This window comes from Raphanus sativus, chromosome 9, assembly GCF_000801105.2.
Source record: "Raphanus sativus cultivar WK10039 chromosome 9, ASM80110v3, whole genome shotgun sequence".
Taxonomy (NCBI): domain Eukaryota; kingdom Viridiplantae; phylum Streptophyta; class Magnoliopsida; order Brassicales; family Brassicaceae; genus Raphanus; species Raphanus sativus.
Window position 1 is genome coordinate 15,382,614 of NC_079519.1, and position 72,089 is coordinate 15,454,702.

General features: G+C 45.0%; 2 protein-coding genes and 2 non-coding genes across 4 annotated transcripts; 1 reads left to right on the forward strand and 3 right to left on the reverse strand.

Moving 5' to 3' along the window:
- Nucleotides 1–4,888: 4,888 nt before the first annotated feature.
- Nucleotides 4,889–45,693, reverse strand: LOC108850566 (uncharacterized; the record flags this gene model as incomplete). Its single annotated transcript, XM_056994805.1, is given in 11 exon segments — nucleotides 4,889–5,079; nucleotides 35,039–36,017; nucleotides 40,366–40,960; nucleotides 41,044–41,756; nucleotides 42,568–42,760; nucleotides 42,805–42,855; nucleotides 42,971–43,962; nucleotides 44,089–44,262; nucleotides 44,323–44,414; nucleotides 44,417–45,410; nucleotides 45,412–45,693. Coding segments are annotated over 11 exon segments (5,256 nt in total), but the record flags the coding sequence as incomplete, so codon positions are not given.
- LOC130500492 (small nucleolar RNA R71) lies at nucleotides 14,172–14,278 on the reverse strand. The gene has a single exon (XR_008939114.1). It is a non-coding gene; the product is annotated as a small nucleolar RNA R71 (small nucleolar RNA).
- LOC130500507 (small nucleolar RNA R71) lies at nucleotides 38,355–38,461 on the forward strand. Its single transcript, XR_008939129.1, has one exon. It is a non-coding gene; the product is annotated as a small nucleolar RNA R71 (small nucleolar RNA).
- Nucleotides 45,694–46,021: 328 nt separating the features above from the next.
- On the reverse strand, nucleotides 46,022–49,513 carry LOC108850565 (uncharacterized). Its single transcript, XM_056994806.1, has 3 exons — nucleotides 49,380–49,513; nucleotides 47,670–48,134; nucleotides 46,022–47,516 (listed from the first exon to the last, which is right to left on the reverse strand). Exons 1-3 carry the CDS (start codon nucleotides 49,511–49,513, stop codon nucleotides 46,022–46,024), a joined length of 2,094 nt encoding a protein of 697 aa, XP_056850786.1.
- Nucleotides 49,514–72,089: the final 22,576 nt, after the last annotated feature.

Sequence of the window (72,089 nt, forward strand, 5' to 3'; positions counted from 1 at the left end):
CTTCTTTCCGTGACCTCTCTAGTAAGCACCTTTAGCTCACAGCCTCCGGCTCTAGTTTAGCTGCCTTTAAGGATTGAATTTGTGATGGGCCTATCGCGGCCCGTTATCATTTCTTGTTGTTTACTACTAGCTAGAGGGTCATATTTGGGCCCAACAGTTGCTCCCAGCTTACGGGATAAGATTCCTTATCTCGGAAGCTAGACCTAGCCGCCGAACATCAATCTTTTCGTTGAGATCTCGAGCAACAGTTATCTTTATTGAAGATTTCCTTTGCTTAATCTGATGGCTACGGTTGCGTATGAAAAGGCGCAAGTATCCGACTTCTCGGCCAGCAAGCTTCCCATTCCTCAATTCTCAGAGAGTTCAGGTACTTTCGAGATTAACATGTTTAATCTATCCTTTTCCGGAGAGTATGGTTCTAACTTAGGTTTGGTGGACCCTGATTCAGCTCCAGTCGAGACGTCCCAGATGGGCGATGACAAGGAGGCAGATGAGGGAGATCCAGCCAAAGAAAGTGATCCAGTTGAGGGATACGAGGATGTCGGGATGAGCTCCCGTGAAAATGATGTCTAAGAGCTGCGGCTCTTTTTGAATTGTAATGTTGCTTTTCATGACTTTTGCCCAATGGGCTTTGTTTACGTTTCAGACTTATAGCCTGAGGAGGCTTTTAAACCTTGACTTGTTTTAGGGTCTTCTGAATCCTCGTTAGCCTGGGGAGGCTTTTAAACCCTTTTATTCAAATTTCTGTTTTCTTTTTCGTATTAAGTCATTTGACTTGGTTTGATCGTTTCTTGGATGAGATTGACTTTTGTCAAGTGGTAGTTTCGGTTGGGACATGTATCGTGATTATTAGTTACAATGTCCAATGACTTATCAGGTCTCGAAGAGTGTATTCGATTACGAGGATCCTTAGAAGGAGTTCCTGAAATATTGAGATTAGCTCCGGGTTTTTAGGAACATGAGCTACTCTGAAGACCTTAGAAGGGGTTCATGGGAATTTGAATTCGTTTGTGGGATTTTAAGACCCGTTGAAGTTTGCTTAGGATTTTAAGACCTTTTGAGATTTGATAAGGACTTTAAGATCTTTTGAGATTTGATAAGGATTTTAAGACCTTTTGGGATTTGATAAGGATTTTAAGACCTTTTGGGATTTGATAAGGATTTTAAGACCTTTTAGTGATTTCTAAGGATTTTAAGACCTTAGGTATGTAGACGTTTGATTTCGCCTGAAGGATTTTAAGACCTCCGAGGTTACTAAGGATTTTAAGACCTTAGGTCCAGGTTCATGGAGACCTGAGTTTGTCGGAAGGATTTTAAGACCTTAGGTCGATGTTCATGGAGGCCTGAGTTTGTTAGAAGGATTTTAAGACCTTCGAGATTACTGAGGATTTTAAGACCTTAGGTTCAGGCTCGTGGAGACCTGAATTTGTTCAAAGGGTTTTAAGACCTTGGGTGCAGGTTCGTAGAGACCTGAATTTGTTCGAAGGATTTTAAGACCTTAGGTTCAGGTTCGTAGAGACCTGAACTTGTTCGAAGGGTTTAAGACCTTGGGTTCAGGTTTGTAGAGACCTGAACTTGTTCGAAGGGTTTTAAAACCTTAGGTTCAGGTTCATTGAGACCTGAATTTGTTTGAACGATTTTAAGACCTTGGGTTCAGGTTCGTAAAGACCTGAATTTGTTCGAAGGTCAAGGTATCGAAGATAATTGCTTTATTGATAATAGGATACATGGTATCACAATAATCATACAATCATTGTTTGGGCTATGTGTTCTCAAACATATGCCCCCTTTCATCATGGGGAAAGAGTGTTAAAATGAGATTGGCGTTGCACTCATAACACAATTGCCTACGTACCCAGTCAAGGGGTCAAGCCTAATGTAGTTCGAGGTTTTTAAGTACCTAGTGATAGTATCTTTTCAGATTTGTGGCATTCCACGATCTGATATCAGGTACTCCGGTTCGTTCGTATCTTCAGGAGCTTATAGATGCCAGGTCGTACCACGTGGATAATTCGGTAAGGACCTTCCCAATTGGTTCCTAGCTTCCCAGCATCTGGCTCCTTGGTTCCTTCGGAAACCTTCCTAAGTACTAGGTCACCTACAACGAATTGTCGGGGCCTGACTTTGGAATTGTAATGTCGGGCCATTGCTTGCTGATAGTTTTGAATGCGGAGCAAGGCTCGGTCTCGTCGTTCCTCGATTAAATCGAGGCTGTTTTATAAGAGCTGGTTGTTAGCTTCGGGATCAGATGTACAGAGCTCTCGACGGAGGCTTCCAGTGGAGGTTTCCGCCGGAGCGACAGCTTCCATTCCGTAGGCTAAAGAGAAAGGGGTTTCCTCTGTAGCATTTCTTGGGGTGGTTCGACATGCCCAAAGTACTTCAGGTATCTTTTCAGACCAGGTTTTCTTGTTGGTTCCGAGGCGTTTCTTGAGGTTTGCTAATATTGACTTATTAGCAGCCTCCGCCTGACCGTTACCTTGAGGTCGTCGAGGTGTTGAGAAGGTAAGGCGGATATTCCACTTGTCGCAAAATGCTTTGAAGTCGCGAGAAATGAACTGTCCTCCGTTGTCGGTTACGATCTCATACGGGACGCCGTGGCGGCAGACAATGTTTTTCCACACAAATCCTTCGACTTCGAATCTAGTTATATGTTGGAAAGCTTCAGCCTCTATCCACTTTGTGAAGTAGTCTGTCAAGACCAAGAGGAAGCGTAGCTTCTGCCTTCCCCTTCCTGACGTTATGAGTGGTCATACGATGTCCATGGACCACCTCATGAACGGGTACGGAGCGGATATTGAGGATAGTTTTTCCGCAGGCTGATGTATAATCGGTGCATGCCTTTGGCATTTATCACATGAATAGGAGTAAACCTCGCAGTCAGCGATAATGGTGGGCCAGAAATAGCCCTGTCTTTTGATTCAGATAACTAGAGCTCTGCCACCGGAGTGGTTTCCACAGGAGCCATCGTGCATTTCCTTCATGAGTCTCATAGCAACGAGGCCGTGGACGCATTTTAGGTAAGGTCCGGAAATGCTTCGTTTGTGGAGAACGGATTCGATTATACAATATCTCGCGCTTAATGCTTTGAGCTTTCGAGCCTCCCATTTATTGGGTGGAGTCTTTCCCTCCAGGATGTATTGCGTGATTGGTATTCTCCAATCCTCTCTCCCTACAACTTTGTTATGAAGAGACGAGGGTGGTTCCTGTTCGTGACCTGGTGTCGTGGTGCCCCCGGAGGTATTCGTAGGATTAGGCTCCAGGGAGTCTACATTCTGAGGAATACCTCCATTTTCTCCGTTATTCTCCGGGGTCTGGATGGTGCCCCCAGATGAATTTTTGAGAGTTGAGCGACTTCTGGTTTTGACTCTGCAGACGAGTGGATCCGAGGTCCGGATGGTGCCCCCGGAGGTATTCGTGAGATTAGGCTCCAAAAAGTCTAAATTTCGGGGAATACCTTCGTTGTTTTCCGTGTTTTGGATTGTGTTTCCGGAGGTATGCTTTTTAAGGCTACGAATTTTGGCTTTTGGGAAACAGAATGTTGTGAGAACTTGGGTAGCTACCGTTTCAAGGCAGGTACCTTCAGTTTGCTCTTTTAGCTTGCTGTCTATCTCAGCTTTAGTAGCTATGTCGATGCTCGGTTTTTCGATTCCTTCTACGGGTATGATTCGTTTTACGAGGGGGTCTGATGTGGAGGCTAAAGCAGCCAACGCATCTGCTGAGGAGTTTTCTCCTAGTGGGATCCTTGTTAGCTCGAACTTGTCTAACTGCCTAGTGAGGTTCTGGACGACTTCGAGATATGCCCCCATTCTTTCGTCCCTCGTTTCGTATTCTCCGTGGAACTGGCTAGCTACTAGCTGTGAATCACTATAAGCGTTTAGCTCTCGGATTCCGAGGCTTAGGGCGAGTTTTAGCCCTGCGGTTAGTGCTTCATATTCAGCCTCGTTGTTTGAGGCGCTTAATCCAAGCCTGTAGGACTGCTCGATGGTTTCTCCAGCTGAAGAGGTCAGCCTTAGTCTGACACCGGAGCCTTGTTTTGATGAGGCTCCGTCAACATACAGGCTCCACTTTGGAGACTCTATTTCTGAGTCTAATTGCTCGGATGCTAGCTCAATGATAAAATCGGCAAGGACCTGAGCCTTTGCTGCTGCTCGAGGTCTGTATTCGATGTCGTATTCACTGAGCTCTATGGCCATTTAGCCAATCGCCCTGACTGGCTGGGGCTATGCAATATCATTCGTAATGGTTGCGAAGTCATTACGATGATCGAGTGTGATTGGAAGTAAGGTCGTAATTTCCTGGCGGCTGTTACGACTGCTAGTGCTAAATTTTCCATAGTAGGGTATCTAGTTTCGGCGTCTATCAGACTCTTGCTGGTATAATAGACAGGTCTTTGCTCGTTTTGCTCTTCTCGTACCAGCACACCACTAACTGCAGCAGTTGACACTGCGAGGTACATATACAGTGGTTCTCCCTTTACTGGTTTGGCCAAGATGGGAGGTTCGGAGAGGTAAGCTTTCAATTGCTTGAAGGCTTCCTCGCACTTCTCGTCCTATAAGAACTTCTTATTATTATTTAGAAGTTTGTAGAATGGGAGGCACTTATCGGTGTACCTGGATATGAATCGATTTGATGCTGCAATTCGTCCAGTTAATCTCTATACCTCTCTGGTTGTCTTAGGTGACGGCATTTCCAGAAAGGTAGCTATATGTTTCGGGTTGGCTTCGATGCCTCTTTCGGTTACGAGGTAGCCGAGAAACTCGCCTGAAGGTACCCCGAAGGTGCACTTGGCAGGGTTGAGCTTCATATCGTATTTGTGGAGGATATCGAAGCGTTCCCTTAGGTGGGAAATGTGATTTTCTCCAACTGAGGATTTGACTAGCATATCGTCAATATAGACCTCCATGGTTTTCCCGAGCTGGCCAGCAAACATTTTATTCACTAGCCTTTGATAGGTAGCTCCTGCGTTCTTTAAACCGAATGGCATGACCTTATAGCAATAGGTCCCTCGTTCAGCTATGAATGCGGTTTTCTCTTGATCGTCGGGATCCATCATGATTTGATTGTACCCTGAAAAGGCATCCATGAAGGAGATGAGCTGGTGGCCAGCAGTGGCCTCGACCAAACAATCGATGTGAGGTAACGGGAAGCTGTCTTTGGGAAAAGCTTTATTTAGGTCAGTGAAATCTACGCAGATTCTCCATTTCATGTTCTTCTTTTTACTACTACTGGATTAGCTAGCCAGTCCGGGTAATGTACCTCTCGAATGGACCCAGCTTTCGTAATTCTGTCGACCTCGTCGTTAACAGCTTGTGCCTTTTCTAGGCCTAGCTTGCAACGCTTTTGTTTGATCGGTTTGAAAGTGGGGTCTACATTAAGCTTGTGAGTAGTGACGTCGGCGTTTATACCCTTCATGTCACTAGTGGTCCATGCAAAGGTTCCGACGTTGTTATTTAGAAAGTCAATTAGCTCCTTCTTAGTCTCGAGAAGTAGCTCAGATCCGATACTCACTTGTTTTTCAGGATTTGAGTCGTCGATACTAACTTGCTCGGTGAGGATTTTAGGGGGACCTCGAATATGCTGTTGCATCTCACGACCCTCCTGGATCTGTAATTGCTATTGGGGTGATTCTTTAAAAATTTCGAATCCTCCCAGGTAACAGATCCCGGAGATCTTTTGGTTACCGTGCACGGTAGCTATCCCTTCAGGTGTCGGGAACTTCACACATTGGTGGTAAGTTGAAGCTACTGCTTTCATCTTATGGATCCAAGGTCTTCCTAGGATCGCATGGAACGGGGAGGGTCTGTCGATGACTACGAAGTTTGTCATTTTCATGATTCCGCCAGCTATAATTGGGAGTTTGATAGTTCCCAATGAGGTAGCTGTTTCTCCGGAAAAGCCTATGAGACTAGCCTTCTGGTCGACGATTTCGTACTCGTCTATTTCCATCCCCTTCAGGGCGCTGTAGAAAATGAGGTCGACGGGGCTCCCGGTGTCTACCATCAGCTTGGGTACTTCGTACCCTGCGATGTTCAGGGTGACGATCAGGGCATCATCTTGAGGTCTGTCAAGGTTTGACGTCTCACTTTCCCAAAAGGAAATCTTAGTGTTAGACTCGGGGTTAGAAGGCTTAGTTTGAGTGTTAGACACAGCCTTCCGTACATGAGTTTTAATAGAATTAACAGAGTCTCGACACATATCGGATCCTCCGAGGATGTAGTCTACCCTCGAATCGGGGCTCGACTGAGGTAACGGTTTGCTCAGGAGGACCTTGATTTGTAGGCTTTTTCCTTGGGGGAGCTTCCCAAGGATCATGTCGACCCTTTTCTTAGGAGCTGGGGGTGATGAATCGGTCTCTTTTTCAGGAGACCTTTCTCGTTTCTGTGAGGTGTCTCTGGGACCTCTTTTCTGGTAGGGTTGTGGTTTTTTGAGGTCCACGCCCTTTATTTCTCCGGCTGTGAATTTAGCTGCCAGTTGTAGTTGGAGGTCCCAACATTCCTCAGTTGAGTGCCCTTTCCGATCGTGATAAGAGCAGTGTTTGTTCTCATCATATCCTTTTGACCAGGGGGTTTTGTTTGCTGCGGCGACAGGTTTTTCTTCCTTATCTTCCTCGATTGCATAGGAATGTTCTCCCTGGGTCTGATTGTTTCGAGAGTTCCCCTTTTTATGAGGTCCTTTTTCTTCTATGGCTTCACCGTTTGGGTGATTCTGGGGTTTCTTGTGGAGTTTATCCAGTGCAGCTGTTTCCTTTTCCAAGGTGACGTATCTAGACGCTTTATGAAGAGCATCGTCGATAGTTGGGGGAGGATTGAGCGTTAGCTCCGACCAAAGTTCCGATTTATACCAGAGACCTCTTCTGAGAGCCTCGATGGCGACCCGATCGTTGTAGTTTGAGAGCTTAGTTCTCACTGCTCTGAATTTTTCGATGTAGGCTCGTAGTGAGTCTCCCACTCCCTGTCTGATTTTTCAGAGGTCAGCCTCGGATGCTTGATTCAGGATATGAGTCGAGTATTGCTTCATGAAAACGTTGCTTAACTGGTCGAAGCTATCTATCGAATTTGGTTCAAGACCAGAGAACCATTCGAGGGCTGTTCCGACTAGATTTTCGGCGAATGTCCTGTAGTAATCTGCTTCGCATTCTTCTTTCGTAAAGTGAGCTTTCACGATAGCTAACCGGAAGGCTCTCAGGTAAGCCTTTGGGTCTGAGGTCCTGTCATATTCAGAGATCCTAATTTTTCGGGTGTCTCTTATGTAAGAGTTGGCAATTCTGTCAGTGAATGGAGTTCCACAGGTCTCTTCGATCAAGCTCTCGATTTCGGGAGCTGAGCTCGTTGCCTTGTGGACTTGAGCTCCCAATTTTTGTAGAGCTGCGTGAGTTCGTTCCATATATCTGCGAATAGCATCAGGTCCCTCTAGAGGAAGGACAGTCGGGTCATCATTAGGTACCTGTCGAACAGGCCCCTGATGGAATTGTGTTCGATCATTTTCCCGAGTGCCAGGTGGGCTGATTTGCTCACTGGCCCTTGGGTTATTTTGACGAGTTAGGTTAGTGGGGCGAGTTGTAGGATCAGCATCCGTCCTTTGATGTTCATCCGGATTCGTGTTTAGGTTTCTGGCCCGAAACACCGAAGCTGACATTCTGTCCCCGGACGGATTGGATACTCCTTCTCCTGACCTAAGAATAGGTGGTGGAGGAGGTAAGCGAGTGCTCTGACCAGTAATCTGCTCTGGTACAGAGCTGGTTGATGCTAGGTTGCTTCCCATAGCACTTGTGAGAGGCGGGGTAAACACAGGAGTTGTCCTAGTGTGAGGCGTTTGGAAAGCAGGTGCCTGTTCTCCCGAACCAGTGTTATCAAGGGAAAAATCTAGACGTCCTCGAGGGAACGAGGGGTCAGTTATTCGATCTCAGAAGGTAACTCCCGAGCCCCGACGTTGCGGTGGTTGGGTTGTTGCGGTTAGAGATCTAGTGATCTCTTCGAATCGTTGCTGGCGAGCGGCTAGTTGTTGCATGGTACGCTCGCTTTCCTGAGCTTTGTCTACCAACTGCATCATCATGCGACGGATCTCAGAGAGCTGAGCCTCCGTCTGGTTCGGAGTAGGTTGATGGTGAGGGGTAACAAGGGCTGGGAGCCCTGGATCGATCCCACTGGAGGTTCTCGTGTTGGCTGCTCCAGCACTGTTCATCGAGATACTGTTCATCGAGATACTGTTCTTCCAGTACTGTTCATCAAGATACTGTTCACCGAGATATTGTTCATCGAGATACTGTTCTTCCAGTACTGTTCATCCGAGTACTGTTCATCGAGATACTGTTCATCGGGATACTGTTCATCGTGACACTATTCAGTGGTTAGATGGATTTGTTTTCTGATCGACTGTAATCATCCTTAAGTTGGAGTAAGGGATTCGATTGTTTCTTCCCCACAGACGGCGCCAATTGTGAGGGATTAAACTCACTACCTGGTTTTTAGATCAGGTTAAGGTCAAAAGGAAAGATAACGTGGGCTGAATCCCGTAAGAACTTATTGAATGAATGATGATTTTATTGATGATTTTGGTAAAGAATGGTTACAAAGAATGTATATCAGAATGATTACAAAGATGGTAATTTATTTAGAGATTGGGTGTATGATCGTAGGAATGAATAAGGGTTGAATGAATCCTCTCTTCTTGATTGACTTCTCCTTTAAATAGCCTCAGGCTCCATTTGTTCGCCACCAACTGGTTCCAAAGATCCCCTCCGTGATTTGAGGGATTTGTAACAGCTCCCTTTTGCCCGGGTCCTGCGCCTACTTGTGCGTCCACGAGCTGCCTTCTTTCCGTGACCTCTCTAGTAAGCACCTTTAGCTCACAGCCTCCGGCTCTAGCTTAGCTGCCTTTAAGGATTGAAATTGTGATGGGCCTATCGCGGCCCGTTATCATTTCTTGTTGTTTACTACTAGCTAGAGGGTCATATTTGGGCCCAACAACAATGGTGTCGATCGACACCAACTGGTCCACATCGATCGACACCAACGATGTCATTTCCGGATACGACTGCAGATTGCAACACGGTTATGATATTGACACATGCTGAATTCACGGCTTCTCATCCATACCCACTTACCCACACCTACTAAGATATCGACCGACGAGACGAGCCACTCATCGATCGACACAAAGATGAGAAACGTATCGATCGACCCTTTTCTGCACCTATCGGTCGACACGCACCTCTCACATACCAGGTGCAACTACCATCAATAGACAGCAACCGCATCAATGCACTCATACCCACACCGAAACCACAAGCTAACCCTACAGAGACCACTGGTAACCCTTCAGACACTACACCTACATCAGAGGGAACTGAAGGAAGAAGTTTAAGGAGTAGGAAGGAGAAGATTCCTAAGAACCTTAAGAGGGAAGCTAATGAAAAGGAGATTGATGGTTTCAGTAAGAGAGTTATCAGAATCCCACCAGAGAAACCCTTTGAGAAGGTTTACTTCACAAGCAGATTGTGGATGTTCTTCAGAGAAACAAGGGAGACTGAAAATGACATTAGAAGTAGGTTTGACAATGTCAGAGAAGATATGAGGAAAAGGATTACTTTGAAGAAGAAGAGTGATCCTGGGAAGTTTGCAATACCATGTGTAATACAAGGGATTGAATTTCCTCATGCACTATGTGACACTGGTTCATCAGTAAGCATCTTACCAAAGGTCATGGCAGACCATCTGGGCCTGCAAGTAGAGCCTTCACCAGAGATCTTTACATTTGTGGATTACACGCGGAAAAATTCTGGAGGCTTGATCAGAGACCTGGAAGTACATATTGGTAATGCTATCGTTCCTGTGGATTTTCATGTCCTAGACATCAAGCTAAATTGGAACTCTTCCCTCTTACTTGGAAGAGCATTTATGGCTACGGTAGGAGCCATATGTGACATGAACACCAACAGGATGTGCTTGACTATGATAGATCCAGAGATCCACTACGACCATGTCAAGCTTGGCAAACCACCAGCCAAATCAGTGGTAAAAGAAGATGATACTGGTATCATTACAGTTTGTCATTGTGAAGTCGAGTACGAGACAGAGTACTCGGGATCGATCGACAGCACCTTAACTTCATCGATCGACACCAGCAAGTCAGAGGAGATCGACAACAAACATAGATCATCGATTGACAGAGACCCACCAGATGATGAACTCGATCTTCCAGATCATTGCTACCCGAATTTCGCCATCCCACCCAGCCGAAAGGAAGATGATTACTCAGTAAGGAGTTGGGCAGATTGCGGATTTCATGAGAGTTTTGCAGTAGATATAGCCACCTCTTCCCATAGTGGAGACTACAGTGAAGAACATGATGCAGACAATTGGGAAGAGCGAGCTTGGAAAATTACTTGGAGAATGACAGATTTGCAAATCGATTCCCACAATCGATCGACATCAAGCGCCCACCATCGATCGATTATCTACTTCATCCAGCAAAACGACATCTTCCATCGATCGACATAGCCAGTATCACATCGATCGATATTAACCCGGACGACTTAAAGGAAAAAATCGGAATTTCACCGATTAGGGCAACACTTGGGTATAAATGGTTGACAACTCCAGCCACGAAAATTCAAACCTCTACACCTTCTACCCAGCAGCTTCCAGCATTCAGAAACTTATCAATGGAGGACTGCAACACCATGAACAATCGATCCAACCATGCAGCTAGACGTGCACCATCGATCGCCACCACCACATCACCATCGATCGACGCCTTCAACAGAGCTCAATCTCGATTTCATGGCCCTTATGATATCAGGAACGTTTCACTAACACCTGTTGAATTTGGAAATTTTCAGTGACACAGATGGTTATGCAAGAGCAATGGATGGAAGAGTTCTGCACATAACCAGAGAAGACATAGCAGACATCCTCCAAGTAGCTAATGGACCTGAAAACCTGTTCACACAGCAACGTGGCCATCCAGACATCCTAGCTCACGTCCAGGACAACCACCACGTCACAACAAGGGAGGATACAGTTCCTAATACCTTCGGTCAACCCAGGAGTTCACCATCGATCGACATCGTTTCATCACCATCGATCGACGGCGGATACCCCGGATCGATCGACATACCAAGAGTCAGATCGCCCGACAGACGATTGGAGTTTGGACGACGTGCCTTCAATACTGATGGATCCAGGAGATTCAAATGGGAAGCAAAGGATGAATATGGTGTCTACAGAGATGAGTTTGGCTATGCCAGAGGAGTTGATGGTGAAATCATTCATGTTACCAAGGAGCAAATAAGGAGAATTCTGGAGAGAGCATCGCTTTTTCACAGGGGTTGCTTACGCCTTCCAGTACACACACACCCTTACCATGCATACAGACCACCACCAGTACCCTACAGTAGAGAGGAGATAAATGATATGGTGACTGATGCATGGAGAGCTCAGGCACACCTTGAGGCAAACATGCACACATTGGTGGAAGACACTTTCCAGCCTTTGGATATCAGTTACAAGGATTTCCAGAATGATATGGCTGAGATAAGGGTGGAGCTTGGAAACATATTAACCATGCTTGAGAAGGAAGCTACGCCACCAATATCGATCGACAGAGTACCTGTACCATTGATCGACATCGGCAAGACTACATCCAAGGACCGACCAGAATGTTCATCACCTAAGAGAGATGAATGGGAGATTGCTTATATCAATACACAGATTGAAGAAGTCTACAACCCTCTCAACAACAATGTCGAATGGTTAAGCAAGAGGATCGATCTTCTACAGAAAGAGCTAGCATCAATTCGCCAGAAAGATCAAGCTAAGAATGCTACTTTTCCATCGATCGACACACAATCTTCACCGTCGATGGACACAAGGTTCGCAGCATTGGAAGATAGGATGAAAGCATACGAGACGAAGCATGATAATTTCAGTTCACCTTTCCTGCGACACCAGGACACACTGTCACAGCAGCTGAACGAGCTACAAAAAGACATGAGCATAGTTCAAGATCATCTTGGTCTTCGTGACAGAAACGCAACATCGATCGACAGGCCTAGACCAATATCGATCGACATCGAGCCACCACCAGCGAAGAGAGCATGCACTACATGATATACCATGAATTTCACCCGTTTTTAGCCATGGTATATAAGAGTTTTCAATCATATTTACTTCGTTTTCAAAGTATTTTATAGTATTTTCAGGCACATGTACTTAATTGAAGAAAGCAATACTTTTAAGGCATTTTTGGAGCATTCTCACGAATGAAGAATCGACCGATAGGAATCATGCGAGGTCGGGCGATTAGAGTCACTTACAATCGATCGACAGTGATGGAAGAGTGTCGATCGATATTTACCCATTCGACGGATTACGATTTAGAAGATTTTCAAGTATCACAAGTGTGCTATTTTTACACAATTAGTCCCTGGCCGCCTGTTAGGCTTTATATACTAGGGTTTTGTATCATTTTAGAGGCAGACTTGCCTAGAGACCTATTGGAGAAGAGAAGCAATTTGGCTACCTTAGGAGAGAGTTAGAGTTGGAGAGATAGATCTGAGACTGCAAAACAGAGAAGATCTTGAACTCCCTTTTTATCTTACTCATTACTCTTTGTGTTCCTTATTTCATATTAAGTTTCATTCAAACCATCATGATCTTGTCTCTCATGAATATGTCTGAGTAAACCTAATTGTTAGATTTAGGTTTCTCATAAAGGTGAATCATGTGATGAGATTGTGATATTTATTAGGGTTGTTAAATTAGTTCTTTCACTTAGTTATTCTTAATACTAGATTTATGATTGATCACCCTTAAATCTAGATCTTAGGATTGAAGAGATAACCAACTGTATACTCTCAATACCCTGAAATAAACTATAGTGATCTAACTGACTAGACTCATGCGAAAGGTGGTCTAGATCATTAGAGAACGCGTTCAACCTAATCGATAATGCTTGCTAGAATTACCATCGATCGATACAACCATCGTTGTAGAGATCGATTGTATGAAAGGTGTATCGATCGATTAAGACGAAAGTCGTATCGATCGACTCTTTTCCGAGATCAACAAACGACAGTTGAGATCCGAGATCTAGTAAAGGAGACCCTACTGGTCGTACCAACTGATTGAGTTCAAGGACTAAAGCCCTATTGTCACTTTCAAACTGCATAAATTTATACCGGGGAAATACCTAAATCTAGCTATCCTCCTCATTTAGAAACAACCTTCACTTCAGTTACTGAACAATTCCCTTGTTCACATTAATATTTACTGCTTTTAAGCATATAAAACCTCAAGTCTATTTTTTAATTATATTTAATTAAGCCTTGAAGTAATCCTAGAGTCCTTGTGGATTCGATCCCTAAGTACTGCATCTGAACCTCTTATTTGAGAGAGTAATTCACTTTTTAGGGTAATTTGAGTGATATCAAATTTGGCGGCGTTGCCGGGGACTCTTTCTTATTACTTTTAGTTTTAATTTAGGATTTAGCATAGACTTTGTTACTTTTGCTAACTTTTCTATTCTTTTGTTTTACAACAAAAAGGATGGAGAATAAAGATATCGGCCAAGCATCGATCGACACGGAACACTGTCAATCGAGCGACGCAGATACTGAAGAATCGATCGTTTCATCCGGAACGTTATCGATCGATACCACCCAGCCGGAAGCAGGTAAGTACCCTCTTACCGATGCTAATAATGAGAAAGTAGTCCAAACTGAACCAGTAGGTCAATCAGGCAACACTTCTAGCCAAACTAATGAAAAACAGGGGACTGAAATCCCTGTTAAGTCAAACTCTACCTTGAACATAGGTAAAGAGATTAAATTGCCCTTGCAAGACTACTTAAACCCCGATAGGACCTATTCCAATAGGTCCGCTATCAGAATACCTGACGACGTCACCTCGAAAACCAAGTTTAATGCTGACTATTATAATATGATGCGTCGAAACCCTTTTAAAGGATCTTCTCTAAAACATCCACAAGACCACATCGAGGGTCTAGAGGAATTGATTCCAGACGAGTATATTCGTTGCAGACTTTTCCCATTTTCATTAGAAGGGGGAGCCTTGAGATGGTTAAACTGTTTACCAAGAGGATCCCTGACTAGCTGGAAAGAGATTAGAAATGCTTTCCTTAAGCAATTTTTCGACGATACTCGTTATTGAGAAGTAAGGAGGCGAATCTCTACTTTCCGTCAAGATCCTCAGGAATCATTCAAAAATGCATGGGGAAGATTCAAGAGTTACGAACTCGAATGCCCCCACCATGGTTATCCAGAACCACAATTTCTTAAGATCTTTTATAAAGGTGTTGTTTTGAGTTATAAGACAATGCTTGATACAGCAAGCGAAGGGAATTTCGTTACTAGAAATCCTATGGAAGCAAGACGTCTAATCGAAAATATGGCAAGAGGAAGATCCTATGAAGAAATGGATGAAGAAAAAGAGAAAGAAAAAACTATAGTCTCAATAGAAAATACTGAGTTAGCTGAAATAAAAAATTCCATAAATTCGCTTCATTCTCTTCTGACAGATCAAAATCCACCAAATCTGTGCCAGTACTTCCATAAAACTCCTCCTATATCAGATGATGAGCTCGACTTTATAGAAGGATTAGATGATACTGATCCTCATTCTGTGTTTAACGTCGACAGCTTTACACGAGACTATGAAATCTGTATACAGTCTCGTACTGGAAGAGAAAAATTCAATCTAAAGCAGGCTCTTACAGGAAACCGTAAAATGAAATCCGAATTCAACGGGAAAGTAAATAGTGTTTACGGAGAGGTAAATCAGAAGATGGATTCTCTAATTGAACACCTACGGGGAATGGAAGACAAAATTGCTAACCTTGCAACTACTCTAAAAAGAGAGACAGGTCGTCTTCCTGAAAAGACCTATGCTAATCCTGGAGCAAAACGCCAGGCATATGTCGTGATGTTACGAAGCGGAAAACGCCTTGAAAGGAATCCCAGAGAAGATGCCAGCAATAAAAAATTCATCGATAACGCGGGAAAAAGCAATTCCAACCCCATAGAACTTCTTGATAAGGACTCCGACTCAGGAACATCAGAACAAAGGAAAATTTCTTCAAATAAAAAGAATCAGGGGAAGACTATAGATTTAGACAAAGAGAATCCCGGTGCCGAAGTCGAAATCGACCATCTAGACGAACCAAATGTCGATCGATCCTCTGGGAAGGAAAACGATCGACCGTCTAGCAGCACTGGCAATAGCAATACACAATCTACTGGAACTGAAAGAATCTATAGAGCTCCTCCCCCATTTCCTCCAAACAAACCACCAACTAAGAAAGCATTGGAACATGCAATCTGCAAAAAGGCTTTCGATAAAATCACTTTCGAGACGTCCCTCAGTGACGCTCTTAAGATAGCCCCTTCGGTGAAAAAGTACGTAAAAGATATGATATCCTCAAGTGGAGAACAAAGCGTCATGCTGGTGTCAGACGAAGTAAGTGCGATAATACAAGGAGGGACTTCAATTAAAAGGTCTGACCCTGGTAGTTTTGTCCTAGATTGTAAGATACAAAACGCACGTTTTCCTCTATCTCTTTGTGATCTTGGCTCTAGTGTAAACCTCATGCCACACTCTGTGGCAGTTTCACTAGGTTATGATGTATTTGTCCCAACGCCTATCACATTAGTTCTAGCTGATCGTTCTATTAGGGTACCTGAGGGAATCCTGGTAGATGTGCCAGTCAAAATTGATGATTGCTTCATACCAGCAGATTTTGTCGTACTCAAGTATAAACAAGTGCCGAAAGACCCCCTTATATTAGGTCGGCCCTTTTTAGCTACAGCAGGAGCAATAATAGATTGTAGAGGAGGAAAGATTGATTTAAATGTCGGAGATATATCAATGAACTTCGACATGGAAAAACTATTAAAACGTCCTCTGATAGACGATCATGCCTTTTACACAGAAGAAGATTCTGAGCTGGAAAAAGAATACCTTACGAATATATGTGCTACCAATTCATCAGAAGACACATTCACTCCTGATGAACAAGAAATTCTGAACGTTGATAGCAGAACAGAAGATTATGCGAACCTTATGGACGCAAGTAGCGGAGATGCAAATGATGAAAATGATGATTCTGAAATCATTGCGGATCATTTCCTTAGGGAAACTATTGATCGTTCATTCTCTTCATCAACCAAATGGACTAAAGAAAAAGCGCCCAAGGTGGAACTGAAACCACTTCCAGCTGGCCTGAAATATGCATTCCTTTGCGATAAATCATACCCTGTCATTGTTAACGCTAATCTCACGAATGGAGAGCTTGCACCTCTTTTAAACAAGCTGCGTAAGTATCGGAGAGCGATCAGGTATTCTCTAGATGATATTCCCGGAATAGCTCCTGATCTTTGCATGCACCGCATCCACCTCGAAGAAGATGCAAAAACATCTATAGAACAGCAAAGAAGACTCAACACAAACCTAAAAGAGGTAGTGAAAAAGAAAATAATTAAACTTCTGGATGCAGGAGTTATATATCCTATCTAAGATAGTAAATGGGTAAGCCCTGTGCATGTTGTACCAAAGAAAGGTGGGATCACAGTGGTTAAAAACGATAAAGATGAATTTATCCCCACACGCACTGTCACTGGACATCGAATGTGCATTGATTACAGGAAACTGAATGCTGCTACTAGAAAAGACCATTTTCCTTTACCTTTCATCGATCAAATGCTCGAAAGACTGGCTAACCATAAATATTACTGTTTTCTTGACGGATATTCGGGATTTTTCCAAATACCGATACATCCTGAAGATCAAGAAAAGACAACTTTTACTTGTCCTTACGGAACATTTGCATATCGCAGAATGCCATTTGGACAATGTATCGCACCAGCCACTTTCCAACGCTGCATGATGTCAATATTCACAGATATGATCGAAGATTTCATGGAAGTTTTTATGGACGATTTTTTGGTTTACGGATCAAGTTTAAGGATTGCTTAGACAACCTGTGCAAGGTATTGGAAAGATGCGAAGAAAAGAATCTTGTCCTAAATTGGGAAAAATGCCATTTCATGGTAAACGATGGTATAGTCCTTGGACATAAAGTTTCCGCAGCAGGAATAGAAGTAGACAGAGCCAAAATTGAAGTAATGACTGGTCTACCGGCACCCACAAACGTTAGAGAGATACGAAGTTTCCTTGGACATGCTGGATTTTACAGACGATTCATACAAGATTTCAGTAAAATTGCTAGACCCCTGAACAATCTTTTGTGCAAAGAAGTTAAATTCGATTTTACGCCGGAATGTAAGGAAGTTTCGAAGCGCTGAAGAAGTCTCTTATAACTGCCCCAGTCGTACAACCACCCGATTGGAATCTCCCTTTCGAGATTATGTGCGATGCGAGTGATTTCACAGTTGGAGCAGTTCTAGGACAACGAAAAGATAAGAAGCTACACGCTATATACTATGCTAGTCGCACACTCGACGAAGCGCAACGGAATAACTCTACCACAGAAAAAGAGTTGCTAGCAGTGGTTTATGCTTTCGAAAAATTCCGCCAATACTTAGTTGGAGCATATGTTATAGTCCACACTGATCATGCTGCCATCAAATATTTAATGCAGAAGAAAGATGCTAAACCAAGACTAATAAGATGGATCTTGTTACTCCAAGAGTTCGATATCGAAATCAAAGATAAAAGAGGAGTAGACAACGGTGTCGCTGATCATCTTCCCAGGATTCGAATTGAGGATAAAGTTCCTATAGACGATTTCTTTCCCACAGAGAATATAGCTCTTTTGGACACATCATTCATAGGTCACATATCGCTCATATCTGACGGATTGCTGGACGAATCAAATGGCAAATTGACGACCGACACTACTGATAAAAGATCAATCATATCCATCAGCGACAGAACATCAACAGAACTTATTGACATACCAGTTAAGGTTGCTTGTAATGCTTTGAATCATAATATATCTGATGTCTCTCTACAAGAAGCAAACGCGATTGGACGGAATATCAAAGATCGACCTTGGTATGCCGATATAGTCAACTATTTAGCCGCTGATTTTGAACCAGAAAATTTAAAAGGTTATGAAAGAAAGAAATTCTTTCGTGAAGTTCAGAGATACCACTGGGATGAGCCCTATCTCTACAAACACTCTGATTACCAATGTCATAGCTCTGATTACGCAGGACATTTCACCACTTTTAAAATAGTTTCCAAAATTCTCCAAGAAGGATTTTGGTGGCCAACAACATTTCGCGATGTTCATGCTCATATAGCACAATGCGACAGATGTCAGCGGAGAGGAAAAATAAGCAAGAGACATGAGATGGAACAAAAATTTATCTTGGAAGTAGAAGTTTTCGACTGTTGGGGAATAGATTTTATGGGTCTTTTCCCATCTTCTTATGGCAACAAATATATCCTAGTCGCTGTAGACTACGTCTCAAAATGGGTTGAGGCAGTTGCTTCCCCTACAAATGATGCGTCTGTAGTTATCAAACTTTTCAAGAGCATCATCTTCCCAAGATTTGGAGTTCCAAGAATAGTCATTAGTGACGGTGGATCACATTTCATAAACAAAGTTTTCGACAGATTGCTTGAGAAAAATTGTGTCCACCATCGAGTAGCTACACCTTATCATCCACAAACCAGTGGACAAGTGGAAGTTTCGAACCGACAAATCAAGGAAATCTTGGAGAAGACTGTCCGAATAGATAGGAAAGATTGGTCTCGCAAATTGGACAATGCCTTATTGGCATATCGGACCGCCTATAAAACACCACTGGGAACGACACCCTTTCACTTGCTGTACGGAAAATCATGCCATTTACCAGTTGAACTGGAGCACAAGGCAGCCTGGGCAACCAAATTATTAAATTTTGATATTAAGCCAGCTGCCGAGAGACGACTAATTCAGCTCAACGAGCTCGACGAAATACGACATTTGGCATATGAAAATTCGAAGTTATATAAGGAACCAACAAAAGCTTATCACGATAAGAAAATCCTATCTAGACGTTTTGAACCAAATGATCAAGTTCTCCTATATAACTCCAGATTAAACCTTTTCCCTGGAAAACTAAAATCTCGTTGGTCAGGACCTTTTACAATTAAGGAAGTAAAACCTTCCGGAGCACTAATGATCGTTAGTGAAGAGGGCGACGAGTTCACAGTAAACAGGCAGCGAGTAAAGCATTATTGGGCCAAAACACCAGATATAAAGCCCCTTTCGCTGCTACCACCCGGTGATAACTAAAAGCAGTTATCCTAAGTCGAGCTAAAGACTTTAAACTAAGCGCTGAATGGAAGGCAACCCATTTTTCTTTTTTTTTTTCATTTTTCATTTAATATTTTCATCCCTATTTTAACTTTTATTTTCAATTTTTATTTTATTTTTATTTTCTATTCATTTAGTTAGAAATTTTAATCATTAGTTAGTAACATTTACATTATTTCCAACGCATTCATTTTCCCATATGCATAAAATCGATCGATATCAACAATGTTGTATCGATCGACACGGGGATGTCGAGGCAACTTCTCATTTAACTCGACATCCGCCTCCTTTTTCCTTATTTCGCAAACCCTAGCCGAATCCTGAAATTCCCTTTTCTCTCTCGATTCTTGACGATTTCCGTTGAATCTTTGCCCAAAACAACTCGATTTCAAGCCCTCCATCTGTTTTCATTCGCATTTCTCTCATTATCCAAGGTATTGATCCGAAATTTTCTTTGGATTGGAACCCTAGGGTTTGGGTTTTGAATTGGGGAAAATCGGGTCGATTTGGTGCAAATTCTAGGGCGTTTTAGATGTTTACATCGGTTATCTAGTTGCTAGGATAGTTTGTTATGCTCCAATCCTCTCTTTCGATTCGTTTTCGTATTGCCTGTTGAAATTGCAGGTTTCGCGAGTCGCTATCGATCGACACAGACTTTGTCCTGTCGCTCGATTTCCGATTCCCTGTTGAACACTGATCTGATCTGTCGATCGACACACACAAGTGTGCATCGGTCGATATTACTCTCTTTCACGAATCAATGCTAACTTACTCGTTTACTTTTCTTTTCAGATGAGCACAGATTCGGACACTGAGAGAGAGAGGAGGACGAAGAGGAGGAGTGATCCCGTCGGCCCATCAAACCGCCGGTAACCTCGAGTCCCGAGGGACGACGAGAGGCCTCCATGGCCACATGTGGATAAGACCCCCATCGCTTACAGGGAAGGTCGCAACTTCTCAGATCCGAGGGCAGTCGTCTCCAGCAAGAGTGTACCGATAGAGAGCTCACAGAGCAGTGGGACGACTTCGACAGCCTGCACTACAACGCCTGGATCGATGTCGACATCGAGCCTACACGCTTCATTGACCCGGAGGTCACACACAAGATGCGGATCCATGATGATCTGTACGCGATGATCGCTCAGCTCGGATTGGGCACCATGGCCACGCACGCCTACGACCTCCACGTTCCGTTGGTCCGCCAGTTCATGGCCTCTGTCCGTCTCACCTACCGCCCTGACGGTCCTAAAGTCGCGGGCGACGGCGTGCTCTCTTTCTTTGCTCGAGGGAAGAGATACTCGATCACCATCCCCCAGCTCTGAAGTATTTACGGTTTTGAGGAGGATGCGACATCTTGCAGGTTCTCGCCTCTCCCTGGTGTGAACGACTTCTGGAAGATCATAGGCACCGGCAGTTGGAGCGGCTCAGCGACTCAGTGTGACGTTCGTCACCCGACTTTACTTTACTTCCTACGGGCTATTGCCAACACTCTGTTGTGCAAGATGGAGCCCAACAAGGTGCGCCTCCATGATCTCTCACTTCTCTTCCCAGCAGTGAACGGACTGGTCGATCTCTCTCACCTCGACATTGCGGGACTGGTAGTCCCCAACCTTGGAGGTCTCTTCGCCGAGCATCTGATCTTACTGAAGAAGAAACCCTTCACGGGTTCGGGTAGGAAGAAGGAGAGTGTGGGTAGTCTTCTCACACCGATCTTTGAGTTCTGTGGTGTCCGTCTAGACATGAGTACCGCAGACCGCCGCCATCTCTTCATGGACGAGCAGCACCTGATGCACTGCTTCTGGCTCAAGGAGAGCCTTCTCTGGTTTTTCAGGATTGACCGCCGCTTCCGTATGTTTCAGCTCCCGCACGCATCACTCACTGACTTCGACCATCAGGTCGACATAATCTGGTTCAGGCCCGACGACGAGTTCCTATTGGAGCTCACCACCGAGTCTCACCAGGAACCGATGGAGCGTGGTATTGGAGGATTTCAGGCAGCTCCCGCAGCTCCCCTTCCTGACTTCCCGGACATACCAGACGTCCCGATGCCTGAGGCAGACTTTCAGAGGACGGTCATGAGTGCTCTTCGAGCCATCTGGGCTCGAGTCACGCGACCACCATGTGCGAGCAGGAGGAGTGTCATAGCATCAGACCCAGGACCATCTCACCAGTACCAGCAGGAGGAGGACGAGGAGGCCACTGACTAGCCTTCTTACCTTTTCTCTTTATCTTTCAGACTTTTTATTTTTTTATGCTTATGTTTCGGATTTGCAGGATTTATGTTCTTAAACTTATCTATGTTTTATGCTTTTGCACTATTTTTTATGTTTAATTTCCTTTGTGTTTTGACTGACAGCAGAGCTAACTTGAGAGTCAAGCTAGACGAGTTAGTGAGTCCCGTGCTAACACATTATTACACATTCTGTCTGATACTGTCGATCGATACCGTCTATGGTACATCGTTCGACAGGAAAGACAGAAAGGTACGACACTTTGCTTCATTATCTCCATTTCTAACTTTTCATATTTTTATCTTCCAACTTATTATTACACCGAGACGGTGTAATTTAAATCTGGGGGAGAGTGTTACTAACATTTATCAATTATCATCTATTTTTATCATATAAACTAACCTATTTTCATTTATATTTTCCAAAAGTTAAAATCGTTTTTCGAGTCAAAAAGAAAAAAAATATATATTAATGATTTTCTAAACCGTTCTTTGGCGTTACTCTAGACTTATTTACCACAGATTGCACTAGAGATACCAAAGTGGATCAACCTGTCAGTTAGCCACACTTGCCCAGATTGTTTAAAGGAACCGAAGCTAGCCTCCAACCTAATACTGACTAGTTTAGCTTGTCTTGGGGCTTGGTATACATCGGATCGGAATCCCCTGCAAGACTGAAAAGGTACAAGGCTGTGCAATTATGGTTTCCTTCCTTCTCTCTTCGGCATCTCAAGATCTAAAATTATAAAGAAAAGATTGAAATGATTTCTTGAGAGGCAGAGGGGTAGGAGTGTCTCCTGCGACCCCATTATTCTAAATCTCAAGAATGATCACACATTGTGGAAACGAGGGGTATGAGTGATTCCTGCGACCCCAATATTCGCTACACTTTGCCAAAAATGTATGAGTTACAATGCAAATGTCAATAAGATGGACTAGATGCCTATGTGGAATCGAAACCTGTTGAAATTGAAACTAAAAAGAGATCCAGAGAAGAGAGATTGGAGGAGAAAAGAATTAGAAAAGACTACCTGCTCAGGAAACTTGTTTGAGTTGAATCCATGTGTCTTTTGATCGATACCCCCAAGGTAAAGCACGCACTTTTATTTTATGCTAAGAAATGAGGTTAGTAAAGGAGAATTTTAGACAAGATCTGCTAAGTTGTTGGATAGATGAATTTGGTTGCCAGACTAGGATAAGGTATAAATGTGCATTTGTGGTTGAGACCGTTTAGATTCTTATGACAACGAAGTGAGGATTTTTAAGTTTTTAAAAATAAGAGTCATGTTGTTTTCAAACCTCCTTCGGAGAGACTACTGATTGTTTTGCTTGAGGACAAGCAAAAGAGTAAGTCTGGGGGAGTTGATATACCATGAATTTCACCCGTTTTTAGCCATGGTATATACGAGTTTTCAATCATATTTACTTCGTTTTCAAAGTATTTTAGAGTATTTCAGGCACAGGTACTTAATTGAAGAAAGCAATACTTTTAAGGCATTTTTGGAGCATTCTCACGAATGAAGAATCGACCGATAGGAATCATGCGAGGTCGGGCGATTAGAGTCACTTACAATCGATCGACGGTGATGGAAGATTGTCGATCGATATTTAACCATTCGATGGATTACGATTTAGAAGATTTTCAAGTATCACAAGTGTGCTATTTTTACACAATTAGTCCCTGGCCGCCTGTTAGGCCTTATATACTAGGGGTTTGTATCATTTTAGAGGCAGACCTGCCTAGAGACCTATTGGAGAAGAGAAGTAATTTGGCTACCTTAGGAGAAGAGTTAGAGTTGGAGAGATAGATCTGAGACTGCAAAACAGAGAAGATCTTGAACTCCCTTTTTATCTTACTCATTACTCTTTGTGTTCCTTATTTTTTCATTCAAACCATCATGATCTTGTCTCTTATGAATATGTCTGAGTAAACCTAATTGTTAGATTTAGGTTTCTCATAAGGGTGAATCATGTGATGAGATTGTGATATTTATTAGGGTTGTTATATTAGTTCTTTCACTTAGTTATTCTTAATACTAGATTTAGGATTGATCACCCTTAAATCTAGATCTTAGGATTGAAGAGATAACCAACTGTATACTCTCAATACCCCGAAATAAACTATAGTGATCTAACTGACTAGACTCATGCGAAAGGTGGTCTAGATCATTAGAGAACGCGTTCAACCTAATCGATAATGCTTGCTAGAATTACCATCGATTGATACAACCATCGTTGTAGCGATCGATTGTATGAAAGGTGTATTGATCGATTAAGACGAAAGTCGTATCGATCGACTCTTTTCCGAGATCAACAAACGACAGTTGAGATCCGGAATCTAGTAAAGGAGAACCTTCTGGTCGTACCAACTGATTGAGTTCAAGGACTAAAGCCCTATTGTCACTTTCAAACTGCATAAATTCATACCGGGGAAATACCTAAATCTAGCTATCCTCCTCATTTAGAAACAACCTTCACTTCAGTTACTGAACAATTCCCTTGTTCACATTAATATTTACTGCTTTTAAGCATATAAAACCTTAAGTCTATTTTTTAATTCTATTTAATTAAGCCTTGAAGTAATCCTAGAGTCCTTGTGGATTCGATCCCTAAGTACTGCATCTGAACCTCTTATTTGAGAGAGTAATTCACTTTTTAGGGTAATTTGAGTGATATCACTACAGCAGACGTTGATGAGATCAGACATGAGCTGTACGAAGCTATGAATCCTATGGAGGAAAGACTCAACGAAAGAAGTGATGACATTGACGACACTCTCAACAAAAGAGAGACCTACCTTTGCAGAGCTACTGGTCTATTGAAGAATGAGATACGCAATATGCAGAAAAATCTTGAGTACCAAGGCCAACGCTCAGAATCGATCGACACAGTAGATACTGAGTCGACCGACAGAACACTCAGCGAAACGACCGACAGAACACTCAGCGAAACGACCGACGCACATGTTGTAGCATCGATCGACACCGAATCTTTGGCAGACCGAGATCAGCTAATTCATGACAAGATCGATGCATTACAGAATGAGCTGAGGGAGTTATCAGTATACACCTACCAGACCATCGACAGGAAGGTTGGCAACATCGCCTACATTGAGAATTCTGTGAGGAAACTTCAGGATACAGTCCTCAAGATAGATAAGAAACAGCTGAGATCAGATGATGCCCCAAGAAGCTTCATTGCCAGATGGTTCAACAGTAGAAGACATGAGATTGATGATTGCTGTCCAGTAATCAGCAGTTTCTGCACCCGCTGAGTCACACACCTACCACAGTCAAGCTAAATGACTATAACAAAGCGCTGAGTGGGAGGCAACCCACTATTAGGTTTTCTTTTATTTTCCTTTAGTTTATTATTTTTCATTTTTGCTTTTATTTTTCGGATTTATTTTGCAGTTTTTATTAGATCCGAGTAGAATGATGATTCCGTCGACCGACATTTACCATTCATATCGCTCGACACCACACGACCATTACTAACGATCGACGTACACCACTACGAGTCGATCGTCACCTTGTCGATCAGGTTTAATCATTCTAACTTGTTATATTTATTAATTATGATTTATTTACCTCACCATCGGCTGTGTTACACTAGGACAGTGTAATTTAAGTCTGGGGGGGGGGGAGTTTACTAATATGTGTTTTTTATTTTGGTTTTTATTCAAATTGTTTTTTCAAAATTATTTTTCGCATAAGTATTAAATAGGAACACTGATATAGATTTATATTTGATTGTCTGACCACTCTTTAGCAGCATTCTAGATTACTGATTGCAGATAGTACTAAAGATGCTAAAGTGGATCAACCTGTCATCTATATTCACTAGCTAAGATTGTTTGAAGGAACCAAAGCCAACCTCCAACACTAATACTGACTTATTTGCTTGTCTTGGGGCTTGAAAATCACTGGATCGGAATCCTCTTACAAGTCTGGAAGGTAAAAATTATGTGTGTTTCTGGTTCCCTTCCTTCTCTCTCTTCAGCGTCTCAAGATCTAAGTTTATGTTATAAAAGATTGAAATGATTTCTTGAGAGGCATAGGGGTAGGAGTGTCTCCTGCGACTCCAGTATTCTAAATCTCAAGGATGATCACACATTGTGGAAACGAGGGATAGGTAAATTACCAAAGACCCCATTATTCGCTACACTTTGTCAAAGATGTATGAGTTACAATGCAAATGTCAATGAGATGGACTAGATGACCTTTGTGGCATCGAAACTTGTTGAAATTGAAACTAATAAGAGATTCAGAGAAGAGAGATGAGGGGAGAAAGGGATCAGAGAAGACTACCTGTGTGTTCAGATACTTATTTGAGTTGAATCCATGTGTCCTTTGATCGATACTCCCAAGGTAAAGCCTGCAATTTTATTTTATGTTAATAAATGAGGTAAGTAGAGGGGAATGTCAGATGAGATTTGCTAAGTTGTTGACTAGATGAGTTTGGTTGCTAAGCTAGGATAATGCATAATGAACTTCTGTGATTAGGATGTTTAGATATGGATTGCAAACCCATAGAGTGATGGCTTCAATATTTTGAATCTTTGAGTTCCTGCTGTTTTCAAACCTTTTCCATAAACTAGTGTTTTTGCTTGAGGACAAGCAAATGAGTAAGTCTGGGGGAGTTGATATACCATGGATTTTACCCGTTTTTAACCATGGTATACTAGTATTTTATTATATATTTAATCTGTTTTCTAGCCTGTTAGGTATGTTTTCAGGTTCAGGAGCATTTCGTGAGAAAGTGATGTTTTTGGAGCATTTTGGAGTACAAGAGATGATATACCCGAGTTGACCATTCAAGACCAAGTCGGAAGTCAACATTGCGATTATAATCGATTGATACTCATTCTGAGTTGTCGATCGATGTAGCTGAGAAGATCCGCGTACTAGAAGATTATAATCGATCAATACACATCCGGTGTTGTCAATCGATATCGAGGACGAAATGGTTTAGCCGACTACTTCACCAAGACTTCACCAAATTACGAGATTGCCCCTGACGAGTTTTTAACCTAATGGAAATGCTTAAATATTTCTGCAGACGGCAAGCTTTTGACAACTTAGAGAAAAGCAAGTCCTCAGAGGCAAAGCAGAGAGTGTGAGAGAGAGACTAGAGTTTTATTTGTTTTTAGAGATTGGAGAGATTTCTCATCTCCTTTTGTATTTCTACTTATTTCTATCTATGCAATTCTTTCATCTATCCATTGTCATGAATTGCTTAGCTATGTCTAAGTAGTCTACTTGTTAGATCTAGGGTTTAAATAGGTTTGTGGGATTAGCCCCAAACTATAATTGCTAAGTTGTGGTACTCATCAAATGGATTGCACCCTATGCTTGTTCTAGATTAGCTAACTAGAATATAGATCATTAGGATCTTTGATTATCTTGAATTATCCATTTGAGCTAGCTTGTCTCCTGTTGAGAAGAGCGACAGCCCTTTTTGAGACCTATTGTTCATTATCGGCTCGCGCCTAGGCATATCTAGAAGCCGTCGATCGATATCCCGACAGGTGAATCGATCGCCTAGCGAAAGGTGTATCGATCGATATCTCAAAAGGATGTCAATCGACTCTTTTTCTGTGTCAACATACTACAGTTGAGGGCAGAGATCTAGATTATTTAACCAGTGATACATCACTAGAGTTAAGCGGCTGAGATCTATAGTATCATGCAAGCAACTTGTTAAAGCAGTTATAGAAATTATAATCTCCATTCCTGAATAAAAGCCCTATGTCTAGCACTCTTTATCACATGTAAACAACCCATCATATTGTTAGTTAGAGCAACTTCACCTAGGATTGATTAGTAGATTTTATTTAATTGGTTCTCTAGCTCCTCGTGATTCGATCCCTAAGTACTACAGCTGTACCTCTTATTTGAGAGAGTAAGCTCTACTGGGTAATTTGAGCACTATCACCAGCATATCATCAATGTAGACCTTCATGGTCTGCTCTATCTGATCGGCGAACATCATGTTGACAAGTCTTTGATAGGTCGAACCTGCGTTCTTCAATTAGAAAGGCATGACCTTCTAACAGTAGATGCCCCTTGAGGTCATGAATGAAGTCTTCTCTTGGTCGTCAGGATGCATTAAGATTTGGTTATATCCGGAGAACGCATCCATGAAACTCATCAGCTGATGACCAGCAGTTGCGTCGACTAGCTTGTCGATGTGAGGTAAGGGGAAGGGGTCTTTAGGACAGGACTTATTAAGATCCGTGAAGTCGATACAGACTCTCCACTTCCCGTTTTTCTTCCTAACGACCACTACATTAGCTAGCCATTCCGGGTATTGCACCTCTCATATGAATCCGGCATCTAGTAGGTTCTTGACCTCTTCGTTGATTATCTCGTCCCTTTCAGGAGCGAACTTCCTCCTCATCTGTCTGACGGGAGGATTCATTGGATCCACTTTGAGTTGATGCATGATGACATTGGGGTCAATTACAGGCATGTCCTCATGAGACCAGGCAGAGCAATCGGAGTTGGATCTTAGGAAGTCGACCAATCTCCTTCTCAGGCCTTCCGGAAGCTTGGAGCCTATCTTTAAGTTTCGGCTCGAGTTCCCTTCCGTGAGTGGGACCTCATCCATTTCTTCCACTTCCGGCTCTTCGGTATGTGGGGCCGGAAGCTTTATCTGTAATTGCTATAAGAGTTGGGTCTTCCCTTTTAGGGTGGTCTGATAGCAGGACCTAGCATTTTCTTGATCTCCCTTGACTGCCTTAATGCCCCAAGGGGTTGGGAATTTGACCAGCTGATGCAAAGTTGAAGGTACGGCTCCCATGTCGTGGATCCACGGCCTTCCCAATATCACGTTTATGATGAAGGGCAGTCGATGACTAGGAACTTCGTGGCTTGGTTTATCCCCTCGGCGTACACGGGGAGAAGGACCTCTCCTAGGGGTTTGCTTGACTTCTCCACTGAAGCCTACAAGGGGAGTCGCCTTTCTAGTTAGCGCTGTAGGTTCCAACCCTAGGTCGGCGAAGGCGGAATGGAAGATTAAGTTGCTGGAGCTCCCATTGTCTACTAGTATTCGCTTGACCAAGCAGTTTGCTATGGTATGTGAAATGACAATAGCATCGTGATGAGGAGCCAGGACCCTCTCATGTTCCCTTACAGTGAAGCTGATCTCGTCTGTTCCGAGGAGTAAGCGCTTAAGACCCTCGGCCTCTTGGCCGTTCCTGGCGTTGCGAGTACTTCTCTTGGCAGCGGCACTGCTGATTCCGCTTACCTCTGATCCGCCCGAGATGACATGGATCACCCGATCTTGCTGCGGTGGCAATGCAGGAGCAGCTTCGATAGGGAGACCGGGACCTTCCTTATTTAGAAGGTTCTTGGCCATATCCGAGAGGAAGTCCCTTAGGTAGCCTTTCTTGAGGAGCTCGGCGACTTCCATCTTCAGGGCTATGCAATCCTCCGTAGTGTGACCATGGTCACTATTGAACTCGCACCATCGCTGGGGTTTCGATTAGCCTCTGCAGCCTTCATCTTAGGAGGCCACTTGACTTGAGGACCCATTTGTCGTAGGACATCGATCAGTTTCGGTTTCGATATCGCAAGATGGGAGATATCGGGCCACGTGGATACCATCATCCCTTCGGATCTAGGTAAAGGGCAGTGTTGATATCTGCCCCTGCTTGGGTTACTGGTTTCCCTAGCAGGCTTGGGGTGAATGGGCTCATCACGATCATTCCTAGTAGGCTTTGATGACTTCTGATCGTACTTCGGACCGGCTTTGGCCCTACTAGCAACGTCTTCTTCCCACCTTACTTGAGCCCAAGCAATGGACAATACGTCTTCCATAATCCTGCACTTGTATTTGATCAGCTCCTTGTAGAGATCTCCCTCCGGAAGTAGACCCCACTTAAAGGCTGAGATAGCCGTATGAGCATTGCACTCATGGATAGCCACCTTCGCTTGGTTGAAGCGCGCTATGTAGGAACGAAGGGGTTCATTCCTATGCTGGAGGACTTCATAGAGATCATCCGAGTTTTTCTCTAGGTCACGGCTGCTGGCGAACTGTTCTACGAACTTACCGCTAAGGGCTGCAAAGGATTTGATGGACTTGGTAGGCAGGCTGATATACCATTGGAGAGCAGGGCCGGTCAAGGTTGATCCGAATCCTTTGCACATGGTAGCTTCCCGTGCGTCCCGAGGGATTGCTACTGCTAGCATACGTTGCTTGTAGTGGGCGATATGATTGTCAGGATCTCTCGTACCTTCATACATCTTTATGCTCGGGAAAGAGAACTTTCGTGGCATCTCCACCGAAGCAATCTCAACCTGAAAAGGCAACACTTTTGAGACAAAACTCCTTATGTTCAATTAAGATCAGCGTGAGCTTCTTGTCACAGGCTCTACTCAGAGAGAACGGGCTAGGTATAGAACAAGATAACTTTTATGGTGGAGTTCTAGAGTGTTTAGGGTTTACCAAGAGAGGATGCAGGATATCGCACAAAATGGTCGTGAGAGGACGGCTCCATTGAGGTCCACAGTCCTTACTCATCTCTGCTGATCGGACTGCTCTCCGATAGATCGATCATAGGACTGCTCTCCGATAGATCGATCATAGGACTGCTCTCCGCGATTCAACTTCCCCTTCAGAACACTTTACTGAAACCACCATCACTTTCTCAACTTCCCCAGTGGCATGCATCATGGATTCTTCCCCTTCTCGTCACCAGTAAATCAAAGCAAAAACAAAAAAAAAACTATTTCTTTTTCTTTTTTTTTTTTTTTTTTTATATATACTGAAATACAAAATGCTTGGGTGACGAGTAAGGAGGTAACAAGTGATGTACATGATGCCACTGGTGATTCATTCTGGTCTGTTCTAGCCACTTACTTCTTCGTTGTTCTCTCTGGTATCGGAACAAGCACTCCGGTTGTTCTCTTTTGTACCGGAACAAGCACCCTGGTTGTTCTGCCTGCTTCCACTGTGTGAGCATTGATGAGTAAGAACTGCGTCGATCCTTTCCTCTCCGACCTTTTTGCACATATCTGCACATAAAGTACTAGAAAAGCAAATGCATGAGGGTGGAATAAAAGGTCAAGGTTCAAGGTGGGAACTAGCTAAAGATGAGCTAGCCACTCAGGAACAGCAAGAGGGATAAAAATCAGATAAGAAGTCCTGAGTGTAGTTCTCATTCTACCCTGATCTAGTGCCCATGACAAGAAGAATTAAAGTCCAGATTAGGTTCAGATAAAGTGGAGTTAAGTCTGCCCAGTGTAACCTGATCGGTATAGAACTTCTGGAGTGTCAAATGAGATAAGTCAGGGTGTTCCAGGTCCATGTGTGGGTCTTTCATCACTGCTAAGGTTACTGAATAAGAAGGTTAAAGCACGAGGTGGTTAAAGAGCATCACAAATAAGGTCCTGATTCCCACAATAGTTTTGACAGACTCGATCCTAAAAACTGACTCAATAAAAACATAAAAATGACATAAGGACTGACTCAAAAAGCACACAAGCGAATATAGTACAATCGCTCCCCCAGACTTAGTTCACACCATCCCTGGTTGTGAAAATAAATCAGAGGAAGCTGAAACACACCAAACAGAAGCAAATAACATGAAAAATAAATAGTTCAGATGGATAAGACAAAGGGATAGAAATAGTCCTTTCGGACTCAGTCTGAATCGCCGCTACCGGAGTGACCAGCTGTCCTCCTATTCCTCGGCAGTCTCTCTGCTCCAGTCGATGTTCCCGCTTGTTTCTTGCATGGGCGCCTTGTTCTCTGCGGCGTACGCTCCTCCTGGGCTCCAATGCAGCCGCCTGTGATCGCCCTGAGTATCCTCTTCATGAGGCTGTTGTTCTTCTTTTGGGACTCAACCATCCAGCGTCTGTAGGCGTGATCATCAGTCACATCGGTGAAGTCCTCCAAGTCATACTCACCATCAGCTGGTGGAATCACATGCTCCACATCATCCATGTCTTCATCATCGTGCTGAACCGGGGCCTTTGGATCATCGCAGAGTTGCTCTTCATCGAGTGAGAACACAATGTTCTCCAGGGATAAGAAGTCTGTGAACCCAGGCATAGGGAGCTTGCAGTACAGGGGGTTCCCTTCTTTATCCTGGAACTTGTAGGTGGTCTCGTCGCGCAAGATGTGGCATGTGATCAGGTAAGGAGTATCGATGTACTCCATCTCAGAGACGACCTTGTAGGAGCTGAGGTCGATGTTGAAGCGCTGGAACAATGGTGTGAGCAGACTGCCACAACGATCCTTCTTATCATCAGTCCGAATCAGGGTGTCTCTGCGGTCAGCGAACATGGAGATGAGATGGAACCCCGGGTTGGTCTTGACTTCCTGGATTGGGGTGATGTTCTCTCTGAGCATTTCATCCTCAAGTCCCGTGTAGAGAACCTGGAGCTCTCCATTCGTTATCTTAGAGGTGTACTCCTTCGCGAACAGGACATTGGACACAATATTGGCGATGATCCGGATAGCAGGGTTCCGGATCTGCGACTGATAGGCCTTGCGAGAGGTGAACTTGCCGGCAGCGATGAGATCCCAAAAGGTGTACGCCGGCTTGAACTTCTTCTCCACTGAAACTCCCCTTGGCGTGTCTGCAATCTCGAGTAGCGCGTTCAGATCGTTGAGAGAGATGGTGCAGAACTTGCCATCAGCCATGAAGGAGAAGGAGCAGTTCTCGTACGTAGGCGCAGTGGGGTTCTGGTAAGTGATCTGGCACGTTGCGAGCACTTGCCTGACCAAGTCTGGGTAGAGAACCTGGGCCTGATAACAGAGAGGCATGAATCCTATAGCCTGCATCGTGTCGAACACCTGAGTGTCAAGGCCTAGATTGGCTAGTGTTGGCTGGTGCACGAACCGCGTGGGCAAGATCTCTGCTAGGAGGAGCCGGTTGTATATCGCTGCTGACTCCTTGTCCCATCCCTCAACGTTGAAGTCAAGGAGCAACGGATCATTGAGGTCGATGGGCTCGCCCTCAGTCTTGTTCGGCCATGGGTAACCAGGTGGAGCACTCGCGGCTGGAGAAGCTGTGCTCTTGGTGGCTCTTGCGTTCCGCATCTTTGGAGGCATCTGCAAAACAAAAATAATATCCAATATCAGCACAGTTCGTTGGTTGTTCTAGAAACGATGGAACAATCCAATCTTCTTGTTCTACCCAAGTCCATCGATTACTAGACAACCTACACAATCCTCAATCTCAACAGTACAAATTGCAAAGGCCAAGAATCACAAGCAACAATCGGTTCCTCTTCCATTCAAAATCAATCATGAATTCAATCCTAGTAGCAATCTAAGAGCTACAATCTAGGATGAAATCGCAAAGCATAAAGGAAAAAGAGGATCCAAGAAATCACTCCCAAATCGCGATTTGCATGCGCAAAGAGGGGGAGAGTTCTTGTCCGATTACCTTGATGGAGAGGTGATTCCTGCAAAACAAACCAATCTCTAGAGAACCCAAGAGGTGAGAACCAAAAATCGTGAAGATAGAATAAAAAAGGGGAGAGTTTGCGATTTAGGGTTCTTGAGAGGGGTGGGTTGATTTATGGCGAGAGAGAGAGAGATAGTGGGGAGTGGAATGTTTGGGCTTTAAAAAGCCAATCAAAACCGCTTCCCCTTCCTTTTTATTTGTTTTTTTTATATATATATATATTTTGTTCGAGCACTTACTTGTGAACAATCGGCGGAACAACCGCTGGAGTGCTCTCCTGGAGTGATCTCGAACAAAAATAAAACAATATTTACACTCACCAGTGGGTTGCCTCCCACCAAGCGCTTGTTTTCTGTCACTAGCTTGACTTCAGTGAGCCGATTAGCCTTGAGGGGGATCGCTTAAGGGTATCTCTACACCTTCAGCGATTGTTGTGTCAGCAAGATATGGCTTTAGACGCTGACCATTGACAACAAATTCTCCACCTCTTGTGTCCATCAACACAACAGCTCCATAAGGGCGAACCTCCTTAATGGTGAAAGGTCCAGACCACCTGGACTTAAGCTTTCCAGGGAACAGCTTAACCCGTGAATTAAATAGTAAGACCTGATCGTTCGGAGCAAAGCTTCTGCTGATGATCCGTTTATCATGGAACGCCTTGGTCTTTTCCTTGTAGATCTTAGAACTCTCATAGGCCAGATGCCTGATCTCCTCCAACTCGTGGATCTTAATGGTTCGCCTCTCCTTGGCGGGTTTGATGTCGAAGTTGAGTAGTTTGACAGCCCAAGCCGCCTTGTACTCTTGCTCAACAGGTAGGTGGCACACCTTGCCATAGACCAGATGATAGGGAGTGGTCCCTAAAGGGGTCTTGTAGGCTGTTCTGTACGCCCGGAGAGCATCGTCAAGCTTAAGGGACCAGTCCTTGCGGGTGGTGTTGACAGTCTTCTGCAGGATGTTCTTGATCTCTTTGTTGGAAACTTCCACTTGACCACTTGTTTGAGGATGATAGGCGGTTGGAACCTTGTGTTTGACACCATTCTTGCTCAGCAATCCTTGGAACAACTTGTTGATAAAGTGAGTTCCACCATCGCTTATAACCACTCTAGGCACTCCAAATCTTGGAAAGATGATGGAGGTGAACATCTTGGTTACAACTCGCGCATCATTGGTAGGACTAGCAATACCTTCTACCCACTTGGAGACATAGTCCACAGCAACTAGGATGTACTCGTTCTTGTGAGAAACTGGGAAGGGTCCCATGAAATCGATCCCCCATCAATCGAACACTTCAACTTCCAAGATGTAGTTCTGAGGCATCTCGTTTCTCTTGCTTATACTCCCCATCCTTTGGCATGAATTGCATCTTGATATGAAAGCGTGAGCATCTCTGAACATAGTGGGCCACCAGAAACCGGCTTGGAGGATCTTGGAAACTGTCTTGAAGGTGGCAAAGTGACCAGCATAAGAGGAACCGTGACAGTGGTGAAGGATCCGTGGAATATCAGCCTCTGGAACACACCTCCTGAAGATCCCATCCTTGCCTTGCCGATAGAGATACGGCTCATCCCAAAAGAAGTGCCTTGCCTCCCTTAGAAATTTCCTCTTCTCATTCCCAGTGAACCTCAAAGGCTCTTTCTCAGCTGCCAAGAAGTTGGCAATCTCAGCAAACCATGGAAGGTTCGGGTACTCCTTCTGGATCACTGCAACGAATGCTCCTTCTACGCGGGAACATTCCTTGATGACAGGTGACGACTGCTCGATGTTGCGCAGACCAATCGCATTGACGTACTCCATCGGTTGTTCCTCATCAAGAACTGTCTCATCTGACACTTTCATCCTGGAGAGATGATCTGCTACTCTATTATCAACCCCCTTCTTGTCTCTTATCTCCAGATCAAACTCTTGGAGCAAGAGAATCCATCTTAAGAGCCGCGGTTTAGCATCCTTCTTCGTGAGTAGGTACTTGAGAGCCGTGTGGTCTGTGTGCACAATCACCTTCGATCCAACCAGATAGGATCTGAACTTCTCAAAAGCGAACACGATGGCTAGGAGCTCCTTCTCTGTGGTTGCATATCGGCACTGAGCTTCATCTAAAGTTCTGCTTGCATAGTAGATCACGTGAAGCTTCTTGTCTTTACGCTGTCCAAGGACTGCTCCTACTGCAAAATCACTTGCATCTGTCATGATCTCAAAAGGGAGATCCCAGTCTGGAGGTTGGACAACTGGTGCACTGACTAGAGCTCCCTTGATCGTGTGAAATGCGGCTAGGCAGTCACTGTCAAAAGCAAACTGAGCTTCCTTGCAGAGTAACCGAGTAACTGGTCTCGCGATCTTAGAGAAGTCCTGGATGAACCTCCTATAGAAACCAGCATGTCCCAAGAAACTCATGATTCCCTTCACTGAACTTGGTGGTTGCAGACTCATCATGACCTCGATCTTTGCCTTGTCCACCTCAATGCCTTTCTCTGATATCTTGTGTCCCAGAACAATCCCATCTCTGACCACGAAGTGGCATTTCTCCCAGTTCAGCACCAGATGCTTCTCCTCGCATCGCTTCAGCACCCTGCACAAGTTTGACAAACAGACATGAAAGGAGCTTCCATAGACTCTGAAATCGTCCATGAAAACCTCCATTATGTCTTCAATCAGATCAGTAAAAATCGACATCATGCATCGCTGGAAGGTCGCCGGAGCATTGCACAAGCCGAAGGGCATCCTCCTGTATGCATATGTTCCATAAGGGCATGTGAACGTCGTCTTCTCCTGATCGTCTGGTTGGATGGGAATCTGAAAGAAACCTGAATAACCATCTAAAAAGCAATAGTAAGGGTGGTTAGCCAATCTCTCAAGCATTTGATCAATAAAAGGAAGTGGGAAGTGATCCTTACGAGTCGCAGCATTCAACTTACGAAAATCAATGCACATGCGATGGCCAGTAACTGTTCTAGTGGGGATCAATTCATTCTTTTCATTGGTTATCACAGTGATCCCACCTTTCTTAGGTACTACATGCACAGGACTAACCCACTTACTATCAGAGATCGCATAGATCACACCTACTTCTAGAAGTTTCATTATCTCTTTCTTTACAACATCTTTTAGATTCGGATTTAACCTCCTCTGATGTTCTACAGAAGTCATCGATTCATCTTCCAGGTGTATTCTATGCATGCAAAGATCAGGTGAAATGCCAGGTATGTCAGCTAGAGAATAACCCAATGCCTTACGATATTTTCTCAGTTCACACAAAAGCAGAGCAGTCTCGGCATTGTTCAGGTCAGCATTCACAATGACAGGATATGTAGAGTTGGGTCCAAGAAATGCATACCTGAGTCCCTTGGGAAGGGATTTGAGCTCTACCTTTGGAGCTTTCAGCTCGCTCCATGAGTCATCGGTCTGAGCTGCCGGAACAGACGGGTTCTGAGGTGCGATTGTTCCAGCCGATTTGCTGGACTCGCTGTTCTCCCCCAGACTTAGATTCGCCACCATCCTTTCAATACTCCTGGCTGAATCCAGGAATTTGGCATAGGCATCAGCATCAACACTCTCTAAGCTCTGCTCGGCTTCAGCTCTGACTAAGGCGAGTTCAAGTGGATCCTCGGTGAGAATCTCCTCGATCATTCCCTCATGCGGCTCTAGCGGGTCACCATCTTCTTGGACAGTGAAAGTTTGTCCATCCAGCATCGGCTTCTTGAGCATCTGCTCCATCTCAAACTTCATCACAATATCTCCAAGGTGGAGATCAATCTTCCCTTGTCGGACATCGATGATAGCTCCAACAGTGCAGAGGAATGGTCTGCCTAGGATCAGGGGATCATTTGAATCTTCCTCGACTTCCAGAATAACGAAATCGGCAGGAACAAGTGTGTTCCCAACCAGAACTTGAAGATCTTCTAGGATTCCAACTGGAGACTTCAGAGATCGATCAGCAAACACTAGGGACATCCTGGTAGGCTTGCAGTCCGTGTATCCAAGGCGCTTAGCTACAGTATATGGCATGAGGTTTATGCTTGACCCTAGATCGACCAGTGAGCATGAGAAGACTGTTCTCCCAATCTGAACTGAGAGGACAAACTTTCCCGGATCACCCAACTTCTTGATCCTTCTGTTATGGAGCACCGCACTGCACTCCTTGGAGACAATCATGAACTCGCTGTCATCAGATATCTTCCCAGAGATCAGTCCCTTAACGAAGCTACGCATGGAGGGTATCATCTGGATCGCGCTTATTAGAGGGAGCTTGACAAATAGGTCTTCCAGCATCTTCCTGCACTTCATCTCTTCCTTATCCTTGCGTGTAGCCTTAGCTGGAACAGGGTAAGGTACTTTTGGTACTTACTGACGAGCAGGAGAAGGTGCTGCAGTCGGTGGAACAACCCCAGCGGGTCGCTCTGCTTCAGTCGGAACAGTCTCAGTAGGTTGTTCTGCCTCTTCCTCATCTGTGGGTACAGCTTTTGGTGGCTGATCCGATTCCTTCTGCTTCCCTTTCTCAGCCGATGTGAATCTCCTGGGGTCCAGATCAGGCAGTTGTTTTCCACTCTTTAGACCTACCGCATTGCACTCCTTGGGGTTCTTGTCTGTTTTTCCAGGGAGAGTTCCTTGCTGTCTCTTCACACTCTCAGCAGTCTGAGCAATCTGAATATCCATCTGTCTCATATGGCTTGAGACATTGTCATATTTCACACTCAGGTCATTGAACATATGATTCATCCTGGTGTTGATATCGTTTGTGACCTGGTTCAGTGCTTTCCCCTGGATCTGCTGTCCTTGGAGCAGCTGCCTCATCATATTGGCGAGGCTCTTCATGTCATCATGCGGAGCAGTCTGAGCCGGTTGGGCAGCATGCTGATTAACCGGCTGTTTCTGGCTATGGAACTGGGCATTCTGAGCTGGGTTGAGGACAAAGGTTCTTCCTTGATTGCCATAAGGCCTTTGGTATCCAATGTTCTGGCCCTGATTTCCTTGAGCTTTATCGTCTGGTTTAGGGGCATTGAACTGGTGGGGATTGTTCCTCACGTTAGGGTTCGGGTGATAGTTCTTGAACTGCCATCCTTGCACATTCACATAGCTCACTTCATGCTGATCCTCAGCTGACTGATCTGCCTCTGATGTTCCTTCCGCGGTGCTTTATCCTGAGGGGATTCTTCCATGATGAAGACCTGGTTCTGATTGCTCTTAATCAGCTGATCGACCTTGGCAGAGAGCTCATCAATCTTGCTGTTATCGATGCTTTTCACCTTCTGAGTACGATCAGTCTCGCGGTTATTATCAGCTGAGCTTGAGGCCATGTTCTCAATCAACTCGAAGGCACCTTGAGTGGATTGGGTCATGAAATCTCCCTTACTGGCTGAGTTCAAAGCGTTCCTGTATTCCCAGCCTACTCCATCGTAGAACACTCCGAGCAGATAGTCTTCTTCGAAACCGTGATGTGGGCACTCTCTGCGGTAGACATTGAATCGCTCCCATGCATCGCAGAACGGCTCATCCACCAATTGTTTGAAGGTCACGATCTTCTGCCTCAGAGCTGCCGTCTTCGATTTAGTGTAGAGGTGGCTTAAGAAGGCCTCTCGGACTTGTTCCCAGGTGGTGAGTGATCCCGTGGGTAGTGAATCAAGCCAGCGAGCAGCTTTCCCATCAAGAGAGAAAGGGAACATAGTACACTTGATGTAATCGGGTGGTACTCCATTCGCTTTAGTGAAACCACACATCTTCTCAAAGTGCTCGATGTGGTCCATCGGTATCTCAGCAGGAAGTCCATTGAAGATCTTCCTTTGCACTAGACTTATCAAGGCTGGCTTGATCTCGAAGTCCTGCCTAGTGCACGGTGGAGGGGTTATGGCAGATCGCATAGCAGGCAAATTGCGCAGTAAGTTTCTCTGGCCGATCTGGACAACTTCCTCCTGTTGGTTCTACTGGTTCGCAGCATTCAGAGCAGCTTGCTCGGCAGCAGCTTGCTGCGCTTGGATCGTTTGCTGCATCTGCTGCATCTGCTGTTGCATGAGTGCAAACGCAGCAGTGAGATCATCTTGGTGATCACCCATGTTGGTGTTCGTTGATCTCGGCTGTTGACGGTTCTGTCGTTCCAATCTCGCTAGTTCCTCGTTAGTAAGCTGATGCAATGGTCCTTGTGCGTTGCTCCGAGTATGTCTACTGGTCATGCACCTGGATTATCAGCTGAAACAAAGAAATAGACACGAGTTAGATATCTTAGACTAGATATAAAACCGAAAATTAGAGGTAAAAAATCTGGTCCCCGGCAACGGCGCCAAAACTTGATACACTAAAAATGAATCCTTGCTACTGCCAAGTTAACAGTTGCAATTGTAGTACTTGAGATTCAGATCCAGAGGACCAGTCTACACTCTAGTTCTATAAGTTTGAAATCAAGATAAGATGAAGATATGAATTTGGTTGAAGGAGGCGATAGTTAACAAGCAAAATAAACACGAGATTTATTCAATTAAACAAGAGCTAGCCTAGGGTATTTCATTGGGTATTGAATTGGAGCCAAACAATTATTCAAGCGCGATGAAGTGCTTTCTAGAACTCGGATCACTGAGCTGGAACACTCCAATGTCGTGGCAGTGATCACTTTGCAGATCGATCTCACCACCTAACTGTCGTTGGGATGAGGATCGATTGCAAGCTTTAGAGAACAGGTCCGATCAGTTCACTTACCACCCTAATATCTACTTTCGCTGATTAGGGATACTAAGCTCATTCAATACATGTCAAGTTATCATCCTAAGCGGTTAACTAGGCGATGAACTAGTGATCTAACATCAAGTGATCAGGTTAATGAAAGCAGTAAGAACAGTATGAATGAAGAACAGTTATGGATCGCTTATCTATGTTTAGCTCATGTCTCAACACCCTAAAGACCCTAGGCGAGCAAGGTTACTACTCGATCATGATGCAAATAGACAAAGACATAAATCTTGAATAAAATTGCATAAGAACAGAGTATGAAACAATAGGGTTCAGATGATCTTCTCTATGAGAGGATGGATTTCTTCTCCCTTACAAGTTGCAGATCGCAAATACTCAGTGTTCTCTTGTAAAAACTAGCGTAGAAAATAATAAAATGATAGATGGCGTTTTTATATGGAGGCGCCAATCAGAAGAAAAGAGATTAGGGCAACAGGGCTTTAATTCCCGAAATAGGAGTTTCCATATTCGTCTGGAACAATCTCCGGATCACTCCGTCTGCTTGTTCCGCTTGAGAGAGAACAGTCTCGGGACTGTTCTCTTGAATGTTCTCCGCATGAATGATCCAAAAGGACTTCTTTTCATTAGGCACCTTCTCTTATTTCTTCTACTAACTCCAGACCTGTAAAAGGTCAAAAAGGACTAGACTGACACGAATTAGTGACTTGAAACAAATGAAAACATATATACAATGATGTGAAAAACACCATATATCATGGACCTTCTTGAGGTACTTTCCATTCAAGTAAGCTGGACCTGATTTATCAGTTCCCAAATCAATCCCCAAGTAACCAAGTAGTGGGGTTATCCAGCCACCGATCCCAATCTGAGGTTCTGAATCGCGGTTTGTCCAAGCCCAATCCTTATAGTACATGAGGTGCGTCACAAAGTATCCCACCATACCAAAATCACTGTAGAAGTCATCAGGGACAATGGGTAACTGAGGGTGGGAGGCATAGTGTTGGACAGCTTGATGAAGAAATCTCAATTCCTCTCCAGCGATATTACTCACCTCCTTCTTGTAGAACAAGGTGTGGATAAGGAACCTGTGGAGATAGCGCAAGGTAGGGTGCTTGATGGCTGTGCTTCTGTCTTTCCTACCCTCTATTCCCTTCCCTGATATAAATTTCCAAGTTAGGTCTTCGATTCCTTTGTCTTTTGGTGCATTGGTGAGCTGAGGAAGAGCTGGATTCCTCCCATCATGGAGGCCAAGAGCTTCTCCAATCTCTGTGAAGGACATGGTGTAAGACTGACCAGCGATCTTAAAGGTGATTCTTCCCCAACTTGCTGTGCAATCTTCTTGGTGTGAAATGTTGCTTCAAGAGTAGACAAGAACTGACAAGAGACCTCGGGATAAGTTTGGTAAGCCACTGAATAGAAGCTGCCTATCTTCATGAACTCTAGCATCTCCTTTACATCATCATCAAGATACAACGCCTGTAAGATGGACCTGTCCACAAATCTTGTTGGAGGCCAAGCAATACCTTTCCTCATTTGCTCCACCAACTCAGCTTCTGTGGGTTTCTTCTTCCTATCTCTGCCAGCATTGAAGTTTTTCCTCTTGGGAGGGACATGATCCTCATCACTGTCTGGAGAGGGATCCTCATCACTGTCTGGAGAGGGATCCTCAGCTTTTTCACTGTTACTCTCTTCAACCACTGGTCTTTTGCCCTCTTTCTTATGCTTTGCTCTCAACTTCTGATCCTTAAGGACTTGTTCTTGGTGCACCTCCTCACAAACTAACTGAGAAGTGGGCCGCTTGGTAGGTGGTTTTGGCTGTGGTATTGGAACTTGAGTTGAAATGGTAAGATTAGCTTCTTGGTTGCTTTTCTCCAATAAAAGAGCTCCTCCACCTTGAACCCTTGGCGCTCTTGCTTTCTTGGGAGGGGCTTGCTTGTGAGCAATGTCAGCCGCACTCTCATCAGCAGCAATTCTTTTGCCATCTCTCTTGGCTTGTGTTTTCTTCTTGAGCATGGCTAAAGCTTGCTGCCTACGTTCCTCCTCGGAACCAGGTTGTGAACCCAACACTTTCCCTGTTCTAGCAGTCTCTCTCTCAGCATTCTTCCTCTTCTCAGTCTCTATCTCTGCTTGAGTTTGTCTTGCCATTGGTACCTGAAAGAGTAAAACCTTGGAAAGGAGTGAGCAAAGGAAAGAAAAAAAATTCTCAAAGAGAGAGACATGATCAAAGCTAAAGAATTCAGCTCTAGAAAACCCAATTAAAAAATAATAGCTAAGCAAAACAAGAGTTGTAAACTGAATTAGAGGATCCCATGTTCAAAATTCAAATTTCTTTTTTTAATTGATTTCTTTTTTTTTTTTGAACAATTAGAATCTCTAATCAGCAAAACTCTTGATCAACCACTCTACAGCACGAAATCAACCTTAAATCTAAGTTCTCCACCAACTTAGCATTCAATCTACTCCAAGAATATCCTAAAACAAGTAATTTTTGAAAAAAAAACCCCCAAATCTCATGAACCCTAATTTCTCAAAGTTCAAATTAATCTCAATTCCACCATGAAATCAACTACCCAGCATGATATATAAGCTTTCCCTAGTCTATTTTACAAGAATCTAGCAAGAAAAAGCTCAAATTTCAACTTCAAATTTTTAGGGTTCATGAGAGTTACGAATTTGAACTTAAAGAACTCATACCTTGCTATGGATGATGGAAAATGAAGAAAGGATTCAAGAAAATAGACTAATGGGAGAAAGACTTTGATTTAGGAAAAAGAATGTATTGATTTGGTGGAGATTTGAGTGAGATATGGTGTTTTTGGTTCTTGGAGGCTAGAGAGGTTTTTAGATTTGTGAAAGATGAAGAAATGAGAGGAAGAGGTCGAAAATTAGGTTAGGAGGGGGTTTTGGTTCGGGTCGGGTCGTGGGCATGCGGGTCTGGGTCGAAAAAGAGAAGAAAACTTACCTGGACGCGGGTCGTGGAGCGAGAGGCGGGTCTGAAGCGGGACGCGGGTTGGAGCGGTACGATACCAGCAGGCTGTCCTAACGGTTTCGCGCCCGGGTACGCGACTCTGGTCTCATTCATCCCGGTCCAAATGGACCTGCTCGATCTGATCTTTGCGCCCGGGTACGCGACTCCGGTCTCGTCCATCCCGGTCCTTTTCAATTTTTTTTTTAGCTAACCTTTCTCTTCAACCCATACCAGACTAGCTTCTTGTCTTCTCTATCCATGGTTCCCATTCTCCAAGGTTCACTTCACTTCAACTCGAAAAAGAAATCCTAATGCAATATTTACAAGGATAGACATGGGACTTCCTCCCAAGTGAGCTTGTTTAAAGTCTCTAGCTTGACTTTGCTTCTTTTGAGACTAGGTTGAGGTGGGTTCAGAAAGTGGAATTGAGAATCCATCTTCCTTTGATGTAGTACCCAAATAGAGCTTCACTCTTTGTCCATTCACTGTGAACTCTCCTCCATTCTTATCCCAAAGAACCACTGCCCCATAAGGCTTAACTTCCTTGATCTTAAAAGGTCCATACCACCTTGATTTGAGCTTCCCTGGAAACAACTTCAGCCTAGAGTTGTAGAGGAGTATCTGATCATCTGCTCTTAACTCTCTCTTCAAAATGTTCTTGTCATGAAAGGCTTTGGTTCTCTCCTTGTAGATCCTTGAGTTCTTAAAAGAATCCATTCTAATCTCATCAAGCTCATGAAGCTGAAAAAGTCTCTTTTCTTTTGCACTCTTGATGTCAAAGTTCAACAATTTCACAGCCCACAATGCCTTGTACTCAAGTTCTACTGGTAGTTGACAAGCTTTCCCATACACAAGGTTGAAAGGGGTGGTTCCCAATGGTGTCTTGTATGCTGTCCTATAGGCCCAAAGTGCATCATCAAGCTTGTCTGACCAATCCTTCCTCTTGGCTCCCACAATCTTCTCCAAGATACCCTTGATCTCTCTGTTAGAGATTTCAACTTGACCACTGGTTTGAGGGTGATAAGGGATTGCAATCTTGTGTTTCACTCCATTCTTCTTGAGAAGATTCTCAAAAAGTTTGTTGATGAAATGTGAGCCTCCATCACTTATCACCACTCTAGGAACTCCAAATCTTGGAAAAATGATGCTCTTAAACATCTTCAACACCACTCTTGAGTCATTTGTAGGACTTGCAACTGCTTCAACCCACTTAGACACATAGTCTACATCCACTAAGATGTACTTGTTGCCATAAGAAGAGGGCAAAGGTCCCACGAAGTCTATTCCCCAAACATCAAATACTTCCACTTCAAGAATTGGGTTTTGAGGCATTCCATTCCTCTTTGTGATGTTCCCTCTCCTTTGGCAAGAATCACACCTTGAGATGAACTCTTGTGTGTCCTTGAACATATGAGGCCACCAAAATCCAGCTTGAAGAACCTTAGCCACTGTCTTGAAAGTTGCAAAATGCCCTCCATATGAAGAACCATGGCATTGTTGTAGGATTCCATCAACCTCTTCTTCAGCCACTGCCCTTCTATAGAGATGGTCTTTGCAAAGGACGAAAAGAAAAGGTTCATCCCAATAGTACCTCTTCAACTCCTTGTAGAACTTTTTCTTGGAATAACCTTCAAGTCTTAATGGTTCCTTTCCTGTGACAAGGTAGTTCACAAAATATGCATACCAAGGCTCCTTCTCCTTAGACGCCTTAACCTCTTCAAGCTTCTTGCCCGTTTCACACACTGCAACCACTACCCTGATGGCCATGACCTGTTCCTCACGAAGCCCTTCATCAATGGGGGTTTCACCTTCAATCCTCATCCTAGATAAGTGATCAGCTACTCAATGCCCGGCTTGTCTCTAATCTCCAAGTCAAACTCTTGAAGCAAAAGGATCCACCTCAAAAGTCTTGGCTTAGCATCTTTCTTGGCCAAGAGGTGTCTCAAAGCTGCATGATCAGTGTAGACAATAACCTTTGACCCAACCAAGTAGCTTCTGAACTTCTCAAAGGCAAATACAATGGCTAGCATCTCCTTCTTAGTTGTGGAATACTTCACCTGAGCATCATTCAAGGTTTGGCTAGCATAGTAGATCACATGAGTCTTGCCATCCTTTTTCTGCCCCAAAACAGCTCCAACAGCAAAGTCACTTGCATCACACATAATTTCAAAGGAGAGACTCCAATCAGGTGGCTGAACGATAGGAGCATTGACCAAATTGTTCTTCAGCTCCTTGAAAGCTTCAAGACAATCTGAATCAAAGCTGAAAGCGGCTTCTTTGCATAGCAGCTTGGTTATTGGCCTAGCAACCTTTGAGAAGTCCTTGACATATCTCCTGTAGAACCCAGCATGGCCAAGGAAACTCCTTATGTCTTTCATAGTCTTTGGTGGAGGTAGACTAACCATCACCTCAATCTTAGCCTTGTCCACTTCGATGCCTCTTTCTGAAATCTTGTGCCCAAGTACAATCCCATCTTTGACCATGAAGTGACACTTCTCCCAGTTCAGCACAAGGTTGGTGTCTTCACATCTCTGTAGGACCCTGCACAAGTTGGACAAACAAGCAGAAAACGAAGATCCGTAGACAGAAAAGTCATCCATGAATACCTCCACAACATCCTCAATGAGATCAGAGAAGATAGACATCATGCACCTTTGAAAGGTGGCTGGAGCATTACATAACCCAAATGGCATCCTTCGATAGGGAAAGGTATCATAGGGGCATGTGAATGTCGTCTTCTCTTGATCATCGGGATGTATGGGGATTTGGAAGAACCCTGAATACCCATCAAGAAAGCAATAGAAAGGATGGTTTGCAAGTCTCTCAAGCATCTGATCAAATAAATGGCAATGGAAAATGATCCTTTCTAGATGCAGAGTTTAACTTTCTATAATCAATGCACATCCTATGTCCAGTTACAGTTCTAGTGGGGATCAACTCATTCTTATCATTTTTTACAACAGTGATACCACCTTTCTTTGGAACCACATGCACAGGAGATACCCATTTACTATCTGAGATTGGGTAAATAACACCTGCATCTAAGAGTTTGAGAATTTCCTTCTTTACAACTTCTTTCAAATTAGGGTTTAACCTTCTTTGATGCTCAATAGAAGTCATTGATTCATCCTCTAGATGTATCCTATGCATGCACAAAGAAGGTGATATCCCTTTGATATCATCTAGAGAATACCCTATTGCTTTCCTAAACTTCTAAAGTGCACTCAACAGTTGAGACAATTCAAGTTCAGTAAGCTCACTACTCACAATGACAGGGTAAGTCTCATTAAGGCCAAGGAAAGCATACCTTACACCATGGGGAAGGGGTTTAAGCTCCACCTTAGGCGCTTTGAGTTCATCCCAATCCTCTTGGTGACTGTCCTTTTGTTGAGTGGATGCTGCCTCTTGATGAACCACTTGTTAAAGCGCCTCATACTGATCCTCACTCTCAAAGTGAATCCAGCATCCTTCCATAAGCATCACTTTCCTTGTTCTCAACCACTTGGACTCCTCTATCAACTGTCAAGGCATGCTGTAGAGGATCCTCAAGTGCTAATTCTTCAAGCAGCTCATCAGCTAGAGCTTCCATTTCCTCAATGTAGAAGATCTGCCCTTGGATGGTTGGCCTCTTCATTATCTCATTGATGTCAAAGTGGAGGATGTGCTCCTTACCCAAGTGAAGATCAATCTTGCCCTCCTTCACATTTATAATTTCTCCTGCTGTGGCCAAGAATGGTCTTCCAAGGATCAAAGGATCTCTAGCTTCCTCATCCATCTCTAGCACCACAAAGTCAGTAGGGATTTCACAATTTCCCACCATCACAGGGAGATCTTCCAAAATTCCAATGGGAAACTTCACTGAGCGATCAGCAAGCACCAAGGAGAGTTTGCACTTCTTGTAGTGGCTAAACCCAAGCTTCTTGGCTACAGATCTGAGACTAACACTAGCTCCCAAGTCAGATAGGCACCTTTCAAACATCAGAGGACCAATGGCACAAGGTAGAGTGAAGCTTCCTGGATCTTCTAGCTTCTTAGGGATTGTCAACCTCTTAATGATGGCACTGCACTCATGAGTAAGAACCACCATTCCTTCCATTTCTTTCTTCTTAGCAGCCACAGCATCCTTCAAGATCTTGCTATACTGAGGAACAAGCATGAAGGTATCTATGATGGGCATTGTAATCTGCACTTCACTCATCTGCTTCTCAAAGAGTGCCTTGTACTTCTCCAATAGTTGCTTCTTGAATCTTCCTGGAAAAGGTAACTTAGGCTCATAGGGAGGAGGGACAAAAGAAGTATCTTTTGATGTAGCTCCACCTTGCTTCACTGTTCTCTTCTCCTCTCCAACCTTTCCTTTACCCTTAGCTTCCACAATCTTTTCCAGAATTTCCTCATCAACCTTCTCATCAACAATAACCACCTCATCATCAATGTTGATGGCAACCTCCCCACCCTGTTTCTCACCATCCTTGGTGAGTACTCTTGGAGGCAACTCTTTACCACTTCTCAAAGTGATTGCCTTCATTGTTTCTTTGGGGTTTTGCTCAGGTTTTCCAGGTAGGGTTCCTTGTTGGCGACTAGGCTGAGAGTTCATAGAAGCAAATTGGCTCTCCAAAGCCCTGATCTTGTTGTTCAGCTCTGTGTAGCTACTGTCAATCTTGGAGTGCACTGTCTTGAACTCATGCCCAATATCCTTTGCAACTCTAGACTGAGCTTCCATGATCTGCTTGAACATTGACTCCATGTTTGAATCAGGAGCCTTGGACTGAGATGAGCTTCCTTGAGCTTGAGTAGACTGATTTGTGTTACCAAAACCAGGAGGGACATTTTGCCTTTGCTGATAGTTCCCTTGTTGAGTGGTTTGCTTAGGTTGGTATCCTCCTTGCTGGTTGTTTTGATAAGACCTCGGCTGGTAGTTGTTGTACTGAAAGTTAGGCTCCTTTCTGTACCATGTACCATTGTTGTTGATGAAGCAAAGCTCTTCTTGCCCTTCCAAACCTTCAACCTCATTCACCTTAGGAGGAACCTCTTGACTAGTATCACCAACAAAGCTAACCTGCTCCTTCTTGGATTGGTTTGAAAGAACCAAGTCCAACTTGTCTTGCAAGGATTTGATATCCTTCTTTGTCTTCTTTGTGTTGATCTTGATGGTGCCACACAACCGATTAAAGTTGTCCAAGTGATCTAGAGGATCTTCCAAAGCAAGCCCATGGTACTTGTTGCTTTGGATCATGTTGATCAAGCTTGACTCGATCTCAAAGTTGTTGTTCTCCACAGCTGGTGCTCTAATGCGGGCCCTATTTCCATGGATGTTAGGCTGATCATGGGCACCAATTGCTCTAGCTTGGCGCTGTGGATGTCGTGGTCCAAGGTTGGCAGCTCCTTGACCATCTTCAGCAGCTCTATTTTGAGGCAGGTTCTCCATGTCAAACCCCAACCTCTGAATGTGAGCCTGTTGCTCTTCTTCCCGTCTTCTTCTCACAATCTCCCTCTCAAGTGCAGAAATGTCTTCAACAATGGGAGCAAGGGTTGATGAACCTCTACTCCTCAAGTTCATACACCTGAAAAGCCAAAGAGAGAAAAGAGGCAAGAATCAATATCACAATAAAAAAATAAAAAAGATTTAGTCTCAAGCAAGTGACTAAATCCCAATGTCACAATTAACTTAGAAGTTGGCAACGGCGCCAATTTGATAACAGGATTTTTCTAAGATCCTATTCAAATGTTGAAGTATATGAGATGTCAAACCAATTCTAAGAGAGTATGAAACACTAGGAATGCAAATCCATGCTTAAGCTAAATGCTATCAAGATATGATATGAGATTATACTAGAATAAGACTAGAAATGCAATAAAGCAAGAGACTTTCTTAAGATTATGAGATGAGAGGACTCATGGGATAAGGGACTTAGACCTTGGGTGATCAAACTCAAACTAAGGTGCCAGCTTTCAATCAATCTATCTACCTTAGACCTAGACACAAGACTAAACAAACTCTATCTCTAGATGAATGCTCATTTGCTTCCAAAACTCAAGCATAAAATCTCTTTGGTTGAATGTTTAGGAAGCAATCATTAATAATAAGTCTAATAGCCATCTTAACACCTTTAACAACAAATCTCTTTGGTAGAGTATGTTAAAAGCTTAGGAGAGTTGGTTCAGACATTTCATCAAACACCTTTTGGGTGGGAAATTTCTAGAACTCAACTTTAGAGAGGCCAGCCCTAAAGAAGCATTAAAAACACTCTACTAGCAAGGAATAAGAAGGATCTACATCTAAACACCTTAGATCAAGCCTAATCACCCTTAATCTCCCTAACCCATGAATCCAAAAGTGGATCTACTCACTAATCACCATGATTACTCTTGAACCCATGAGGTCTCCAAGCTTAATCATGTTTAAGAAAGATGAATAAGAAATTATAAACACTCAAGAACCCAAGAAGATGATGATTTGATTCAAGGTAAGAACTTTCACCAAAAGGTTTTGTGTTTCTTAGAGAGAAAATAAGATAATCTCTCCAAAATAGAGATTACAAAGTATTTATACTTAGGTTTAGGGTAAAGAGAGATACATAAGATAAAAGACTAGAGTGCCCCTTGGATAAGGCTAATTAGAACTTCAAAATAGTGTTTAAAATGACCCAAGGTCGAATTGGGTCGAACCGGACCGGTTTGAGAAAACCAGCCTCGACCAATCTCTCACTCAAGGTGCCTCACGCCCGGCTTGTGCTTCCCGGTCCTGCAATCCGGTCCTTGGCTTCACGCCCGGCATGTGCTTCCCGGTCTCGTCTCTCCGGTCTTGCCTCTTCACGCCCGAGATGTGCTTCCCGGTCTCGTCTCTCCGGTCTTGCCTCTTCACGCCCGGGATGTGCTTCCCGGTCTCGTCTCTCCGGTCTTGCCTCTTCATGCCCGGGATGGTGATTCCGGTCTCGACCATTCCGGTCCAGTCGAGTCTAAGAGAGTACTTGCTTGGCTCAGCATCATTCTTCACCTCCTTTTGATCTTTGAACTCTCAAGCACTTCACATCATCTCATAATATGCTCCAACACCTGATAGGGACATATGAATGCAATATGGATCCTAAAGACACTAAGATCTAAGCTATATGATCAAAATGCACAAGATATGAAGGCTAAAACCATGTAAATAAGCAAGATATCAACGACCAGAAATCCTATTTATGTTATTTCTAAGCCATTGTTGATGGCTACACGCTCTTTACGCTTTCTTTTGATTCATTGTTCTTAGTTAGGAGAGAAGGGAGGAACTCCTTCAGAGTCCTCCTGGATCTCCTTTGATTTTGGTTTATTTATCTATTGCAATTACATCTATTCATCTATGATTTATGTGACAACTATCATGTCTGAATAGATGCACCTGTTAGGTTTAGGGTTCAGATAGGTTTGTGGGATTAGCCCCAAACTATACTTGCTAAGTTGTGATATTCATCAAATGGATTGTACCCTATGCTTGTTAGAGATTGGCTAACTAGAGCTTAGATCACTATGATCCTTGATATCTTGCATTATCTGTTTGAACTAGTTGTCTCCTTGGAGAAGAGCTAACCACCCTCTTTGAGACCTAGTGTTCATTATCGGCTCGCGCCTAGGCATATCTAGAAGCCGTCGATCGATATCCCGACAGGTGAATCGATCGGCGCTGAGAAAGATGTATCGCTCGATATCTCTAAAGGATATCGATCGACTCTTTTTCTGGTCAACATTCGACAGTTGAGATCAAAGATCTAGTTATTTAACCAGTGAAACATCACTGATTGTTAAGCGGCTGAGTTCTATAATATTATGCAAACAGCTTGTTAGGCATTTATAGACATTATAATCTCCAATACCTCAATAGAAGCCCCCATCCTTCCATCAACAACTCTTGGTTACATAAGAACAACTACCTTGTTCGCACTTGCAATTTAATATATTTACTATTTTATTTACTGCTTTATAATCTATATACTGTTAGCCTAGCTTAGTCATAACTATTAGATCTAGTGTGTGCCTTAGCTCCTTGTGGATTCGATCCCTAAGTACTGTGGGAACCGAAATTCGCACTGTCGGTTTTAGTTAAGTTTAAAACGTAGGAAAACTAAGTTGACCTAGTTTTCCCCGAGGATCCCGGCTATCTGCTGGGCCACGCACGACAAAGTTAATACGAGTCTAGTTTGAGAATAAATGCGTAAAATAAAGAGAGCAAAAAGAAAGAATCTTATTTCCGAATCTGCGGAGAGCGTTTGGAGAACAGGTCGAGATCTCAGCCACAAGAGCTGTCGATCGTCGCTAGTCTCGAAACCTAGATCTAACCTAGTTGAGTCGCAGCTCGCTAAAAAGGAAATAAGCGCCTAAGTTCTAAGTTGCTCTGGAGTGGTTTTTTTCTCTGATATTGGATCCCCCTTCCTCTGCTCCTAGCTTTGCTTATATACTCCCATATGACGGTCTATTCTTGATGGGCTGAGTCCGCTGCGGGCTGGACTTTTTCAGTTTTCGTCGGCTTTCGCGTTTATCGGGAAAGTTGACATTTATCTTTTCGGAAAGTTGACATTTATCTTTTCGGAAGTTTAACATTTATCTTGCCATGCGAAGATAATTATAAACTGTCGTATCTATCCTTTTAGAAAATTGTAAATGGGTTGTTCGATCGGGTTTGGTCCCTTCCGGGCCGTCTTCCGATCTTTCGCTGTTTTCTACGATTTTCTTTGAAAGAATGCTCCTACTTGGATGTCGAGTCTTTCGGAAGATCTTCGGTCCATTGCTGAGGCACATGGTGTTTTAAGATAACCATCACCGTTTTATACGAAGTCTTCCTGTCCGTTGACGTCTTACGGGTTCTTTGGAATCTTGGAGCAGGAAAAGGAGTTTTGTTTGCGGGATCTCGGAAAGTCGCAAAACACGGATTTCTGGCGACCCGGAGGCCTAGAACTTATGCACGAAGACTAGCCGTCCGATGTCCCGAGCCAGCACGGGGCTAGCAGCCCGGCGACCACGGCCAGCACGGGCGCTAGCCGCCGGCGGCCACGGCCAGCACGGGGCTAGCCGCCCGGCGGCCACGGCCAGCACGGGGCTAGCCGCCCGGCGGCCACGACCGTTACGGGCGCTAGCCGCCCGGCGGCCACGACCGTTACGGGCGCTAGCCGCCGGCGGGCCACGGCCAGCACGGGGCTAGCCGCCCGGCGGCCACGACCGTTACGGGCGCTAGCCGCCGGCGGCCACGGCCAGCAAAGGGCTAGCCGCCCGGCGGCCACGGCCACGTCCGGAGTTGGCTGCTCGGTTCCTTCGGCGTGTGCGTGTTTTTTGCGTTTTTAGTTTTCCGTAGGTCTTTCCTTGTGTAGAAAATGTTTCTAGCAGTTGATCTCGAGATGATTAATCTTTAACTTAATATTTTCCCGAGGTTTCTCGATTAACAAATAGTCTCTCGAGGTTGCTCTAATATTTTTCATGTTTTTCCGAGATTTTCGGACATCGATTTCGTCTTGACCGATTTTGACCCCAACAGTTAGCCCCCCAGCTAGCTAGGAGCCGTAGGGTTTGTAGGTCCTAGCTTGCGGTATGGTTCGTGAGGAAAGTATGGAGACGAAATCGTGTCGAAGGTCGGGGTGAATAGTAAAATTTTTGCCTATAAAGACTTGTGAATCTTTTACCATTCTTACCTCACCCAAGAATCTCAAGTTAATCTCTCTCTTGCAAATTCTCTCTCTAATTTTAAAAAAAGAATGACTTCAAGATCAAGATCCTCGAGGAGGCAGTCTCACTCGTCTTCGGATAGTTTTCATGCCGAGGAAGAAGTTCCGAAGCCCGAGGTTTCAGAGATCAACAGGAATGCGTACTGCGATGCTGTCTTTGGTTCTGATGCTCCCCTTCCCGTGATTCCGATTCCCCGGCGACCTCTGAGGATGCGCAAGGAAATTGACTCGCCGAGCGAAGTATCCCCTGAATATCTCGGAACTCTTCGAGAGTTTTATGAGGTTCCGAAGGGAGTCATGTTTCGCATTCCTCGTGGGAATGAGAGTTCGGAGCATCCTCCGGAAGGTTACTTTACTTGTTACGAGGCGTTCTTGACGCAATGCCGACTGTGGTTCCCAATCCCTGGGATCATTGTTCAGGCCCTCGACCGTTTCGGAATCGCAATCAGCCAGCTGAACGTGCCGGCTCTGGAGAGTTGGCTTGGCGTTGTGATTCTGAGTTACGAGTTAGGGATGGACCTTAGCCCTGCTGATTTCGAAGGGTTGTGGAACTCCAAGACGACGAGCATCAACGGAGTATACTCCATGAAGGCGAGGACCAATTTTTCGGTAATCCATGGAGTCACCTCGCATGCCAAGGATTACGTTGATCGTTTCTTTTTCGTGAGGATAGATGGAGAGTCTGTCGAGGAAGGCTTTCTCCATTTATTCCCGACGGACTGGTTGTACCAACGAGGTAAGATTGTTGCATCCCCTTTCTTAGAATCCGAAAGGCGAGTACTGATCGTGTGTTTTTTTTTTTTTTTTTTTTTAGAGAACAGGTGTCTCGCGCATGTTCCTTCCGATCTCCTGACCAAGAGGGGCATTTTTAGGTCTAGGCCTTGTTCCTGGAACTCCTTCACTCTCGACCGGATTCGAGGGGCGGTCGCGCTTCACCGATCGCGAGGTGGTACGCGGCCCTGTGTCAATGATAGGTCCTACGTTTTTGCCCCTTTAAGGCAGAGGCGGAGGCCTCGTAAGGACAAAGGGATTGCCTTTGAGACTTCGTCGGGGGATGGCGCACCGCCGAGATACGATCCTGGCTTTATATCAGGGAATCATGATGCTCCTCCCCCGGGTGACTTCTTTGATGAACTTCCTCCGGCGTTTTCCCGTGACGAGTCTTTGGACAACAAGGAAAGGGACAAGGTGACTGCGGAGGGTGCTCGCTTGGTCAACGAGGTTTGTTTTTGAAACTTGAGTAAACCCCCTTTTCTTGTTATCTGACCTCGGCTTCTTTGCAGGCCGTGAGAGTGTGGAATGCATCGATCGATGGGAGTTTCCGCACTGCCCGGCTGGCCCGTTTCAAAGCGGAGGAAACGGAAAGGGAATTTGCTAAGTATCGGTTGGAGGTGGAGGAGCAAAATCGCCGGCAAGCCAAGGTCCAGGCTCGAGCCCTCGTTCGTGCGGAAAGGAGCGGACGGAGAAGAGCTGCCGCCGAGCTGAACCGAAGGGCCGAAATTTTTTCTACCGAGTTCGAAGCATACAAAGAGGCTCAGGACTTTGTAGGTGATTTTCGCGAGTGCCGCGGTTCGGTCGGTACCCTCAACAAGATGCAGCGTGAGGACTTCTCTCTCTCCGGCGAACTTGCCACGATGGATGGCTCGATGAGAATATGTGCCAACGCCGAATCCTTTGTTCCTCCGATCGAAGGGAGAATTCGAGAACTGTGGAATCCTATCCAAGTCTCGGAAGATACGGCGGATGTAGGCGAGGGCTCAAATGCAGGCGACGGGGGTGAAGAGGTCGACCAGCCCGACTCTTCGTTCGGAATTTCTCTAACCGACTGTTATGCATTTGATTATAATTTGTGATAGGCCATGTGTGGCCGTTTGTATGTATGTGTTGCGACCCTTAGGAGGTCGCGTGACTTTGTGTTTTTCGGGATCGGCCGTTGGTGGCTTTCGAATCCCTGTTATAAATGCTTTTTGTGAACTGTGCGTTTTGATTTATACTTTCGTCAAGTGTAGAGGGTTTGAATACGTGTAGTCACTTCGCATTCAATCTCTTTTTTTTGTCGCCTGGTCCGTAGGTCACTTTGCAGCGAACGTTAGGTTTGTAAGCGATAAGAGGCAAATTTTGGGATCTCGTATTCTGGATACTTATGCCTATGAGATGTCTTAGATACCAGCAAGGCCGGGTTTAGGGCAAGACCTAGGTCTACTTTCGGACTGAAGCTGTGCGATGACAAATCGGCTTTCGTTTTGCTTGTTTGCGATTTCGACCTGACTCGTACCGTTCTAGAATCTGCGAAGTGCTTATCGGCTTATACGATTCGTTTGGATACGAGTCGAGCTACTTCCTTTACGAAGAGCTAAAAATTTGGATTTTTTGTATAGCGCGCTATGATATCCTTGTCGGATGTAAGAGGACTTCGTTCGAAGCCAGACTACGAATTTGATTGAGTGAAACGTTTCTATGTTTTTCCGTCGGGGCCAATCGACGGAAATGAGTTTTATAGTCGCGGAAAGACTGTTTGATAGAGTTTTTTAGAGTCGCGGACGGACTGTTTGGTAGATTTTTAGAGTCGCGATGGACTGTTTGAAGGAGAATCAAGACTTTTCGAGAACTAGCGACGTCTCGCGTTCCTCGAAGATATGATTTTCGTCTTCCGTAATGTTTATGCGTTGAGTAAGCATTAAAAAACTTTATAAGGTAGAGTACATGTGAAAATATTTTTGCGGGAGTACAAGGATGTTTGTTCCCATCTCCCCCCCCTTTTTGGTGAGGGGGATAGCTGAACTCGTCGGGTTGCGACGAGCTGCCTACGTACCTCTTGCGAGGATCAAGCCATCTCGTAGTTCTGTTCCTGTCGCGGTTGCTACTACTCTACGATTTCCGGCGCCTTGACTGTTTCGGCGAAGTCGGCGGTCGCATTGGGAGTTAGGTCATCCGTTTTCTCGGCGATGGACTCGAGGATTTTCCCGCTGTTCTGAGTCGTGGCCTGTTCGGACAAATCCGAATTATTTTTTGCTGAGTTCTCGGAGACACTCAGGTTCTTCTTGGTTCGCTTCGGGTTAGCTACTGGGGCGTTCCGATTGCTGCGAAGTTTATGTTCGGCAGGAAGCAGAGTCGCGACTGTTTTTGGCTTCCCCAGATTACCGCCGTTCCAGTTGGTGTTGGAAACTTGACGCCGAGGTGGTAAGTGGACGGGGCTGCCTTCATGGCGTTTATCCAAGGAGTTCCTATTATGGCGTTATAGATAGCCGGGTTATCCACTACCGCGAATTCGACGATCTTTGTGACTTCTTTAGCCATGACCGGGAGTCTGATTTTTCCGAGGGTCATGGATGTGACGCCCGAGAATCCAGTCAATGGTCTTGGTTCTGGGATGACTTCTCCAAGGGGTATTTTCATCCTCTGCAGAGTGTCGCGGAACATGATATTGACCGTGCTTCCTGTGTCGATGAGGATGCGGCCGACTTCGAGATCCTGAATCACCAAGTCGATGACCAGAGGATCGTAGTGGGGTTTATCGAGTCCGGTCGTATCCTGTTCCTCGAAGGTGATTGCGTGATTGGGAACGTCGTCCTCTGGACACCATCCGGGGCTTGTCTCGGCCTTCCGTCCGTAGGCTTTGATTGACGAAACGGAGTCCTGGTAAAAGTGCGATCCTCCGATGACCATGTTGATCCTTTGGCGGTTGTTATTGTTTCCTTCGCCGTCTTGTCTCCGTTCGCGTTTTTCGCCCAATTGAGTTCCAGGGGCGTTAGTCTCGGGATTGGCTCCGTCAGTCTTTGGCGGACGGTCAGAATCTAGGATCAGGTCTTTCATGCTCTTGACCGTTGCTAGTTTGCCGTCAAGCAGCTTCATAATGAGCCTAGCGCCGAGGACTTTGCAGTTGGCGGTGGAGTGACCTCTCGTTTGATGGAACTCGCAGCTGGAATTGTCCTTGTACGAGTTCCGCGTCCAAGTGTTTCCGGCGGTCCTTCCTTGTTCGGAATTGACGGCGTAGTTATGCTCGCCTTTGACGTCTTCCCCTTCGTGATGGACGTCCTTGTCGTTACGAGAGGTTTTCTTCTTGCCGGATGCCTTCGGCGGTCCATGCTTTTGCGCTAGGATTTTCATCTCTTCTTCCATGATGATGAAATCCGTTGCCTTGTGGAGAGTGTCCTGGATGGTGCGTGGCCTTTCCAGAGAAATCCACTTTCGGAATTTCGATTTGTACCAGAGGTTTTTCCTCAGGGCGTCGATGGCGACTCTGTCGCTGAGGCCTGTTACCCTGGACATCACGAGTTTGAACCTCCTTATGTAGTCGCGGAGCGGTTCGTCTTCCTTTTGAATTAGACTCCAAAGGTCTATGTCGGAAGTTTCCCTGTCCATGAACATGGAGAATTGCTTCAGAAAAGCCGAAGCAAGCTGGCGGAAACTTCCGATGGAGTTTCTTTTCAAGCGTGAGAACCACTCGAGCGCAGCACCTCTGAGGTTCTCGACGAATAGGAGACAGCAGCCGATGTCTTTTTCCCGCTCCGGAAGTTTAGACCTTGCCATCGCAATCTGGAAAGACTGCAGATGTGCCTTTGGATCTGTGGTTCCATCGTAGGTGGGAAGCTTTATTTTCCCAGGATCTAAGACTCGTGCGTCCGTGATTCGAGAGGTGAACGGAGTTTTTCTCGATTCCTCGAGGAGCAGGTCGATCTCGGGGGCAGTGCTGGTCGCGTGGTGAATCTGCGATTTTACCGCTTTCACCTCGGCTACAGTTTTGGCGATGTACTCGCGCAAATCATGGATTTCATTGGCGCCGTTCGCGCTCCTTTGTCTACGTTGGCTGCGATAGGCCCGAGTCTGGTCCTCAGCCAACCTTTCTTGCTCTGACCAGTAGAGGTCTTCTTCCTCTTCTGTCATGGGTTTTTCGAAGGTTGCCGCCAGTCGAGCTGACTGACTTCGAGTCATTCTGTGGTGGAGGTCGGCGTCTTCGTCGGACGGGTCCGATTAATCGCTGATATCCAGATTGATTCTTTCGACGTCGTCCTCTTCGTTGTCCCTTGCGGGAGGTGGAAGGTTACCCGTCGTTTTCTTATGCCCCGTCGGAGTGGTGTCGTCAGGGACGAGTTCCGGGGATTTTCTCGGGGCATCTTTTTCTTGGTCTCCGGAAGTTCCGAAGTCGAGCCTCCTGACACGCCTCACCTTGGTGGATCCGCGCGGGAGTTTGCTTTTCGCTGTTAAGGTATTGACCTGTTTAGCGAGTGAAGCCATTAGTTTCTCTTGTTCTTCCGACCGTTTCTGGACGGTGGCGAACAGTTCCTTCACCTGGTCCAGCATCGCGGTGTTTGCCTCGGCAGTGACCGTCGATACGTTTCCGGTAGGAGTCTTCTCAGCGTTGGCATCGACGGCTGATTCGTCGTGCGTTTGCTTGTCTTTTTCCGCGTCTGCACACATGCTTAACTGGGCGTGCGTAGTTGCGAGAAAGATAAATCCGTGAATCCCCCTCCTTCTAGCGCCAAACTGTGGGAACCGAAATTCGCACTGTCGATTTTAGTTAAGCTTAAAACGTAGGAAAACTAAGTTGACCTAGTTTTCCCCGAGGATCCCGGCTATCTGCTGGGCCACGCACGACAAAGTTAATACGAGTCTAGTTTGAGAATAAATACGTAAAATAAAGAGAGCAAAACGAAAGAATCTTATTTCCGAATCTGCGGAGAGCGTTTGGACAACAGGTCGAGATCTCAGCCACAAGAGCTGTCGATCGTCGCTAGTCTCGAAACCTAGATCTAACCTAGTTGAGTCGCAGCTCGCTAAAAAGGAAATAAGCGCCTAAGTTCTAAGTTGCTCTGGAGTGGTTTTTTTCTCTGATTTCGGATCCCCCTTCCTCTGCTCCTAGCTTTGCTTATATACTCCCATATGACGGTCTATTCTTGATGGGCTGAGTCCGCCGCGGGCTGGACTTTTTCCATTTTCGTCGGCTTTCGCGTTTATCGGGAAAGTTGACATTTATCTTTTCGGAAAGTTGACATTTATCTTTTCGGAAGTTTAACATTTATCTTGCCATGCGAAGATAATTGTAAACCGTCGTATCTATCCTTTTAGAAAATTGTAAACGGGTTGTTCGATCGGGTTTGGTCCCTTCCGGGCCGTCTTCCGATCGTCCGCTGTTTACTACGATTTTCTTTGAAAGAATGCTCCTACTTGGATGTCGAGTCTTTCGGAAGATCTTTGGTCCATTGCTGAGGCACATGGTGTTTTAAGATAACAATCACCATTTTATACGAAGTCTTCCTGTCCGTTGACGTCTTACGGGTTCTTTGGAATCTTGGAGCAGGAAAAGGAGTTTTGTTTGCGGGATCTCGAAAAGTCGCAAAACACGGATTTCTGGCGACCCGGAGGCCTAGAACTTATGCACGAAGACTAGCCGTCCGATGTCCCGAGCCAGCACGGGGCTAGCAGCCCGGCGACCACGGCCAGCACGGGCGCTAGCCGCCGGCGGCCACGGCCAGCATGGGGCTAGCCGCCCGCCGGCCACGGCCAGCACGGGCGCTAGCCGCCGGCGGCCACGGCCAGCACGGGGCTAGCCGCCCGGCGGACACGACCGTTACGGGCGCTAGCCGCCGGCGGCTACGGCCAGCACGGGGCTAGCCGCCCGGCGGCCACGACCGTTACGGGCGCTAGCCGCCGGCGGCCACGGCCAGCACGGGGCTAGCCGCCCGGCGGCCACGACCGTTACGGGCGCTAGCCGCCGGCGGCCACGGCCAGCACGGGGCTAGCCGCCCGGTGGCCACGACCGTTACGGGCGCTAGCCGCCGGCGGCCACGGCCAGCACGGGGCTAGCCGCCCGGCGGCCACGGCCACGTCCGGAGTTGGCTGCTCGGTTCCTTCGGCGTGTGCGTGTTTTTTGCGTTTTTAGTTTTCCGTAGGTCTTTCCTTGTGTAGAAAATGTTTCTAGCAGTTGATCTCGAGATGATTAATCTTTAACTTAATATTTTCCCGAGGTTTCTTGATTAACAAATAGTCTCTCGAGGTTGCTCTAATATTTTTCATGTTTTTCCGAGATTTTCGGACATCGATTTCGTCTTGACCGATTTTGACCCCAACAAGTACTATAACTTGACCTCTTTTGATGAGAGTACAAATCACTCCTTAGGGTAATTTGAGTGATATCATTAGTCTTGCGTAAAGTCTTCCAAAACACTGCCGAACAAAACGCAGGAAAGCTGGGAGCAAACTGGGAAGGACCATACAAAGTCATAAAAGTGGTCCGACCAGGTTCGTATCAAATCGCGAACATGCAAGACGTAAAAATCCCAAGAACTTGGAACACGATGCATCTTAAGAAATACTACCACTAAACATAAACGTGGAGCAAAGAATTACGAGATGGCTTGATCCCCGAAAAGGGGTACGTAGGCAACTCGCTAACCGGCGGGTTCAGCTATCCCCCCCGATTTAAAGGGGGGGGGGAGTGGGGTGCGTATACTCGTATACTCCCACGATTTTCGAAGACTCCGAATTTTCGAAACTCTTTACAAACAAAGACTCTGAATTTTAGAATTTCTTTGAAAACAAACAACGGATCCAGCATCCACCAAAACGATTATCACATCTAGAAAATTATCACCCGAAGGCAATTTGCTGTCTAACTAAGCATTCCTTCAAAAGCCCATAATTCTTTTGTGGCATAAAAAAAAATTAATTCACAGCACTGCGAGACGTCGCTTCGTGCTCGAATAAATATTTCTCAAACAAAATTTTCGAACGCATACAAAACGGCACCATATCGTTGTTGCTGATCACAACAAACGAACTCTAACGTCCTAAACAGACAAACCGCCTAAGGGTAGGCTCTCTTACATCTGACAAGGTTAACATAGCGCGCTATACAAGAAATCAAAAATTTTGGTTTAGCAGTTCCTAGCGGAAGTAGCTCGATTCGTACCCAGACAAATCGTATAAGCCGATAACACTTCACGGATTTTAAAACGGTACGAATCAGGTTAAAATCGCAAACAGGCAAAACGAAAGCTGATTTGTCGTCGCAAAGCCTTAGTCTGAGAGTAAACCTAGGTCTTGCCCTAAACCCAGCCTTGCTGGTACTTAACATCTCATAGACATAGTATCAACACCCGATGCGAGATCCCAAAATTTGTCTCTTGACTCGAGTCTGTCCGTTTTACAAATTTTCGCAAAACCGCGAAAATCTTGCTTTGAACAATCGGCAGATACAGTGATCATCTGAGAGGCAGGAATGAGACAACAACTCACACCCTGTCCCTCTAACTTCGATAAACATAAGTTCTCATAAAAACATAATATTTTATAGATTGAGCCCCAAGTTCAACAAACGCCCTCAGAGGGCCGGGATTCAAAGCCACCAACAGCCAGTCCCAAAAACATACATCAAGGCCTCGTAACGGCCGAAATACAATCAAAATAAAAAAAATACCTAAAGGGATTGATAAACCTAGACGCTCTCTATAGCGTCATCTTCATCCTCAAACTCACCCAAAGTAGGAACGGTCTCGCCGTCGCCTCCCTTGGTCGCATCATTGCTGCCAACCTCATCCGCGCCAACTTCACGATCCTCGACTGCATGACCCTGATCCTCCAAACCCTCCGAATCCGGTACAAGGGTGCAGACGGACTTCAGACCAGCAAGAATCGAGTCGAAATCCTCTCCGGAAGTCACCCACTCTTTCTTACAAGACAGCAGCCTGGCTTCCTCCAAATCAATAGACGGGGCATTGTCGCCTTTGAATAGCTGGATCTCGCTTAAGCTCCCCTCGATTCCCGCCAAAGCCAAGTCCCTCTTACGGACAGCTGTCAGGGAATCAAACAGGATGGCCATCTTCGTCAAACGAGCAAAGTAGTCATCACGGGGATCGACGGTCCCAGTCAACCTGCAAGCTCCCATCCCCTCGAGACTCTGAATCTTCTGTTGGAGACGACGAACTTCCAAGGACTTGTGTTTCTTCTCTTTCTTCATCTTGAGCAACAAACTCGCGGTCTTCCCGAGGTCGCGTTCGAGATCGCCGATTCGGACTTCGAACTGAGACGTCTGGGCGGCATGGGTATTCTCGATGGTTTGTAACACAGCCTCAGTACCCTTCAAAGCCTCCTGCGACGACTCCAACTCCTTCGACAGGCTCGCGACTTCTGACCCGCAGTCACCGAGCATCCCATCGATCAACGACACGAACTGTCCACGAAAGAGAGGGTAAGAAAAGAAAAAAAGATATTGTGGATAAACCATGAGCAAACCTTTGAACGATGCTGCGATAACAATCCCGAAGGCTCGCCCTCTTCGCTCTTAGCGCACCTCTTCATCTTCGCCGACCCAGTCGCGGGACCAGCCCTCGTGCGTCCCTTAGGTAGCGGTGCGACACTAGGTGCGAGGAGTCCCAAAACGATCTCTTTCTTGTCCGAAGGAGGGGGAATAGACTCCACCGCATCTTCCTGACCAGAGATCACAATCAGAGCGGTAGAGGAAACGGAGGGACGAGCTTGGACGTCGAGATTCTGCTCGGGGACAACGGCTCTTTCCATGGGAAGGGAGTGTTGCGCAGAATTTCAGACCCAGGTGCTTGGGACGGGGGCACCAGTGAAGAAGGAACACTAGTTGCTTCGGCTCGGGCCCGCTTCTCGGCATTGCGACGCGACAACTTGTCCTTGAAACAACGGAACCCGTCAACGAATGACTGCGTGGCGTCCGGAACAGTCGAAGCCGGCGAGGCCTTGCTGGCTGCGCCCATCTCGATGTCGGAATGTTTCTTTTCAGGTTGGGAAGGAGGCATTTTTTGCTTGGAGAATTCAAAGGGGGAGAGGTTCAAAGAAAAAAGTGTGAGGAGAATAAGAAGTGATGAGCACTTATAGGAAGATGAGGATGACATGGATTTCCGCAATAAAACACTCTTAGCCAAAAGTTTCGATTTTCAACTCATATATTCCGCCCGCAAAATCATCTCCGAGCCTTACGGGCTGGGGGCTAACTGTTGGGGTCAAAAACGGTTATCTCAAAAATCAACGTCTAAGATTATTTCTTATCTACGGACTTTACGCAAAACAATCACTGAAAGGAAAAACAAAAACAAAACAAGCACGACCACGACATAGCTTTAAGCGCCGAGCGCCCAGACGGACGTCCCGATTCTGCACGCCGGGCGCCCCGACTCACATCCAGGGCGCCGGGCGTCCAGACGGACGTCCCTTTCTGCACGCCGGGTGCCCAGACTCACATCCTGGGCGCAGGGGGCCCAGACTCGCATTCTGGGCGCCGGGCGTCCAAACAGAAGTACCGTTTCTGCACGCCGGGCGCCCAGACCGGCGCCCAGAATCACGTTCTGGGCGCCGGGCGTCCAGACGGACGTCCCATTTCTGCACGCTGGGTGATAGTGCTCAAATTACCCAGTAGAGCTTACTCTCTCAAATAAGAGGTACAACTGTAGTACTTAGGGATCGAATCACGAGGAGCTAGGGAACCAATTAAATATAATCTACTAATCAATCCTAGGTGAAGTTGGTTTTAGAGATAGAAATGAAAATAGCAATTCCTAAAATGAGCAAGGTAGTTGCTCTAACTAATCAATATGATGGGGTGTTTAAATGAAATAAAGAGTGATAGACTTATGGCTTTTATTCAGCAATGGAGATTATAATGTTTATAAATGCCTAACAAGTTGTTTGCATGATACTATAGAACTCAGTCACTTAACTCTCAGTGATGTCTCACTGGTTAAATAATCTAGATATCTGGCCTCAACTGTCGTATGTTGACACAGAGAAAGAGTCGATCGATATCCTTTAGAGATATCGATCGATACACCTTTCGCTCGGCGATCGATTCACCTGTCGGGATATCGATCGACGGCTTCTAGATATGCCTAGGCGCGAGCTGACATACTAGTTCAAACAGATAATTCAAGATATCAAAGATCCTAGTGATCTATATTCTAGTTAGCTACTCTAGAACAAGCTTAGGGTGCAATCTATTTGATGAATATCACAACTTAGCAATTATAGTTTGGGGCTAATCCCACAAACCTATTTAAACCCTAGATCTAACAAGTAGACTACTCAGACATAGCTAAGCAATTTATAACCATAGATAGATGAAAGAATTGCATAGATAGAATGAAGTAGAAATACAAAAGGAGGTAACAAATCTCTCCAATCTCTCAAAACAAGTAAAACTCTAGTCTCTCTCTCACACTCTGCTTAGACTCTTCAAAGCTTGCTTCTTTCGAAGATTGCCGTCAAAAACACTTAGCAGGAATATTTAAGCATTTCCATTAGGTTAAAAACTCGTCAGGGGCAATCTCGTAATTTGGTGAAGTCTTGGTGAAGTAGTCGGCTAGACCATTTCGTCCTCGATATCGATCGACAACACTAGTTGTGTATCGATCGATTGTAATCTTCTATTACGCGGATCTTCTCAGCTACATCGATCGACAACTCTGGATGAGTATCGATCGATTCTTATCGCAATGTTGACTTCCGACTTGGTCTTGAATGGTCAACTCGGGTGTATCATCTCTTACACTCCAAAATGCTCCAAAAACATCACTTTATCATGAAACGCTCCTGAACCTGAAAACATACCTAACAGGCTAGAAAACAGATTAAATATATAATAAAACACTAGTATACCATGGTAGAAAACGGGTAAAATCCATGGTATATCACCGGGCGCTCAGACCCGCGTCCTGAGCGCCGGGGGTGCAGTCGGACGTCCCGTTTCTGCACGCCGGGCGCCCAGACCCACGTCCTGGGCGCCGTGCGCCCAGACTCACATCCTGGGCACCGTGCCTGCTGATGGACGTCCCGTTTCTGCTCGGCGGGCGCTCAGACTCGCGTCCTGGGCGCTGGGCGCCCAGACTCACGTACTGGGCACCGGGCGTCCAGACAGACGTCCCGATTCTGCATGCCGGGCACCTAGACTCGCGTCCTGGGCACCGGGCGTGCAGACGGATGTCCTGTTTCTGTGCGCCAGGCGCCCAGACTTCGTTTCTGTTCGCTTGGCGCCCAGACTTACGTCTGGGCTCCGGGCGTCCAGACGGACATCCCGATTCTGCACGTCGGGCGCCCAGACTCGCGTCCTGGGCGCCGGGCGCCCAGGCTCACATCCTGGGCGCCGGGCGTGCAGACGGACATTGTCATGTCCCTAGTTCTACATAAGGCCATCAGGATGGGCCATGGTACGAGGAGATGAACTGGCCAGGTCATATGATCTAAAGGCAAGTGTATCATGGTCCAAACAGAAGGTTAAGTGCATCAGATGGCTGAGACTTGACCATAATAAGAAAGAAAGGAGCTAAAGAGAGCTGGACGAGTGGTCCAGAAGTTGGACAAGGTTCGGAGGCAGCTCAACCAGCTAGGTAGAGCTGGGAGGGAGTTCACACAGTCTGAGCTAGCTCACTAGAGCTGGAGGAGTAGCTCACTCAGCTCAGGCAGCTAGGAGTGTTGGAGTCTTGGCCGGTCATTGCGGACCATGTGTGGTGGTTATGGTCCAGATGGTGGTCATGGGGGTCCGATGGGTCTGTGATTCTTTTGCAACTAAGCTATGCATGTGGGCAATCTATTGGGCCAGAGATCGATCAGCCCAAACGCAGAGAAGAGCAGTTGAGGAGCGGTTGGACGGTTTGGCCGAAAAGGTGTAACTGTTGGCCAATCGGCCAATCATTGCATCTGATCGCCCAAGAATAGTTGGCAAGCCCTTCTCGTATAAATATAGGTCTTCTCTGTCGACAGAAACCGTCAGAAACAGAAGGGGAAACTCTGCCCAATTCTTTACAGAATCAAAGAGAGAAAAGAGAAGAGTTGGCCGCAAGGCAGTCCGTGTGAAGACTTGGTGATTCCGGTGGGTTCTAGCCGTGGGCAAAGGAGACTTGATCGGAAATGGATACTAGAGGGAAGGAGAAGGCTGCGGAGAAGAGTTTGGGAACTTCCGGGCACACACCTAAGGTACAGGATGCAAACCAAGTGCAAACCGCCTAAGGCCATTCATCCGGATGGTCAGGCCGTTTGATCCATGTGTGGATGGTTGCATCTATTACTCTTTTCCTGTTAATATATCCCTTCTCTACTATATTCTGAAGTGTTCTGTGGGTTCAAACTCATGGTCACGCCTCCAAGCCTTGGATAGATCAGAGTAATCTCTCCATGGCCTTGGTTGGGCATGTGTGGACCGATCTCATGGTTCCTGAGGGAGTTATTGGGATTGGGCGTCAAATATCTCTTAATAGGGATTGATAATGATTTATCAAAGTGATAGAACCGATTTATATCATTGATTTAGAGGTAGTCAGTTATAGCCATATGGGCTGTTCATGGGTGAGATCTGTATGATCGAGGCCAGTTCTGAGAAATCCGACTTGACCATTCTCTTAGTCATGAATTATCATGAATTATCTTGAATTTTTTTAGTTTTTGGACAAGTATCAGAAAGGGTCACTTTTGGCCAGAATTAGGCTAAGTGTCCAAACCATGCTTAGGATGTTGATTGCTAGGATATCGGATTGTGATTCTTATGCATATGTGTTGTGGGTTTTGGTTTCAGGTCCTGACAGGGATCGTGGTAAGGCTAAGGAGCCATGAAGACCTTGGCCGTGTGGGATGTGTGATGTAGGGATTGTTGGATACATTGGATTTATAATAGCCTATTGGGCAACTGATTGATTTGAAAACTTTGTATGGATCACATTTGACATATATATATATAATATGATGTTTGCCTTAAGCTTCCGCATTGTTTTTATTATTGCATGAACCTCAATTGCTTGAAAAATGACTAAGTAAAGATTGGACCTTAACCGGCTGAAGTACACTTAGACTCTTAGGTAAGGCCGCGGACTGGTTGGATCAAGGAATCCAGGTTTGGGTCTTACGAGTTGGTATCAGAGCATGTTTGATTCTAGGCTGTTGGGTTAGGGCAGGTCATCACACATCCGGCTGGGTCTCATGGCAAGTTTTGGTATTGGTTAACTTAGATTTGCTTGAGGTTTGCAAATAAAATGTTGACCTAACCTTTGATTTGTGTTTTGTCTTTGATGTCCTAAGGGAACTAAGAAGAGGTCTCGGAAATCCAGCGATGGCGCCCGGCGTGCAGAAACAAGACGTCCACTGCACGCCCGGCGCCCAGGACGCGGGTCTGAGCGCCCGGTGATATACCATGTATTTCACCCATTTCTTACCATGGTATAGTAGTATTTTATTATATAACTAATGTGTTTTCTAGCCTGTTAGGTATGTTTTCAGGTTCAGGAGCATTTCGTGATAAAGTGATGCTTTTGGAGCATTTTTGGAGTACAAGAGATAATACACCTGAGTTGACCATTCATGACCAAGTCGGAAGTCAACATTGTGATAAGAATCGATCGATACTCATCCAGAGTTGTCGATCGATGTAGCTGAGAAGATCCGCGTACTAGAAGATTATAATCGATCGATACACATCTAGTGTTGTCAATCGATATCGAGGGCGAAATGGTTTAGCCGACTACTTCACCAATACTTCACCAAATTACGAAATTACCCCTGACGAGTTTTTTAACTAATGGAAATGCTTAAATATTTCTGCTAAGTGTTTTTGACGGCAACAAGCTTTGACAAGTCTAAGCAAGCAACAAGTCTTGAGAGGCAAAGCAGAGAGTGTGAGAGAAAGCTAAAGTTTTATGTTTTGAGGGATTGGAGAGATTGATTGAGAGATTTGTGATTGAACTCCATTTGTTTTCTATCCCTATCTATGCAATTCTTTTATCTATCTTATATTATGAATTGCTTAGCTATGTCTAAGTAGTCTACTTGTTAGATCTAGGGTTTAAATAGGTTTGTGGGATTAGCCCCAAACTATATTTGCTAAGTTGTGATATTCATCAAATAGATTGCACCCTAAGCTTGTTCTAGAGTAGCTAACTAGAACATAGATCATTAGGATCTTTGATATCTTGAATTATCTGTTTGAACTAGTTGTCTCCTTGGAGAAGAGCTAACCGTCCTCCTTGAGACCTAGTGTTCATTATCGGCTCGCGCCTAGGCATATCTAGACGCCTTCGATCGATATCCCGACAGGTGAATCGATCGGCGCTGCGAAAGGTGTATCGCTTGATATCTCTAAAGGATATCGATCGACTCTTTTTCTGGTCAACATACGACAGTTGAGGCCAGAGATCTTGATTATTTAACCAGTGAGACATCACTGAGAGTTAAGCGGCTGAGTTCTTTAGTATCATGCAAGCAACTTGTTAGGCATTTATAGATATTATAATCTTCATTCCTGAATAAAAGTCCTAAGTCTAGCACTCTTCATTATTATTTAAATAACCATCATATTGTTAGTTAGAGCAACTACCTTGCTCATTTTAGGAATTGTCATTTACATTTCATCATTAAACCCAAATTCACCTAGGATTGATTAATTGATTAGATTTAATTGGTTCCCTAGCTCTTCGTGATTCGATCCCTAAGTACTACAGCTGAACCTCTTATTTGAGAGTGTAAGCTCTATAGGGTAATTTGAGCAGTATCAAATTTGGCGCCGTTGCCGGGGAGCTTTGATCGCCATTAGATTTAATTTTATCAATTTTAGGTTTTTCTTTTTCTTTACCCCACTCTGATTAAAATTTTTCTTGTCTTTTCAGGTACATGCCCAGCAGTACCAGAAGCTATAAAAGAAATCAACTATTATTCTCAGAAGATCCTGCACACTTGGAACGTTCAATCCGCAAAGACCTACGCTCCGCATCGATCGACATAACCACAGTACCGTCGACTGATATTCACGTTCAACCGTCGACCGATACTCAGACAGCAACGTCGACCGATACCCTTTACCGATTCACATCGTTCGACACTACCAACCGTACGTCGATCGATACTAACCCGCGAGGCATGGTTGCGATTGTTATATCACGCAGGGCGAGAATGGAAACCTGTATGACCAAGATGGTCATCTGCATAATGCAACAGGTCAGAAGCTAAATGCACAGGGAAACATAATCCCTGAGCCAGAAGCTGAGGCTATAGGAGAAGCTCAAACACGATCGTTGGCAGACTACAATCGTCCTGATGAGTACTACACCAAAATATCATATATTCGACTTCGAGAGATTCAGAAGCCGAACTTTGAGCTCAAGCCTCAGTACTACTCTCTCGTGTCACAGATACCTTACTCTGGGTTATCAAACGAGCATCCTATGGACCATCTGGAAAGGTTCGAGGATCTTATAGCTGCTATTCGTATGGATGGAGTCCCTGAGGACTACCTACTCTGCAAGCTCTTCAAATACTCACTGATTGGAGAAGCTTCACACTGGCTCAAGCAGCTACCTACAAGATCACTGACATCCTGGGCCAACATCAAAAATGCCTTCCTGCGTAATTTCTTTAATGAGGCACGTGCTGAAGACTTAAGGAGCAAAATCGCCACTTTCGCGCAAAAGCCTGGTGAGACTTTTAAAGACGCGTGGATCAGATTTAAGTTCTTCCAGCGAGACTGTCCACACCATGGATTCAATAAAGTGCAGCTGCTAAGCACTTTCTACAGAGGTATCGCCTTGAGGTATCAGATGGCTCTTGATACTGCTAGCAAGGAGAACTTCAACACCAAGAATCGATAGAGGCTGTGAGACTTAATGAGAACCTAGCCAACAGCAGCAGCACCAAGAACACTGACTCTGATAAGAAGAAATCTGTTGTAACCATCGGGAGGACCAGATGAATGAAGTCAGAGCTAAGATAGTTGCTTTACATGCATTTTGGGGAAGCCAGTCTGCTCAGCTGAAGAAGGAGAGGCTAGAGAAGATGATACAATGGAAGATGTGAACTACATTGGAGGTACTGGATTTCAGAAATATGAAAACCAGAGTGGAAACATAAACTTTTTTGGCAGTGGTCAGAAGAGTAATTACAACCAGAGTTCACAGTATCAGAAACCTTTCACCAACACCAGGAACTACGGCAACTCAGCTTACCAAAACCCACCACCACCCACCAGGAGAGTAAGTTTGATGCCATGATTGATAGAGTTCTTGAAGGACAGCAGAAACTTACAGTGGATTTCAATGGAAAAATTGACTGTCTTCAACAATCTGAACACAAGGATAGACACCCTTTGTACTCAAGTTAGGAAGCTTGAGACACAGATTGTCCAAACTGAAGACTCTATCAGGAGAATTAGAACTTCTAAGGAACTAGGAGACGGAGGCATGAACACCACGTGAATGCCATTATAGATGATAATTTCTGGCAAGTGGTGAAGCATGAGAAAGCTTCAAGAAGGAGACTTCGAAGTGGAAAGTTCACTAAGTTTCGGAGGATCACAATGGTGTCGATCGACACCAACTAGTCCACATCGATCGACAAAAACGATGTCATTTCCAGATACGACTACAGATTGCAACGCGGTTAGGATTTTGACACATGCTGAATTCACGGCTTCGCATCCTCATCCCCACCCCCACCTACGAAGATATCGACCGATGAGACGAGCCACTCATCGATCGACACAAAGATGAGACACGCATCGATCGACCCTTTTCTCCACCTATCGATCGACACGCACCTCTCACATACCGAGTGCAACTAACATCGATTGGCAGCAACCGAATCAATGCACTCCGACCCACACCGAAACCACAAGCTAACCCTGCAGAGACTACTAGTAACCCACACTGCACCAACATCAGAGGAACAGAAGGAAGAAGGTTAAGGAGTAGAAAGGAGAAAACACCTAAGACCAGTTAATGAGAAGGAGATTGATGGTTTCACTAAGAGAGTTATCAGAATTCCACTAGAGAAACCTTTGAGGAGGTTTACTTCATAAGTAGATTGTGGATGTTTTCAGAGAAACAAGGGAGACTAAAAATGACATTAGGAGAATGTTTGACAATGTCAGAGAAGATATGAGGAAAAGGATCACATTGAAGAAGAAGAGTGATCCTGGGAAGTTTCCAATACCCTGTGTAGGAAAAGGGGTTGAGTTTCCTCATGCACTATGTGACATTGGTTCATCAGTCAGCATCTTACCAAAGGTTATAGCAGACCATCTGAGTCTGAAAGTAGAGCCTTCACCAGAGATCTTCACATTTGTGGACTACACTCAGAAAAATTCTGGAGGCTTGATCAGAGACCTGGAAGTGCAGATTGGTAATGCCTTTGTCCATGTGGATTTTCATGTCCTATACATCAAGTTAAATTGGAACTCTTCCCTCTTACTTGGAATAGCATTTCTGACTACAGTAGGATCTGTATGTGACATACACACCAAGAGGATGTGCTTGACTATGATAGATCCAGATATCCACTACGACCCTGTCAAACTTGGCAACCAACAGCCAAAACCGTGGAAAAAGAATATGATCTGGTATCATTGCAGTTTGTCATTGTGAAGTAGAGTACGAAACAAAGTACTCGGGATCGATCGACAACGTCTCCACATCATCGATCGACACCAGCGAGTCAGAAGAGATCGAGACCAACCATGGACTATCGATCGACAGAGGTACACCAGATGATGAACTCGATTTACCAGATCATTGCTACCCAAATTTTGCCACCCAACCCAACAGTAAGAAGATGATTACTCAGTAAGAAGTTGGGCAGATAGAGGATTTCATGAGAGTTTGCAGTAGATACAGCCAGATCTTCCCACAGTGGAAACCACATTGAAGAATTTGATGAAGATTATTGGAAAGAAAGAGCTTGGAAAAATTAAATGGAGAATGATAGATACGCAAATCGTTTCCCAAAATCGATCGACATCCACCGTCCACCGTCGATTGATTATCTACTTCACCCAGCAAAACGACATCGTCCATCGATCGACATCGTCAGCATCACATCGATCGATATTGACTCAGACGACTTAAAGGACAAAAAAGGAATTTCACCAATTAGGGCATCAGATGGGTATATAAAGTTGTCAACATTAGCCACGAAATTTCAAACTTCAACAACTCATACCCAGCAGCTTCCAGCAACTAGCAACATCACCATGGAGGACTGCAACATCAAGAAAAATCGATCCAACCATGCAGCTAGACGATCATCATCGATCGCCATCACAACTGCCCCATCGATCGATTCCTTTACCAGAGCTCAATCTCGATTTCATGATTCATATGATATCAGGAATGTTTCACTAACACCTGATGAATTTGGTATTTTCAGGGACACAGGTGGCTTTGCAAGAGCCATGGATGGAAGAATTCTGCACATATCCATAGAAGACATAGCAGACATCCTTCAAGTTGCTAATGGACCGGAAAACCTGTTCACACAGCAACGTGGCCATCCAGACATCCTAGCTCACATCCAAGACAACCACTACGTCACCATTAAGGAGGATACAGTTCCTCAAAGTTTCGGTCAACCTAGGAGTTCACCATCGATCGATATCGTTTCATCACCATCGATCGACGGCGAGTTACCCAGATTGATAGACAGTGCAAGAGTTAGATCGACCGACAGACGTATGGAGTTTGGACGACGTGCCTTTGATTCCAGCGGATCCAGAAGATTCAAATGGGAAGCGAGGGACGAATTTGTGTCCACAAAGATGAGTTTGGACATGCTAGGGGAGTTGATGGTGAAATCATCCCTGTTACCAAGGAGCACATAAGAAGAATCCTGGAGAGAGCATCTATTTTCACAGGAGTTGGTTACGTCTTCTAGAACATACACGCCCTTACCATGCATACAGACCACCACCAGTACCCTACATCAGAGAGGAGATAGATGATATGGTGACTGTTGTGTGGAGAGCTCTGGCACACCTTGAGGAAGAATTTCGCACATTGGTGGAAGATACTTTCCAGCCTTTGGATAGCAGCTATGAAGCTCTTCAAAGTGACATGGCAG

What these genes read in the sequence shown, in the direction of transcription:
- LOC108850565 (XM_056994806.1), bottom strand. Translation starts at nt 49,513, where the DNA reads ATGGTCGAGACCGGAATCACCATCCCGGGCATGAAGAGGCAAGACCGG. An exon ending in CACATCTCGGGCGTGAAGAG is followed by an intron (nt 48,135 to 49,379) that starts GCAAGACCGGAG and finishes TTGGCTTTTCAG; the next exon opens with GTGTATGAACTTGAGGAGTA. An exon ending in ATCAAATCCTTGCAAGACAA is followed by an intron (nt 47,517 to 47,669) that starts GTTGGACTTGGT and finishes TACATGGTACAG; the next exon opens with AAAGGAGCCTAACTTTCAGT.